Raw genomic sequence first — 68084 nt, 5'->3', positions numbered from 1 at the left:
CTGTTATCACGTATAAGCCTAGCAAACAAATTGATCGCTGCAATTTTGGCGTGGTGGTAACTACGGCTTTCATGAGCCAAGGAAGGCATTCAAACATCACCTAGATCCATTGAAGAATCAATGAGGCTTAGCTCATTATTTTGAGCGTCCTGTTGACTTGTTACAAGGCTTCTCCAAAAGTTCCCAGTAGCTCTTACTCCCTCCATACCCAAAAAACCTGACGTTTAGGACAGGATTGTGGTAACCAAGGAGTGATTAATTAGGGGTTAGTTTTCCTTCTTTGCCCCTAATAAATATGGTTGCGCTTGCTCTCTGTATGAGAAAGTTAACCAGCTCAACTGGCTAGTGCGCGGAGCCTGCATTGCTGCGCCCCAGGTTCGAATCCCGGCTGCCCCACCTTTTTTGTTGCCCACTTCATTTTGCATGGCGATGGTCCGCTGCATGGCACGGCGCGGACAGCAGTCTTGCATGCGCGCGGGGCAATTGTTTCATTTTCGTTTGGCACTTGTTTCATTTTCGTTTGTTGCCTGCGCGCTCGGATAGCTGATGGTTCGCGCTCGTTTGGAATAAGAAGACCGACGTTTGAGCTGCCTGTACTCCACGCCACTGGCTTATTTATGCGGCAACTTGCTTTCTCTCTTCTCCACGCCATTTGCTTGCTTGCTTAAACGCCTCTCTTTCCTTCTTTCTCAACCATCTATTCTTGCCATCTTCTCTGTCCACTTAACCGAGCAATGAGTGCTTTTTTCCCTGCCTTTGATCTAAACGTTCGTTTGGAAGAAGATGACGACGGCAACCTTCCCATCGATCTCAACGAGCCAGTTTTGGAAGATGAGAACCACGGTAATGTGTCTTTCTCAGTTTGTTCTTTCTCATTTATATGAACAGCACCCCATGCAAATTATTTTCCTTTCTAAGTGTGGTCTTTCCTTTTCAACAGGAATAGATTTGAACTTACCATTAGATAAATTTGGAGCTGTTGACTTTGATTACGTACAAAACCTCACTGGTACAGTCCTCTCACTTTGTTTTTTTGTTTTACTAGTCATGCCGTGCCTAATTTGGAGCTGTTTTTTTTACTAGTCATGCCGTGCCTAATTTGGAGCTGTTTTTTTTACTAGTCATGGAGCTGTTTTTTTTACTAGTCATGCCGTGCCTACACGGCAACCTTTCTCATTTATATGAACAACACCCCATGCAAATGATTGTTTTTTTCCCTATAATTACATCATGTCGTGACTACTTTGGATTGTAAATAAGCTTGTTGTTATCATTATTAAAATGATTGGTTTTTTCCTTTAACTACATCATGCCGTGACTACTTTGCACTATTAAAAAGCTTGTTTTTTCGTTTTGCTAGAACAAGATGGTGATGCTCCCGTTCCACTACACCAACCGAAGAATGACTATTCTGATCGTGTTAGACAACAAGTGTATCAAGCATTGTTGATGAGAAGCAAAAATGGGAAACTAGGCAACCATGATACAACAATTGTATCTAACCAATTTGGAGTAAAAATTAGATCAGTTCAGCGCATATGGAGGCAAGGTAAAAACCAACTTTCTCAAAACATTCCGGTCGTGGTTCCTAATCTAAAGAAAGGTAGAAGTGGCCGCAAAGCAATCCCTCTAGATTTGGAAAAGTTGCGGGATATTCCTCTCAAGCAAAGGATGACCATAGAAGATGTGTCTAGTAAACTTGGTATTAGCAAATCTAGGATACAAAGGTATTTGAAAAGGGGTTTCATTAGGCGCCACTCTAGTAGCATCAAACCTTACCTCACTGATGATAACAAGAAGACTAGGTTGAAGTGGTGCATTGACATGATTGATCAAGGTTTGCTTGATGATCCAAAGTTCAAGGATTTGTTTGACTTTATGTTTATTGATGAGAAGTGGTTCTACCTCACTCAAAAATCAGAGAGGGACTACTTGCTACCCGAGAAAGATGAACCACACCGCCTTTGCAAGAACAAGAACTACATCACTAGGATCATGTTCTTATGTGTATGTGCTCGGCCACGATTTAGAAATGGAGTATGTGTGTTTGATGGCAAAATAGGTTACTTTCCACTAGTCAATTTTGAACAAGCTATTAGAGGAAGCCACAACCGTATTCGTGGAGAGGAAGTAATCAAACCAATTCAATCAATCACAAGGGATGTGATAAAAGATTTCATGATAAATAGAGTGTTGCCCGCAATTAGAGCAAAGTGGCCAAGAGAAGATGTCAACAAGCCAATATTCATTCAACAAGATAATGCTCCATCTCATTTAAAAGTTGATGATCCTCATTTTTGTGCGGTTGCAAAGCAAGATGGGTTTGACATTAGGCTTATATGTCAACCACCCAATTCTCCAGATTTTAACATTCTAGATTTGGGGTTTTTTCGAGCTATTCAAGCCATTCAATACAAGAAAGATGCTAAGACAATTAAAGATCTAATTCCAGCAGTGCAAGAGGTAAATGATCATCCATTCGATTGATTAAATTGATCTTGAACAACTAAAGTACTCTACTCACTACAATCTGTTTTTTGTAGGCATTTTTGGAGTACTGTCCAAAGAAAGCAAATAGGATCTTTGTCACACTACAAACTGTTTTGAAGGAAGCAATGAAGGTAAAAGGTTGCAACAAAATCAAGATTCCTCACATGAACAAACAAGCACTAGAGAGGGAAAAGAGGCTACCATTGCAAATCCCTTGTGAAGCTTCATTGCTAGCCGAATCACTTGCTAGTCTTCCTGTAACAAATTAGAAGATGCAAGTTTATGCAAATTATTAGATGAGTGTATCTTAGATTTGCAATGGCCAAATTGAGAGATGTTGTACTGTACCTTAGTGCTCTTTGTTTGCTGCTTCTTAATATGCTCTTCCACCTTCTTCAAAACGTCATCAGTCAACTTGATTCTAGTACCATCCATTTCAAGTTTGGCCACATCAGGAATATAGAACTGGCAATCGAATTTATCCATTAGATGGAACCACTTTACTGGCATATCGTAATCTTCGTGTAGAAGTCCACAACGGCCACACCTGCGTGCGTTCCGGCGAGCTTGGTAGCAAGCTTCTCCGAAGACACCGCCAGCGTGGAACGTGCCACAGCGAGGGCATAGAGACTCGACGGAGTCAGGCTCGACGGAGTCGGGCACCATGTCGACTGAGTCTGCAACCATGTCGACGGAGGCCGTGACCTGCTCGACGGAGTCCGGCACCTCTTCGACGTCCGCGAACGTCTCATCCGAGTCCGCGAACACCGACGAGGCCGCGACGGCGAGCGCGCGGCGAGCGCCCTGCGACGAGCGTACAGGCGAGCGAGCGGCGCGCTTCCGGCGAGCGTGTGGCGAGCGTCATGGCGAGCGTGCGGCGCGAGTGATCCATTCGTGCCAGCGTGAATCGAGGCGACGCAATTAATGGGGAGTGAAGACGGGCGGACGGCCGGACGGGCAATCGAAGCGAACGGGCGGCGTCGGCTAGGGGCAATCCAGTCCAAAGTTCACCCTGCCATGGCACAACGTCAAGCTTTGTAAAAACGGGCCAAAGACCCAGAACGTCGACTTTTTTTTAGTACGGAGGGAGTATGTCACCGACAACTCATTTAATAGATAGTATAAAACTCCTTTTTTTTCAAGGCTGCTCAACTAAAATGGGTGCTAAATAAAAGAAAGATGACCGAACGAGATGAAATTGTGCCACCATTCACCAAAGATGACAAGGCATGCTACAAAGAAATTGTCATCTCTTCATGAAGAGTTAGATGTTCTTTCTCTTCCTTTTTCTTTTTCCTTCGCATCATCGCATAGAAAAGGCTCACAAGTAGAAGTTGAAATGGAAATTGCCGAGGGTGGATTGGTCCGATCTGGATTAGGAACTCTTGTCACGTATATGTCCGTATATTTCCTGAAATTTTGCTGCCACATAAGTGAAAACGTGACGTGGAGCTGTCGTAGCACCCTCCAATCGGCCGTTGCATCTGCCCTTCCTAACCAACACATTTGCCTGCACTGTGCTTGTGCACTTGTGCTTGTGTTGTTGTTGCCATCGTGGAGGCCAGGCCAGCCGGCCGTCCCCTCCTTTTCAGGTCTGGCATGATGTCGGGGTTCCGTGTGAGCCGGAGGCTCTCGGTCCCGGGTTAAGCTTAACCCCCGGGCCACCACGGAAGGAAAAGTCCGAGCAGGACAAACGAGCAAGCCTGACGACGCGTGCGCTCGCACAGTCAGGGGCATCCACGAACCACGAAGGGCAAAGCCTCCTAGTTTCATGTGGGCCACGGTGGCCCACTCGGCAGTGAGATGAATGCTTGCACGCACGAGGGGCGAAGCCGATGGAGCAAGGAACCTTCTCTTTTGGCATTTTCTACGAGACTTGGTCAGTCTCTGAATCACTGCTGCACTGGTGTACTGCATCGGATGGCGTACGTTGTGTTAATGTTTTACTCCCTCCATTATCTCTTTTGATAATCCTATTTCATCTTGTCAAAATGACCAAGTGCATCTTATTAATCCTGCTTATCATCCATTTAATCATGTCATTAGTTATTCCTCGTAAACAAGCAATTCATTTAGGCTCAGACTTCTTATAAAAAAGAACGAAGGGAGTATTTTGCCATAGAGCAAATGTGTTGGTGTTTATTTTTTAAAAAAAACATATGTCTTGGTGCAATCGTGTTAACTGTTAATGTCAACGGTTGGTTGGTGCGCGCTGTCTGCGCTTTTGCGGTTTCCATCGAATTCATCACTCATGTCGAGAGCAAGAAGAACAGGAGAGATAGACCCGACCCGACCCGACCGGCCGGCGGCGAACTCTCCTCCGCCCCGTACGGCGTACGTGCCAGCACGCCGCACGCTCCGAGCCCTTTGCAATCATGGACATCGTCGATGATCCGCAGCACGATGAGGGCACACTGATCGGCCCCGCTCGCGCGCCGTGTTCAATGACCACTGTCCATGCACGCATGGAGTGCATGGTACTTCCCGGGCATCTGCACGGCCTATGGCCATGGATTGCCTGCCGTTGGTTTACTGGCCGGCCGGCACCAAAAGATTGTTTGAGGCCCGTGAATTCAAGCTTTTCCGGAGGGTGCTTTGTGCAAGATGCCCAACGGCCGGAAATTATCCACGCTAATCGGTTGCTTAATCATGGGATTAATTAGAGGCACGGGGTGGTTGGTCGGTCGGTAAGACCAAGGGCCTTTCATTCAGCCAGCGACGTGCCGGCGGACGGGGCCCGCGCCAGCCACCCCTTCCCTGCCCTCCCTCCGCCCGCATCAGCCAGCCGGTGGACGACACGTGGGCCCTGGGCCCGCGTGTCATCGGGGGCTGTGGCACGGCGAGCGGGTGGGAGTGGCCGAGTGGGAAAATCCGTGGGAAACGCCGCCGACGCGGCGCTGTGCTGCGCTGGATTTTCAGGATAAGGGTCTCCACGGATCCATCAATCCGATCCTGTGCTGAATGACTACTATAATCAGCTGTTGTTGCATGGGCTAATGTAATGGTCGGCCCTAATAATCATGCAGCGTCGCTGCTGGTAGCATACTAGCAGAGCGCCGATTTTCTCCGCTGTCTCGTGGCTCTAGCAAATCATGCTCTGGTACTTGCAGCTATGATTCGTCATCGTCCTCGTTTCGGCGGTTGGAGAGATATGGGAGGAGCTAGGACAATGATAGTGGCACGACGAAATGAAACGGTGGTTTTTGTCATCTGCAACCTCCCGTTGCGCTACCAACTATATACGTACATTCTTTCCCCGCACTCAGATTATTGATTAAGCGCTAGGGTACAAAAATCATCATATACTCCCATTCGAACTTCAGAACGAATATAAGAACGAATATAAGTAGCTAGGATTACTGCTTACTACTCCCTCCGTTTCAAATTATAAATCGTTTTAACTTTTTAGATTCATAGACTTTGTTATATTTATATGTATAATAATAATTATGCATCTAAAAAAGTCAAAACGACCTATAATTTGGAACGGAGGGAGTAGTTGGAAGCTGCATATCGCTCCAACTATCCAACTCATCTAGCCAAACTCGACAACTGGGGCGTGCATGTACTAGTCGTAGCAGGCATAGGGTGGCACCATGGCACGCTACTACTCCCTCTGTTCCAAATTATAATCATTGGTCATTTTATATTGAATCAAAATTATAGAGAGGATCATAAAAATTTATAACACCAAATAGATATACCATGAAAATATATTTAATAAATAAAATTAATGGTACTTATTTGATATTATAAATATCAGTACTTTATTATATAAATTTGGTTCTGTTTTGACACTTAAGAAAGTCGGAATGACGCTACTGACCTACTGTACATAGAGAGAGCATCGCGTTCCCGCGAGGCAGCTAGCTGCAAATCGATCCTCCGAGTACGGCCGAGGCAGCCGTCGGTGTCGTCACGACGTCGAGTGTCCAACGACAATCACAGGATGAGCTTGGAAATTAAACTCTCTGCTATCACTCCAGGCCTGCAGCTATGCTTGGAATCGAAACGACCGGCATGCCTTGTGACATGCAGAGACTGTGCCTGTGCAGTTTCAGGGCGGGGTCGAATTATTATCTTTGATAAATCGGACTAGGCAATGTCTCATGATGACAAAAAGGCTAAAGCTGCCCGTCAAGTGCAACTCTGAAAGAACCCACTGTCCACTGATCATCAGCCCAGAAAGGGCCCCTCCATCCACACAACACACACAACAAATGCAGCAGCATCAAGAGGCATAAAAAAGGTAAAAAAAGTAAAAAAAAGGGGGGGGGGGATCGGGGAGGGCCCAAAACAGAGGAGGAAAAGGAGTGAAGTCAAATAAATCTACTCACAAGATTTCCCTTTAAGAAAGATCGTGAGAGAGAGAGAGAGAGAGAGAGAGAGAGAGAGAGAGCAAAAATAAAGTAGGCAAAGGTGATAGGGTGGTGCAAACTGCAAAGGCCGGCCGGTAGGACGCTGGTAACCATCAAGCGCAACACATCAATCAACTAGCTAGATAGTCGCTTCCTTCTCAGGGCCAGAAGATAAAGAGAGAGGTCAAATTCATTAGATATTTGTTTCTAGATGGGCCTCTTGATGAGTTGGACGTTGCAGCGACCGACCGTCCAACAATGTTCCAATCCATCCACCGTACGTGCACCAGCACAGTATTTTAGCTGCGAATTGAAATCTCTCTCCTTTTTCTTTTCATGTTTCTTTTGGTTTTTGTTTATATATAGGTGGCCAAACTCATGAGTTCATGCATGAACACCGTTCGTCATGCAAGTGGTGGTACACTGGTACCAGCATGTTGCAACTGACAAATCAAGGTGTGCTTCCTCTTTTTTTTTTTTTGAAAAAAAAAACTATATGAGTCGAGCCCCTCCTTTGTTCTCAAGTGGCTCGCCAACTAACAAGCGCCCCGGATCAGAAGAGGACCCTGCACCATTGCATTGCATGCATTGTTTTTTTTTAAAAAAAAGTTAAAATACAAAAAGGAGAGAAAATACAAAGGCAACAGCACGTAACAACAGGAACAATAGCATCCAATTCGGCGAGTTGGGGCATCAGCAGGAGCCAAGCTAGGTGGAGGCCCAAAGTTGAAGTCTAAACACGAATCGCACAATGAAGAAGGCCCGTGGTGTCTGGATTCTCTCACTTTCAGAATCAGAAGCCCCCTCCACTTCACTTGACTGGCTGGTATCTTGAATTTCTCTAGAAAGTGATTTTTTTACAGCTTCACAAAGGAACTAAAGGATTAAGACGGATATATACAATTCATTGGGTTTATGACATTGCATGTACATGTATATTATATTAGTTACACTTGAAGTACACCTAGGACAACAACATAGACGACCAAACGAATTTTTTTCAGATTTGACATAGGGCGTACAAACATCCATCGAATTCCATTTAGAGTATCTTTTAGAAACACAAAGGCAGCACGCAAACCTATTTAATCAATATGTTGATAACAACAATGAATAAAACTACACACTAATCTCAGTTGCGATTTTGTCACCGAATTGTAATTAATATTTAAATTTGATATGCATTTGCGTAATATCAGTGAGACCCAGCTGGGAATGCGAGTGTGAACATTACTAACAACTCAGGCTTGTGTTTCTAGTCGCACACGGTATCATGGCATGGATTTTCGGACAACAACCAAAGGGCCTTATATGTTGCCGGCTTATTGTTCATACGCAATGACACAAGTGTGACCTGCAAGAGCCATGGAAGGCTAATACTTATCCTCTAAATGACTCATGCCAAATACGACGGATGAGATTTAGACTTATGGGGCATCCTTTTTGCGATATTTGAGGGCTTTAGTTTTCTTTATAGCTGTTTCAGCAAGCGTACAACTCATTAAAGTGGAAAATGATGGCACGATGAACACTTGTTCGATGAAATAGCGGTGGGGGTAGGTAGTGTCCATCGTCCGTTTTGGATTCCAGTGAAGTTCAATAACAGTATGTAACTATATAGTGTTTCGTGCACGGCATTTATCGCTATAGCTATTTAAACCCCATCGCCCATTGATGTTGCATTCCATTTCTGCAGGAGACAATTTAGGATTGTTCAGTCTGTTTTCTCACTTGACAATGTCGATCATCGAGTTCCTTAGTCCTAAAGACCTAGAACTTGTTGAATCTCTTGTCAATGATCTGTGTGATCCAAAAAAAAAGTGAATGCCCTTTCCGAGTTACGTAAGGTAATTTTGTTTCTCCTTTATATAATCTATTTCATTTCATCACCTCCTATTCATTCGACATAATATCTCAAAAGTGACTGGCACTTAGTTTTTTCAAGCTCATATTACTTATGATAACATAACATAGTCAGAAGATGCCTTTTGCCAATTTGGACGAGGCTTTCTATAATCTGTGATGTAATAATTCCTTTTTTGATTTAGTAGTAAGTGATCAACTTATTTTACGATACTGTTTATATCGGTGGTCTGGTTCTGTGTTTGAGCTGCACTGAATTTTTCAAATCCATATATACACGCGTGTTACATGCTGGATGACCGACTTACATACTGTTATTGCTTTTCTAAATTGCTAAGGGTACAAGCCCCAGAAGAAAGTTAACTTTTAGTCATTTTGTAGATTTTGAATTCAGTAATGGTGCTGGTTTTTAATGCATGTTTACTCATTAACATGCCACATCATTGATGAAGGCAACAAATTTGATATATGATTTTCAACTATTTTCAGAAAAGGCGAATGTTTAAGGATTTGGCTCCACTGGTTTGGCAATGGCACAATGACTGCACAACTCCAGGTATGTAGTTACAATTGTGCTTTCTCTTCTTACTTATGGTATGGGCAAGCTTGCATATGAGCTTTGAGCGTGCTCTGTTGTGTTTTATTTTCGCGATCAGTTTATTAGGTCCTTCATTCTTGATACAATCCCCGAGTTCACGGCTTTATTAGTTTTGTTAATATATGTTCTTGAAATTTAATCCAATCTTCTATTGAAGTGATCGTTAGGCTTTGGTCTCACTTGGTATGTTTGACTAATTGAAAAAACAGGAAGTTATTTTAGTCTATTCTGCACTTTCATCCCCAACACTATCGGATAATGCATCGAGCCGAGTCTGCAATGCACTTGGGCTTCTTCAGGTATGGTTTTAGTACAAAACGGGGATAATAGCAGAAAAATTAACTGCTGGTTGCCCCCATCCCACGTCATTCTATACCGCAAATGTTTCCCTTTTGTTTATTATGTTTGTTGTTAATCAGTTTAGCCTTGCAACATTGGAATTTGTATAATATATTTTGTTCAACATCTCCTAAAATTGTTGCAGACTGTTGCAGCACATCCTTTGACAAGGACCCCCCCCCTTTTAGCAGGTGATGACTAATGACTAATGAACATAACTCTTTGTATGTCAAAGTTGAAATGCAATGAAGGTGTACTTTGTTAGTTATCCTACATTCTCTCAAAGTTTTGTGACACTGTTATGTAGCGGTACATTTATATGGGTTCGGTTTATGACTAACATATACAGTAAAAACTCTTTAACTTTACATGTATTATGGTACTGATGAACTTTGTGTTTTCTGGATATCTTGTTATTAGCTACTCATTTGCCATCTCTTTTCATCCTTCATTTTTTGCAGCCCAAATTCCCATGTACTTATACCCATTCTTGAATACTACAAGCAACGCCAAATCTTTTGATGCTCTCTTTAAGGTAATTTATGCTTAGGATTTTTTCCTTTATCTAAAATGCTTACGATTTCACATGACTGAGAAGATTAGTCACATTTCCTTCGAGACTGAAATGAAGATTCACATTCGTATTCCCCAACTTCTTTAGCTGGCCATGAAATTTTTGAGGCCCTTATGGAAGTAAAGGATAATTGACTCTTCAACGTAAAAAATTAGCTTTACTGTAAATCGTTAAAGTTTCCTGCATTGAATTTCTTGAATGATTTGTCATGGTTTTAGGAGAATGCACCGAACCATCTTGTTTACCATGGAATCAATTAACAATGATTTAGAGCTACAGATGACAATACCTTGTAAATTTGTAATATTCAAAAGTACAATGATACAATGATTTAGTGCTATTTGTTTCTTTTAGAAGGGAACATTTCTCATCATCAATTCCTACCGGTAGAATGGAAGTAATTAGTCTAAGAAAGATAATTTTTTGACCAAGATCCATCTTTTATTTTTTATCAAAAAACTATTTCCGCAAATGAGAAAGAAGCTTCTTTGTCTTTGTGATACATGCAGGTAGAAGACGATACAGAAGTAGTCAATTTCCTGGTGACAAGTCAAGTAATGCCTCTGTTCTTGCGAATCATGGTGATGGGCACTGAGCTTCAAGGAATAGTAATGTCATGCCATCTTTTTGCATATGCCCAGCCATGACACACCATGCTATACCCTACTCATTGGCATGCTTTCGGTTTCTTAAGCTCGTATATGGATTGCAAACTTAGCAACCACTTGACATTTGTTCAAGATCTTTGTGGCCATGCAGATTTTGGCATTCTTGGTCACTATCACTATCACGCCCATCTACTGGCTTTTACGCCCTCCATTTGTTCACCTACTGCTTGATTTGATCACACTAACCAGCCACATGCACATTAATATACAGGTCTCCACTTCCATCGTCGAAAAGATCATGCTCGACGACTTTGGGTTACAGTACATCCGCGGCACGGCGGATCGTTTCTTTCAGATATCCATTGCTTTAGGAACCATGGTGTTTGCGCTCGTCGGCCAGCCCTCTTCCAGGCTCCTGAAGCATGTCGTCCGCTGCTATCTCAGGCTGACAGATCATCCCAGGTACGCGTTGTCATTTGCATACGCTAGGAACTTCTAACGTGTACATCTCTTCCCGGCTAAGCGATGGCGTTCATCTTGATCATTGTCTAGATCACCCCTACATGCAGGGCCGTGTCGCGAGGCTCTGAAGAACGGGACATTTAGAGCATCTCTTGAGCATCTCCAACAGCATATGTGTTTTTGATACTTGTTTTAGTATAGGAGAGAGAAGATTTAGGTAATGGTTTTATGCTTCTCTTATATTTCCTTTAGGGATTAATATGTGAACATAATCTTTTTTCTAGGACCGATCTGCAAAAGTGACTCATCCTCTTCCCCAAACTCTCTTCGCCCCCCTCTCCATCCTGCTGCTCTCCCCGCGCTGCTCCGCTCAAATCGGCGGCGGCCCCTGCTCCTCCACCCGAATCCATGAGCCCCACTGCCGAGAATCGACGCCGGTCGCGCTCCTCCGTCTTGCCCGGCCGCTTCGGGGACGGGCGGCGCACATCTAGGCAAGGCGCGGGCCGCATGGTAGGTAGGGGCGGAGCGCACATGGTGGGGCGAGGCGCAGGCCGCACAACGAGGAGGGCGATGGGAGGTGAGGTCCGGCCGGGCTACGGCTACGCGCGGAGCTCGATCTCCGACCATGGTGGAGCGGGCGGCGCTCGTCCGAGCTCAGGCGCAGGACGGAGCTGTGAGCTGCGGGAGAGCCGGCTCCGCGGGCAGGCCGCACCCGGCCACGGGCATGTCGGAGCCAGCCATCGACGGACGGGTGGGGAGCCCCAGGTGACGGTTATCTATACCTTAATCCATCGACAAGCCTGCGGTGAGATTAGGAAGAAGATACCGATTGCACCGAAAGAAAAACCACTGTCGTTATTGCCGGCTGACCGGGCGGTGCCTCATAAGGAGGCCCGGAAACCAAGATAAAACAGGCCGCTAGCCTGGCTCAAGTTACCCAGCAAAGGCCAAGGAGCAATGATCAATGATGGGTCAGGCTTACTACGTCCCTTGGGCGTGGCTAGGCCTGCCAGCGGCACTCACGTTAATATAAAGAAATGTGAGCTGGCTAGTCGGACGCATCGTATTCTGTGCCTAGGAGAGCACGACAACCGCTTCAAGACAAAGATCCCCGGTCGGGAATTGTGTGGCAACGTTGTGCATGGTTATGTCCGCCCGATCTCCGTCCGCCATCATGGCGACGCCAGGTGATGAGACTGATGGCAGGCGCCACCCTCGGATAAGTCTAGGGGCTAGGTTCGGTGACCGAGATGACCGGACGAAGGTTTCGACGAAAGTCAAGCGAGGAGAAGCCTCGACTGAGGGACGGGGTCCACAGCCACCCGGTAGGGGAGACACCCAATTGAATAAGAGGATGTGACCAACAGTGTAATCCCTCTCATGAGCCGTGTATATAAGGGTATGGAGGGGAACAAGAGAGGGATTGGATCCCCAGTAGAACATACACGCACCGTTTGTAACCCCCACTACAAACTTGAGCCCTCGAGCACGAGAATAAAGAACTTGTGCCACAAAGTGAACGTATGGCGGATTGCCAGAACCATATATGTCTTGCGAGATAACCCATATGAGGATTCAAGCGGCAAATCTTCACTTGACGTTACTAAACGTCAACACCAGGCGTTGCGGCTTCTTCTGTTTTCGGTGGAGGGACCGGCCAAAGCCGCAGTGGGGCGGGCGGGCGGGTGACTTAGGGGTACTTGGAAGGGAGCTAAGCCCTTCCATGGCGGTGCCGGTGGCTGGACGTGTGAATGAAGGTGGTGGCGCGGGGATGGGGGTGGCGACGGCTCGAGCGGGAAATGTCCAATGCGTGGTGGTTGTTGTTTCTCGCTGTAGGTTCCAAGTTTTAGCAATTCAGTGTTGGATTGGTATATTTGGACCATGGAGAGAGGAATTTAGGTCATGACCTAAATAGCAATCCATATAGGTATGCTGTTGGAGTATTTTTTTTTTGTTTTTAAGTATTCTCACGGTTTTTAGGAATAACAATCGGATTTAGGTAAGCTGTTGGAGAAGTCTTAACAACTGCCTTCAGGTCATAATTAGCCCTGCTTTCAGTTGATCAACTCAACTGTTAGTGATGATCAGACATTCAGACCGTTGATTACATAAACCGCATCAAACGTTGCAATCGAATGCTAACTGCACCTTGTTACTGCAAACACAGGATGCCCCTGCCACACGGTGCTGTCTCCAACAGCTGCTGGATATCCTGGCTGCTCCTGTGGGTGCAGCACCTCATCTAGGCCCAGGAGTTGCGTCGGTGGGCGGAGAACATCATCTTGGCCCAGGCCCCAAGCCCTGCGGGGGCGGGTGGAAGCCGCAGACGAGGATCCTCTGAGGCAGGCCCGAGTTGTGCGTCGTGGATGTAATAGGCTAATTTGGTTGCTGCAACCGAGAACCCGCGCACTACCATGCTGTTCAGCCAGTTCCAGCAAGTGGAAGAGGAAGAAGGCCCTGCATGCGCGCCTCAAATAAAGCACCATGCTGAGGTTTGTGACCGTCTGAGTCAAGAACAGAACCAGTGTGTTGTTGTAATTATGAGCATTGCAAACCTTTTCAGTGCATGCACCGGTACTGCTTTTAGAGGTTTTTTTTTTGGCGTTTTGGAACACATGAATTAAAACAAAATAAACCAGGGAGAGAGCTCTTTTACATGAGAAGCTCCTCGTGTGATGCATTCTGGTGCTAGATTTCTTAAGGTGTTTTAATACTATAAATTTGCAGAGCATACAATAGAGTTTTATTATGTTTGCTGGATAGATGGTTTATTAAATGGTTTAGAGAAGCCGGTGATGAGTATTGTCACGGGCGAAGCTTAGACCCGGCCAAAGTTGACCATGGCCCCTCCCAGATTTCTAACTTTCATATAATTTTTTCCTTTGTTGCTTTAAACAGGCTGAGAAAATGTAGTTTCCAATTGCTGATTCATGTCTTTCGAGAAAAGATTCGTTGATTCATGCCTTTCGAGAGAAGATTTGTTGATTCATGTTCTTCGCTGGTCTGCGTGGCTCGTGGCGCGTTACTACGAATCTTTGAGGACCTTTATTAAAAAAAAAAAGACACGCCGGGACCCATGAGCCATTGACGCTTGGGTGGGATCGCGGGGCATAGGTGGCAGAGTCTCGTCTGAAACCTCCCCTTCCCCCTTCGATGGTGAGCGGCGAGTGGGCGGCGGCTCGCGCGGGGCAACGTTTCTCGCCGCCGCCGCCTCATCCGAGCCTCCGGGGAGCCAATAATTTGTTGGAGGTGGTTAAACCCACGACCCCCGTCCAGTTCCGCTGCTACGTCAGGCGGCGCCCGCGGCTTCCCGTCCGTTTCGGCGAGCGCGGGTCACGCGGCGCGGAGGGCTGAGCGAGCCATGCCGCGGCGTCGAGCGGCTGGACCGGTAACTGGCGCGGAGGAGAAGCCGGGAGGCGTGGGCCCGGTTTCCTCCGGCGCCTGGGCTTGGCAGCTTCCGGGGAGGCTCCGTTCTAGGCAAGTCTTCTCCAGGCGCTGTGTGACCGTGCCCGTCTCAAATTTACCAAATTACTTGTTGTCACTGTACCTATTGGTTAACATTTTCGTCTTGTCCATTTCAAAAAGAAAAAAACATTTTCGTCTTGCGTATGCATCTTGCTCCGATTCATTGTGCGTGAACTTGACTGCGTTACTAGGTTGCGGCATTTCTAGCTTTTTAGCAAGGATGGCGGCGCAACTGAAAGTTGTTTGTTTACTTTTCACAAAAGGGCTAACTTCCTTGTTAGAAAACGCACCCTGGTCTTGATTTTGAAGCTAATATAGTGTGTTTACACCTCATTAAAGTGTCAGCCCACGGTAGAATGAACACCTGCCGATGAAATAGCAGTGTGAGTTGATAGTGTCATTCAGTTGTTTTGGATGCCAGTGGAGAAACTTGTGAAGTTTCCTAGTGTTATATTTCGTGCACAGCATCTATCCATGCAGTTATTTGAATCCCAATCGCGCACTGGTGTTGCATTCCATTCTTAGTGGTCTTGGGTCAAGCCTTTGGCAAGTTAGAGAGAGTTTTTCCCGATGTAAAAGTTTTTGTGTGTGTGTGTGCAGGGATGTACGGGTTTCTAAACCCACTCATTTATTCTTCTTAATATAATGATACGCAGTTCTCCTGCGTGTTCAAGAAAAAAAGAAGCAATTTAGGATTGTTGGATCTGTGTCACAGTGTCAAACAATGAGGCTCCTTGTCCTAAAGGCCCCAAACTTGTGGCATATCTTCTCCTTGATTTGTTAGATCCAAAACATCACTTGCCCTTTACCAGTTAACTAATTCTGTTTGTCCTCTAGACTGTCTATGTCAATCAACTCCTATTCATTTGGCATAATATCTCAAAAATAGTATAATTGCCACTGAGCTGTATCCAACTCAGATTGCTTATGATAGTAGTCAGATGCTGTCTTTTACTAATTTACCCAAGGTTTTCCGTAATATATATAAATTGTGATGCAATGTCTTCCATTTTTTATTAATGAGTTAATGATTGACTTATTTGAGAATCTTGGTGCTTGATCACTTGATACAAATGTGGAAATTGTTAGGTAGACATGCTTAATGAAAGATTGTACTTTTAGTTATCCTTGCCTTTTTATTTATAAAGTACCGTTTTATATTAACATTTTGAATAATACCAAATTTCTCCGGTTATAAATAAACTTCATTCCCATTGATACAAGTTGAACCAGTTCAGAGTGTGCTTGTATAACACAATAGTGTTTCTCCCTTTAGGACTGCCTTTCTTTTTTGCATTTAATCTCGATTTACTTTTTGATTATAAAGTAAATATCATTCCTTTTCAAAAAAATTCAAAGAAAAAAAATCCACATGTGCTAGGGATACGTTCTTCCTAATGCATTAAGAGATCATATTAGAAAAGGAAACTATTTACATGAAACATCTGTGTAAATTCTCTAAATCTTTGGGGGTAAATATCATTCCTTAAGTCAAACATAACCATAAGTCCATAACTGAGCTTGCAATAGCCCAACTTTACTCATCTAGCCACACCAAATGGTCCCTATTTTGTCGTATTAAAGACAACTCAAATGAGTCAAGCACCACATCAGGCCAAAGTTTAGTGCACACTGCACAAAGGTTTTTCTTAAACAAAATCAGAACATCATTATGAAAACGAAACAATTTACAGCTTACAAGGCCTAACTAAACGGACACTTGAAAGATACATGTTTCTTTTCTTCAAGAATCAGTAATGACCAAAAAATCATGGTTGAAATGGTTCATCTATACATATGAAACTGTGTGGATAAACATTAGCTTGTTACTCGTTACGTAACTTTTAAAATGTCAATCTTATCACCTCAAATCCGTACTCAAAAGACCACTGCTTTACTAGCTTAGAAGATGTGATTGGTGTATTGCTATTGCTGTAAAGACAATTACATATCGTAGACTTGATTGCATCCAAAATCACAGAGACTATTTCTTGCACTAAGGAATAAATACTCAAAACACCATATTATTCAAAAAGGCAGTGTATAGAGCATTCCAAATCCAAAACATACAAAAACTTAAAAAATGATAAGTTATTAGAGAAACTAACCCAAAAGGAAAGGGTAAATATAAGGATGCATTTATTTTTACGTTATAAGAACAAGGGGAAAAGGGCATATGGGTCTTTAAGTAGAACGCTGAATCTGGCAATGATGGCCTTCTCTGTTTTCTTCGCCTCTTTGAAACGGGAATCTTCGATCTCCCTTGTACGCCCCCCACTCCTCCCCCAAGGCCTTGCCTCTGTCTCCCTCCATGGCAGGAGGCTGCGACTCCGTGGTGCCTGACATTAAGATGAAGCTGGAGGAGCAGCTTGTGCTCAACCTCTGCAACCCTGAGTTGCGTGGAAATGCTCTCGCTGAGCTCTCCAAGGTCGCTCCTGTGTCTTTTCCCCATCTGCAGATTATACATCCCCGAGATTAAAGATCTGGCCTTTTCGATCTCTAGCGAGGTTTCTTGCCAGGAATTCTTGTTGCCGCAGCAGTAAAAGTTTGCATCTTGTGATGCTGTGTAGTTTTCGAGGGTTAGGATGGTTCAGTTTTAATGATTTGTATGGGAGTTGGCGCATAACTGTGGCAATTTAACAGCATTCCTTTCCGATTGGTTCTTGGTTTCCAAAGGGTATACTGTTTGATCTCTTGCGTATTTTATCATGGGGATACATGGTTATATTGTGCAATTTAGTTCCATCTTTTAATTCATTCTGACCGCTACATTTGGAAATCAAAAGAATTTAGGTATTTTTATATGTGATGTCTTAATTTTGGTTCATAGCTGGATTTCTGGTGTATCCGTTGTTTCATCGGGAGATTTGGTTTTTTCGTCCAGCTTTGAGTTTATCAGAGGTGGATTGCTGTACATACACTAGTTTTTTTTTCATATCCCTGATGTCTGATGCATTTGAATTAACAATAGTGCCGATTTGATCTGTGTTAATGGTCTTCTGGTGTGGAATCTGACATTATGTTAGATTAGGATGGAAAATGTTTCCATCTTTTATTTAGTTGTTTGTGTGACAAGTAGTAGAGCAAGTTGCCACATTCATATGTAGTGTTTGACATGATGTTTATGTATGACAGGGAGTAATGTTTGTACTTTGAACAGAGTTGGTGCATTTGCAAGTAGAAAGTTCGAGAGTGTTATTCGATACCATTTGTTCAGATGTCTGTAGCTTACTGCAAATAATAATGATTGAAAATCTTGAAGTTGTGGTGGTTCATTGCATCTGACAACATTTCAGTTGCAATTTAAGAGTTTGTTCGCAGAATGAATGTGTTATATTATTTACAAAATGCCTTTAGTAAATTTGTCAAACAACTACTATTTCCCTTTATATGCAATCAACATGCTGAATGCCCAAGTTACATGCTGTTATTGTTTTTCTATGGTAATGATATGGACTCATTCTAAAGTAAACTGTTAGTCGTTCTGTAGCTGATCAATACAGTAATGACAGTAGTAGCTGCATGTTCAGTCATTAGCATGGCACAGCATTTATGAAGGCAACAAATTTAGTATGTAATGTTCTTTTTGCAACTATTTTTCAGAAAAGGGAGATGTTTCCGGATTTGGGTCCACTGATATGGCACTCTTTTGGCACAATGGTTGTGCTGCTGCAGGTATGTAGCAACCCTTGTGCTCTTCTATGCTTACTTATAGTGTGATCATTTGATCAAGCTTAATAGGAGCTTTGAGTATATTCTGTCACGTTCTGTTTCCATGATCAGTCTGTTAGGTCAGTCAGTCCTGATTCAATCCTCGAGTTCATTGCTATATCAGTTTTCTTATTATATGTTTGTGAAGTTTAAACCGATCTTCTAGGTTAACCTTTTGGTCTTACTTGTTATGTTTGGCTACTTGAAAAAACAGGAAATCATGTCAGTCTATCCTACACTTTCACCCCCTACATTATCCGCAAGTGTATCAAACAGAGCCTGCAATGTTCTCGCACTCCTTCAGGTATGGTTTTAGATAAAAATAAGGGGTTAGTAGCAGAAAAGTTGGCTGCTCGTTGCAACCATTTACCATCCCATCACATAGCAATAATTTACTGGGAAAGGGATTTTTCTTCTGGTTCTTGTTGATCATTTTAAGCTACCAACTTTAGATTTCATACTGTATGTTCTATTCATCCCCCTCTCCTAAATTTTTTGCAGTCTGTTGCATCACACCCTGAGACAAGGGACCCCTTTTTAAAAGGTAAAGACTAATTATCATGAGCCTTTGTATGTCGAAGCTGAAATGCACTGAAGCTGTGCTTTGCTAGTTATCCTATGTTCTCTCTCAAGGTTTTGTCACATTATCATGTAGTGGTTGACACAAGTTTGGTTTATGTTAACTGCTGTAGTAAATATTCTGAAGTATTTTGGATTTTTTTTACTTTTATTATGGAACTTTGTTTGCTGGATATGTTTCCATTAGTTATTCACTCCTTCACATTTCATCATTTGATTTTGCAGCTGAAATTACTGAGTACTTATACCCACTCTTGAACACTACTATCGACACCAGATCTTTTGAGTACCTGCGCCTCACCACTCTTGGTGTGTTTGGTGCTCTTGTTAAGGTAATTTTTACATAGAATTTTACACGACTGAGAAGATATTTTGCATTGCCTCCAACACTTGAGTAAAAAGCCTGGATTTGCTTCACTAAACATGCAATGCAATAATCAGTGAAGATTCATGTTCATTCCCCCAGCTTCTTTAGTTGGCCATGAAAATTCTGAGGCAACTGTCTTTGTTCTTGTGGAAGTAAAAGATAACTAACTTTTTAATTTTCGCAAGCAGGTTTACTTAAAACCTTTAATGTTTACCTGCTCTATTCCTCGAATGATTTGTCATAGTTTTAGCAGAATGCCCTAAATCCATGTAGTATACCACGAAATCAGCTGATAGTGATCAAGTGCTGATATAAACTTTTTCACACAAGATAGTTCTGATTTTCCATTCATTAGCATTAGCATCACTTTTACCATTCTCCAATTCATTGCTACGTAAACTTGATAACTCAGTAATATGATGAAATTTGAACTTGAATGTTGATCCGAGCAGGAGCCCAAATGTATGGTTCATCTAAAGAAGTGAATGTTGAAAAGAATAAATAATCTTTTGTACATTTTCTATGTATTCCTACTGATGTGAAGGAGAGCAATGCTCAATGTTTAAGACCGGACAAATTTCTGTATTCTATTCCTTCTTCTTAATGCAATGGCACGCAGTTCTCCCATGAGTTCAAGAAAAAAAGAAGAAAAAAGAACAATGCTCAATGTTGACACATGGCATTTGCTGGAGCACATATTTGAATCTATAATTTGCTGATGGTAACCACAAAACTGTGGTACTTTAGATGTATCCACACCCATTAAAATATAATTGAGAGGAAGGAGGAGAGCGTGAGCCGATCTGGATGCCTTCAGCAATTGGGTTAGAACCATTCTTGATGATATTGATTGTTGTATTATTTTCGGACATCCAGATCAGTCCCAAGCCAAGGGAAAATGAGACCTTGTGTGCTTCTTCTCTATCTTTATTTCATCATAATGGATATTTTGATGGTCATACTATGTTCTATCAAATTACTATAATTTTATAGTGTCCATCAAAGAATTATCAATTTAGAGCATGCTACAGAAAATGCCACAACTTTTCTCATGAACAACAAATGCCATGCTTTTGCAGTGCTCTAACACCAGTGCTGTCTATATTAAAGCTCCCCTGTCCCATGTGACAAAGCAATTTTACTCCTAGGAGTGGATGCCTCCATCTTGTTGGGACATGTGTGATATTAAAAAATCTAGAAAAAATGTAGATGTGCTCTCCTGCAAATTTGTTGGGGCTTATGGTCATATGTGGGACATTGAGAAAAGATAATGGGGCAAAAATGTGTAACCAATTACATACTCTGGACCTTCAGTCTCTTTGCTACTCCAAAGCAATGCCATGTAAATTATGATTCAGAAGGCACACATGACAACATGCCCACATGCAAGGATGCTTAAGTATTTGTGGAACGTTTGTCAGGTTTCTTTCAGTGGGAACATTTCTTATGTTCAATTCAATCTTGCTATTTTGGTAATTATAGGAGCTGTTACTCGAACAGCGATAAATTCATGGCCAAGGTCCATTTGTTGTTTTTATCAAATACTAATTCTGCAAATGAGAAAGAAGCTTCTTTGTCTTGTGATACATGCAGGTGGATGATACTGAAGTTGTCAATTCCCTGCTAAAGAGTGACATCATTCATCTATGCTTGCGAATCATGGAGACAGGCAGCGAGCTTTCAAAAACAGTATGTCATATCATCTTTTGCATGAAATGCCGTGGTCTTTTGCCTCTGCTCATCCATGCCATATCATGTTATTGTATTCCTTAGTGTGCTAGGCTGTCTAAAGTTTGCATGAAACACAATCTTGCAATCACCTGGCGTAAGTCACAGTCTCCAACGGTCATGTAGATTTTGACACGATATACATAATTAAGGCTTTGTATATTGAGATGATTCTTCACTGTAATATCCATCTACTAGCTTTGCTAGCCATGTGTTTCCCAGATCGACTAGCTTATTTTGCATGATATGCTACTCTTCCAATATATCATATAGTTTGCATGTTGTTTAAGTGAGGTGCACTGTATGTTCTAAAATGTAGTCAAGTAGGTCACCAATCAACTTACAACCTCGAAGCATAAAATGAGTCCTATGTATTTTCTTTAAGGAAAACAGCAGGAGATGACTCCTGCTATATTGGTTGGCAGATAAATGCTGCCAACCTCTTTGTAGCATCTCTTCTGCATAAACCACAAGAAGTTGAGTAGGAACCTAGTTCTCTCTTTGCTGGTGGAGCTAATGTGAATTCTACTAATGTCACAGCCATTGTTTTGATTCACTAATTAGTCGAATGCATATGCAGGTGGCTACTTTCATTGTACAAAAGATCATTATAGATGAAGCTGGGTTACAGCACATCTGTGGCACCCCTGAACGTTTTTTTGGGATAGCCAGTGTTTTAGCAAGCATGGTGGCTGAACAGCCTCAGCCCTCCACCAGGTTGCTGAAGCACATTATCCGCTGCTACCTCAGGCTGACGGATGATCCCAGGTATGTGCTGTCATTTGCGTACTAGGAACTTCATAACATGCAACATTTCTTCCCATTCAACGACACTCATCTCTTCCCCTCTCCGGTGCAGGGCTCGTACTGCGCTGCAAACTAATCTTCCTGAGGCTCTGAGAGATGGGACATTCGACAACTGCCTTGGGGTGAGTCTTGCTCTTGATTCATTAGCTGTCTCTAATTGACCATTACACCACTTACACCAGATTGAAGGTTTCAATCGAGTACTAACCATATCTTTATTGCTGCAAACACAGGATGACGCTGTTGCAAGGCTCTACCTCCAACAACTACTGGATAATCTGGCTGAGCCTGCGGGTGAAGCACCTCCTCCCGTTCCAGGTCCTGCGGCAGCTGGTGTAACCCATCTAGGCTCAGCTCCTGTGGCGGGTGGTGCGCCACATCCTGGCCCAGGCCCTGTTGCGGGTGCAAGCCCCAGAGGATCCTCTCAGGCAGGACCGAGTTGCGCTCATCAAGGCCCAGCTCCCGCGGCAGGTGGTGCACCACATCCTAGCCCAGGCCCTGCAGCAGGTGCAAGCCCTGGAGGATCCTCTCAAGCAGGACCGAGTCGTGCTCATCCAGGCTCAGCTTCCACGGCGGGTGGTGCGCCACATCCTGGCCCAGGCCCTGCGGCAGGTGCAAGCCCTGGAGGATCCTCTCAAGCAGGACCGAGTCATGCTCATCCAGGCTCAGCTCCCGCGGCGGGTGGTGCACCACATCCTGGCCCAGGCCCTGTGGCGGGTGGAAGCTCTGGAGGTTCCTCTCAGGCAGGGCCGAGCCGCAGGCGCCGTTGACGTAACCAATCTGGTCGCTGCAATTCAGAGTGCACTACAAGGATGCAATATATTTCGAATTGCAGCTAGTGGAAAATCCTGCGCGTATCAGAAACAAAGCTCTATGCTGGAGTTTATTACCGTTTCAACAAAAAAAACTGAACCTGTGTGTTGCTGCACTAGCGCTGCAAACGTTTTCAGCACCCTTTTATATGAAGCTCCTCATCTGATGCATTAGTTGCCAGTTTTCCCCCATTTTTGGATGTTCAATATGATCTACATGCCGAGCATACTGGGGAGTTTGTTCAACTATTGTGCAGGGTACACTGTGAAATGTGCTGACATGTGGAGTTCTGCATGGCCTGAGAAGCCGGTGATGATCTGCAGCTGACCGGACCGGCTGCACTAGCCGGTTAGTAATGCAGTAAAACGAGGTTTGTTATGTTGTTTTGACTTGTCTTGGACTTTAGTTTTTCTGGGCGGTCTGGTTGAGAAAACCGGGGAGTTGTCCTGAACTGCTAAATTCCCTGGTCTTGGCGCGTGACCAAGAATTTGGCATTCTAAGCGCAATCATCTGTTGCTGCTGCTGCTGCTGCTGCTGATATTCTCGCACGTGTTTGTTCCTTTGGAACACACCGTGCACATGCCGAAGACCATGGAAGAAATGGTCTTGTGCGGCTGAAACCAAAAGGCTTTTGCTCCTACCATGCTACCTCAATTTGCCAATGCCTGTTGTTTTTTCCCCTTTCGTGCCGTGCCATTATCTTCTCTGAAAGTCTGAAGAAGAACATACAAGATGTTTTATGGTCGCAGTGCTTGTTCGAAATGTACGAATTTTACATGATTTTTAGCACAGACCGACCGAATTTTCATGAATCCTAGGCCGATCTAAATTGAACAGTACTGAAGCTAACGAATAATGCAAGTAGGCTATTCGTTCGTCAACTAACTGAGCTAATCCGAGAACAAGCTGCTGATTGGTGCGCGTCATGAGCCAAACACTTAGCAATGTTCCAATAGTCGCGACAACAGCAGGACGACGCTGAAGCAACGGTACCTTAGTGGTTTCTTACCCTAACCTTTGTGTTTAAACGGATGTAAATAAGTTGCCATGTAAGCTCAAGCTACATTTCAAAATCGTGTGCGTGAGCTCGGTAGATTCGCGTTGTAAAAATTCTACTCATTCTTCTTTATATATTAAAGGTACGCAGCTCTCCTGCGTATTCTGAAAAAAAAATAAGTAGGCTAGCAAAAGTGGCATGTTTTTTTTTGAAAAACTAAAGTGGCATGTAGTTAGTGGTCAGCAGCGGAGCACCACAAATTTGGCAGTCACTGTCAGAGGACACTGACTGAGAAGAGCCTTCACCTCCTTTCTTCAGTATTCGCCGTCCCTCTCCTCCCCGACGTCCCCGTCGCTCGCCTCGCCTCGCCTCCCGCAGATCAAAACCCTAGCAAACCCCTCCTCCCTCGCTGCCGGTCGACCGGCAATGGCTTCCGCCGCGCTCGGGACTCAGGTACGTGCACGTCCATACCCCGCCGCGCGATGCCGGGCTCATCTTTTGCCGCGTGCGTGCAGGGCTGATTGAGTTTTGGTCCCGTGCAGGTTGCTGCAACGGCCTTGGCGCCCGTCGGCTCGGACGGTTTCCTCAACGGTTCTTCGCTTAAGGTACTTGGATGGGTTGGTTGCGTGCTGACTGCTGAGGCTAAAATTTGTTGTCATTTTTGGGGTGTCTGTTGGGGAATCTCGTGGCTGGCACTGTAGAACACTACTGTAGTTCAGAGAGGCGAAATTTCTAAATTCTGTTCCTACTGGAGGGCGGTAGCAGTACTAGTACGACTTGAAGTAAAATGCATGTCAGGATGTCCTTCTTTGGTTGCTAGAGACATATGTTGTTTGCTCGAATTTTTGTTGGATTTTGTTCAGCGATAGTGTTATTTAGAATCACAAATCACAACCAGTACCCAGTAGCTAAGCAAGGCGCTGAAGAGTTTAAATGGAGGGTGTGTTTTAGTTGTTTTCTGCCCCTGCCAACTAATAGATGAAGTGGCTGATGCCTACTATTTTCTCGCACAAGCGTACTAATTGTTCAGATCATTTTAGGAAAGGGGTGTTGAGTACTTGAGTTTGGGCGTAACTCAGGGCAGAAACCACTGCATTTTCTCCTAAAGCAGGACTAGGAACATAGTAATTTCCAGGGAATGTGTGCAGGATGAACATTATAGGTACACATATTCCTGCTTGAGTAGGTAGCGGATGGTGAAATTCCTGCATTTTCGGCTTTTCCTACTTGATGCTATATGATATCAGCCTTACATGATTTGATTGTTATATTTAGGGTAACAATAATCTAAACTTTCGGAGCAAACCGTGGATCAGGAGAACTTTAGCATGGGAAAAGACCCAGCAATCAAGGCATTTAAACAAGGTCTTCTGCATGTCTGTTCAACTTGCAAGCAAAAGCAAAGTTGCTGTTAAACCTGTTGAATTGGAGAATGCGAAGGAGCCACCACTCAACTTATACAAGCCAAAGGAACCATACACTGCAACAATTGTCTCAGTTGAGAGGCTTGTAGGCCCTAAAGCTCCTGGTGAAATATGCCACATTGTCATTGACCATGGCGGTAATGTTCCATACTGGGAAGGACAGAGTTATGGTGTCATTCCTCCGGTAGTACTTCCTTCCTTGTCCTGCTAAGCATAATGCAACACTTCCGTGGTTTTGTTTTCCTTTATGGACAGTAACCCTTTTCCTTCCATTATTTGGCAGTGTGTAGTGGTCACTGAATAGTCTCTTTGGATGATTCTTTATTATTCACTGTTGCTATAAAAAAGATATTATTGAAATATATACTGTCAATGTTATGGTTAAACCTCTTGCCAGACATTATTGGTATAAATCTGGAGAAACTGTATCCAGTATTTCCAATTCTCTCATTGCTGATAACTTACGATGTTAAAACTTAAAATTACTTGTAAATAATATTTTTGGGAAATCCTAGCTCACTTGCTGTAAACAAGATTGATAATGTAGGACTTTTGTTCAAATGACTAGTTAACACCCCAAATTTAATTCTAATTTCATTGTTATCTGCATCTGCTTTCTTTTCTGAACCAGCATTTCCTACATCTAAATCTAATACCTTTGTTGCTCATATGGCCTCTCATACATTTGTTGCCAGGGAGAGAATCCGAAGAAACCTGGGTCTCCAAATACCGTTAGGCTCTATTCTATTGCTTCTACTAGGTATGGTGATTCTTTTGATGGAAAGACAGCAAGCTTATGTGTTCGCCGTGCTGTTTATTATGATCCTGAAACTGGAAAGGAAGACCCCTCAAAGAAGGGTATCTGCAGTAACTTCCTGTGTGACTCAAAACCAGGGGATAAAGTTCAGATCACAGGTATGGAACTTTATCTTGGATGTCATATATAAAAGAATCGCTATGTGTTTTCCAACAATAAATGGTAGCCTCCAACTGCCAAAATAGCCCTTTCAACATTTCCTTGAGTTCACGTGAGTCGTCAAATATGTTGCTGAAATCTGTTCAACGTGATCACATATAGAGGGTATACCTAGCCTAATTATCTTTTATTTTGTCTTTCTTTTATAATTGGCACTGTTCCCATTGTATAATTCAAGCCAAATGCTGGTTATTCCTGTTTCAAGCATCTCATAATGGTTTCTCTTCATGCAGGCCCCTCAGGCAAAATTCTGCTTCTTCCGGAGGATGATCCAAATGCAACTCATATCATGATTGCCACTGGCACTGGTGTTGCTCCTTACCGTGGCTACCTACGTCGTATGTTCATGGAAGATGTCCCAGCTTACAAATTTGGCGGTCTGGCATGGCTCTTCCTTGGTGTTGCTAACTCTGACAGCCTCCTCTATGATGAAGAATTCACTAACTACCTTCAGCAGTATCCAGACAATTTCAGGTTTTCAGACTCCCTTCAAGCTCAATCATCTTGTTTCATTCTATCCTAATGATATGACTAAGAATGCTACAATCTAGTGCTTGTTTATTTAACTATGGTGGCTACATACTTCCATAGTTCAATCGGCTGAAGTAAAGCTGAATGGTTCTTGTTGAACTGATCCAAGTGTTGACGTTGCAGGTATGACAAAGCACTAAGCAGAGAGCAGAAGAATAAGAGTGGTGGCAAGATGTATGTTCAGGACAAGATTGAGGAGTACAGCGACGAAATCTTCAAGCTCCTGGACGGAGGCGCACACATCTACTTTTGCGGTTTGAAGGGGATGATGCCTGGAATCCAGGACACGCTCAAGAGGGTGGCCGAGCAGAGAGGAGAGAGCTGGGACCAGAAGCTGTCACAGCTGAAAAAGAACAAGCAGTGGCACGTGGAGGTTTACTAGGTTATGAAATACCACAGATTACGATTTGTTCACGATGAGGTGAGAAACTGGGCATAAATTGAACAATTCTTGTTGCGATGTAAAATTGTAGATTTTATTCATAAGCTTCTGCTCCAAACAGTGAATAAAACGAAGCACATGCCTTTGAGTTGGTTTTACCATTTATTGGAGAGCACTCAGTGTCCCAGTTTTTCTTGCTCATTTCACATCAGTTGGTAAGCTGTTTTCAAGGGTATCTCTCCATGCTTTATGCAATATGCATGCTTTGACTGTCTACCTGTGATGCATTATTGAATTGTACTATCCATTTCCATCGTGGTTTGTTAACTATCCTAGCCCAGTCAACTTTGGCCCCTCACATCAGAGGACAGAATTGTTCTTCAGAAAAGCAAAGCCTATCATCTCCACTAGGCGTGGCTTTATTCTTCTGGAGAAAAGAATTAATGACACAAATGCTAACCTTATGGTCCTGCATTCCTGCATGATTGCCGTTTTATTTTATGGTTGCTTGTCTGGTCCTTCCCAGATCACCAGCAGTGGGTTCAGGTAAAAATTAAGGAAAGAAAAGAGGAAACGTTCAGCGAACTCCCGGCCTTTCCATCGCCTTTTCCGCTGCTGTTTTGGACGACATGCAACTGGAGTTAGGATGCAGCATTGAAGATGTGACAAAAAGGAGAGCTGGTTTCACCTGATGCTCGTACACACCTCGTGGTCTCCAATCTCCAAGATCTGTAAAGTTTTAGGTGTCCATGACCTGTAAAGGCTCTGTCCGGTTACAAGTGTAACCAATCTTGCCACAGGTTTGAGGTTTCCGGTGTTGCGGTGGTAAATAGTTGGTGACCAGTATTTGCTGGCATTTTCATGCAGATCTTGTGAACATCACCGATCGAGTACTCCCAGAATGTGACACCCACCCATTGTTACCATGCGTTAAATGTTCTTTCCTGTTTATTTCACCATGGAATTAGTCGACCTAACATTTGTGATCCGTGAGAAGCTTTTTCTAACTCTTAAGAATTTCTTGTGACCCAAGTCTTTGGACCTTGCAAATTGGAACCAAACCCATTACCTCTCGCTCACTTGATGACAAAAAGTCGCGTACTTCCTGTTAGTTTTGCCACTTCTGCGCAATGAAAGGTTGGGGTCCCTGTCACATCCGTTGTGGATCTCGACGGCCGGTCAGCCGATGCCAACATGCTAAGTGCCAAAAATCTCTGGATCTAGCGATCTGCTGCTGCTAGAATAGCTACAACTAATCAGATCCCAAGTCCAAATATCGTATTAGAAATAAGCATGTAAACACATGGCGACTGATGACACTCTCAGATTAAAAATCTGCTCCCATGCTGCAACGCTATTTTGCTTTCAGGTTGCCAAGTAGTTGAGATCCGCTTCGTTTACACACTAACATTTTTAATCTAAAATTTGAATTTTTTTAATCTTTTGAAAATTTGTCTCGTCATTTTTGGAGAGACAAGTTTTAAAAAGATGGAGAAAAGAAATCCATATAATATAAATCCAATAGCAAAAAGCCATGGAATGAAGCAACAAAAAACAGCTGTCCCCTTGTCCACGCAAAGCCGGACTCGCCCCACTGCAGAGCACCCTGCCCCCTGAACCAACCGATCCAACGGCCACCCTCAAATCCCGCACGCATCACGAGATCCATCCAGCTCAGCGCCCTACGCGCTCCCACTACCGCCGACGGCCGGGCCCCACCAGCCCCCATCCCGCGGCCATCACGCATTACTCGCACGTCCCGTCGTCCCAACCACCCCCACCGCCTCGCGGGCCCATGCTCCAGTGGGCCCGCTGACCAGTGGCCTCTGCTCTCTAGTGGGCCGCCACGCCCACGCCCTCCCCGCCGCCTACGTGGCCGGCCCGTTACTCCGCGCCCCGACCCGATGCCATTTTTACCCTCCGCGGTGAGGTGGTGGCGAGTGGCGACCCGTTCCTCAGTTTCCTCCTCTCGCTTTGGCCGCGAGTGAGCGCGAGCGGCCGCGTCGTCGTCTTCCTCGTCGCGATCACCGATCAAATCCACAGAAAACCAATTCGTTACGGCCGGGCTTCGATTCACCGCCACCCTTCCTCATCTCCTGCTGCCGCCTTTTATCCTCAGGCCGTAAAGCCCTAGCGGGGAGCAGTGCCGACCACCCGCGGAGGGCGGGGGATAACTGAGAGCCCGGGGTTGCTGAAGCGGCCGCTCCGGCTCCTTCCAATGGCGCGGATCCAGCCTGTAAGTGACTCCGGCGCGGCCGCGCTCGTGTGTTGGGATTTTATGTGGTGGTTCTGCTTCTGCCGTTCTGGGGGCTTGTGATGCTCGAATTGGTTGGTGCGGTTCGGGGGCGGGGATTGTTCGACGGTGCCATGCGGTGGTTCGTGGCTGCAGTTGGGGACGCTTCGCGGGTGTTTTTGCTAGGGTTTTGCCGCTCTTGGGAGAATCGAAGTAGATGCGCGAATCCAGTGGCTTCACAGCTTCTGTGCGTGCTCTGCTTTTTGGTAGGGGGGTGAATTGCTCTGCTCAGGGCTCACCTTGCAGTGTCCAGCAGTTCGCTGCTGTTGGTTACTCCGGAAATTTTTTTTACCGCAGCTGGTTGTTGGTGTGGCTGAGTGAAACGGTGAGAGGAATGGAACAGTTGTCAATAGTACTACCTGTTCCCGTCCTGCTACTGTCACTGTTTGGGTATTACTTCGCATCCTTCACCAGAGCTCGTCTGCCTTGCGTAATTTTTTACTGGATACTGGATAGTATAGTAACGGATTTGGTGTTTGATAACCAAAGGATTGATGCTACGGGTTAATATATTTGAGAACAGTGATGCATTTGAACAACTGGTATTCTATGTCGCTTAAACATTCAGCATTGAGCTGTACATTTTGGGTGTTATGCTGAAGCAAGTAGCATAAATGAGGTCTTCTTGTTTTTGTTTACATAAGTATCTCATAGGACATGTTAGGGGGTGGTAACATGCCTATCTGACACCTGCATCTTGTTAAGATCGGCTTGAGGCATCATCGACGTTTCTCTAAGCCCATTTGACTTTCTGAGAATTATTGTGTGGATAACATTGGTTATGGGTACTTCTTTCCCTTTGCATTGTTAGTTGCAAATTGCCTCTGGCAGATCTACTGTATATGTACCATCAGGAACTAAATTTTTAACCAAGATAGAAACTTGCATGGTTACGATACTAGTCTCATTTCCTATGAAATTAAGTATCCCTTGTTTTAATGAAAGCCATCGAGTTTATTTGCATCAACTCTAAATTCCTACTGCAGCAACTAGTTGGTGTTCTGAGTTTGCCATCAACTGCCTTATCTTATACAACATATATTGCAGGTTCTGGATGAAAGAATGGACCCATTTCTTGGTAGATTGACTAGAACTACCACCATTGACCAAACATGGTGCACTGCTCAGAATGGCCTGTCCTTGTTCAACGAGCCTCTCCCTGACACTAGGATTTCTTCTGCAGAGCTTAATTATGGTTTTATCAAGTTCAAGGATACAACTGCACCATCTAATAATGCAAACAACTTCGAACCATTTGCAACTGTAGTGTCAAGGTTGCATCAACACCTTCTGGATGCAAATGTTGAAGTTACTTATACAGAATACTTAGATTTGATGAAACTAGAAGTTGATCAGCAGCTTAATAAGCTCACCGAGGATATACGGGTCTTCAAAAGCTATGACTTGGCCCACAAATATGATGCAAACAGTTCATGCTCTACGGCATGCCATGTCGGGAAGTTGACTGAGATAGATGAGGGATTCAACAGCTTGAAGGTGCTGTTGGTTGTAGTTTTCCAACAAATTAGAGAGATGCTCACATTGGTCAATGCTTCAATCCATGATCTTCAGTGGGAGCATGAATTACAGCTAGAGGTTATTCGCATTATTATTGGAGACTGCATTAGAGGCCTTCAGGATGAGCTAGGGAGGAGGTTGCATGAACAAAGTTCCATAGTGAATAGTCTAAGAAAAAATTGGCAGGAAACTGTGGCTCAGTGTGCTTCCATCCGTGAAGACCTGATTGCTATTTCTGATATACTATTACCTTCAGAAGAAGAACCCCACATTCCCCTTTGTAGGCATGAAAGTTTGGGTAACTGGAACGACAGATGGAAGTTCAGCTTTTTCAGAAAGATAACACATCAGGATCACTCCCTATCTTCCTCTGAGCAAAACAAGAATTCTGCAACACAGAAATCTATATCTCTCAGTGAAGTTATTTCAGAAAAATCTGACTTCCGACATCTGAAGGGCATGCCTAGACAAGAAATGCTTAACTACTTCAGATCTGAGATCAGTAAATTAAGAAGGCTGCATGAGTTGGATTTGCAAGAGAAAACAGAAGAGCTGTTCAAATTCAAACGAGAGAAATGGTCATTGGCTCTTAAGTATGATGTAGAATTCGAGCCCTTACGGAAGAAATTCCCTGAGATCATTTTAAGATTTGACCAAATCATGTCCAATGGAATGGCAGCACCTACAATCTGCAGTGCTAGTGATGCACTTGATGAAAGGAGCAGATTGAATAGTAGAATTGATTCGCTGTACCGTGACAACCAGCATCTTCGATGTTTGCTTGCAGAGAAGACGAAGAATGTTCAGGAATTATCATGCCAGATATCTGATGCCAGTAGGAAAATGTCACTTCAATATTCTCTAGAAAAACAACTTTTGAGGCAAGTCAGCAACATTAAAGAAGAGTATGAGGATCTTTATGTCGAAAGCACTATCAGAGATGAAATTTACCAAACTGTTACAAGAAAATTGGTTGATAGTCATAGGAACATCTTGGAAGATACTGCTCAAAATTTTCATGCAAAGCTGTCCTCACTTGAAGCTGCACTCTCAGAAAAGGACAAGGCGTTGTCTTTATCTAATGAAGAAAACCAGAAGTTAAAGGAAAAATTGTCAATACTAGAAAAAGAGCATTTCGTCCAAAATAATCAGCAAGATCTAGAGCTAACCAAGCAAGAGAGTGAGGAAATGGTACTCCGTGATATTGAGATGGAGACTCATGTGGCGCCACAAAGACCATATGAGATTTCTGATCAGGATATGCAGTATGAGGAGCTCATTAACCTGAATCAGACTTTAGAGATTGCCTCAACCACCTTAAAAGAAGTTGAAACAAAAAAATTGGATTATAGTGATATCCTAGGTAAAAGAGAGCAAGAAAAGCAGCTAGACTGCATTATGGTATCAATCATGGATTTGTCAAAAGAATTTGTGGAGATTGAACATAAAATGTCAGAAGATATAAAAGGAAATGACAAAAAGTATGTGCATCTATCTTCTCTCTCTCTCAGAGTTTAGCACTCAGTTCTTTCAGAACACAAAGCAACAGATTTCAGCATGTTTTGTTCATGATTGTGTGACATGATTAATGATTTTTTTAACCTAACAGCACTTATTGTTCGTTGAAAGTTCGGTGCAAAATAATGCCTGCAAAAATCCTTACTATGACTATAATTTGTAACATGATATTTCTTCCATATATAGTCAAAAGTAATTTTTTTTGTGGAGTAATCCATACACATTGATGCTAGCACAAACTGATAAGTGTGTTGCTAAATTCAGGACAGAAAATCTGAATGATCGATGCAACCATATGGTACAACAGGCCATCGTACTGACAAAGAAAGGTCTATGGTACAAGCAAATGCTTGACACAAGATGTTCTGAGCTCCGAAAAGCTGAATCTGAGGTATGTTTTCAAATATACTCAAATGAGATACTTCTTTGATTGTTCACTTACAGTTCTGCACAGAGTGATTTCTCTCTGTTGCAATTATGCACACAAACATTCAAGGATCTTTATTGAAGGCTCATGCTCATTCATGTGTCAAATAACTGCATTTATTAGCTAGGAGTTAGGAGTGTAGGCAATCAAGTTTGAGCAAGAGAGAATACTCTCAGCTCTTTTTATTCTTAAAAACATGGCAGATCAATTCGTGTTCTGCTAAGATGCATAGAATTGATTTGGTCCCTTCTGATCCCTTTTCATTTCTCCTGTTAGACATTTTGTTCACATTATAAAGCAATTATCATAGATATTTATTCAGAATGTTTCGTTCTTTATACTTTTAATGAGCTTAGGATTACTGACTGATAAGCAAGAAATTGTTAGTTAGACGTTTCTGATACGGTAGCATTCAAGTTAGTCACTGCTGATATGAACCCCTTCTGCTTTAGTATTTATTCATGTTAGGTTTTTGTTTGTGTACGCTTCTATTTGAACAACAAAACATGCATTCCAAATCCATGTTGCAACTTCTTTAAATGTTTTTTTTCTGTTTTATTCAGGTCGATATTTTGGGAAATAAGGTCAATGCACTCTTAAGCCTTGTTCAAAAGATATATGTAACTCTTGAGCACTACTCTCCTGTTTTTCAGCATCATCCTGTGGTAACTATCTCAAGTGCCCAATGTTACCTTTTCCTATCTTATATAGCTCTTCATCATTCTAAACCTTGAACTGGTGCTTCTTTTAAAGTCCTGTGCTTTCTTTTGTATTTTATCTATTATACTTGAGAGATCACAATAGGATTTTTTCTGTTCATAAAAGACGCTTGTACATGGTCTCTTATGATGAATCATTGATAGCCAGAAGAGCGATTCGTAACTAATGCTGTGTGTGCAGCTATTGGATGCTTTCTTGAAGACATGCAAGCTTGTTGCAGGCATAAGAAGCAGACAAAAAGAGGAATCAGAAGACACAACATAACTTGGAGCAGCTATGTGAGTTGGCACTTTGTTTATCAGTCATATATGAATACCTTCAAGCTGTATGTTTCATAGAAGCAAGGCTCCCACCCAGTTGGTTGAATTTCTAAAATTGCTAAATCTTCATTACAAAATTATTGTGATGTTAACTCCTATTATTTCATTTCTCATCGTGACTTTGTAACTCTTCTTTTGCTAACCGTCCATCACAAATTATATTGATTCCATTTCTTCATATCAGATCATGACTACATAACTTATATTAGAGGACAACAGAAGTAGTTAATCATAACCAGCTTAGTACACATTGTATTAACATCTCCTTATTGGAATCCTCCATCAGGAATACATATTTGTCACAGAATGTGTGTGCATGTATGACTCTCACCCTAGAAAACTTCAACACTATGCTTTATTGAATTTTTACGTTTCCATTAGAACAATTTTTTTATCAAGCGCATTTAATGGTTATTTCCTTATTGGTGCTTACAGCTGATTAACCTTTGTCATTTTACAGAAAATTAAGGTCCAGTATTAGTTGAGAGTAGCTTAAGGGCCAGTGGAGGTATTGATTTCATTGAGGAACAGCATACAGTCACAAGACTATGAGATCGATCCATGGCTAAATTGGCTCTGCAAATCTGCAGCCACAAAGAAGTTGATGTGGTCCATTGGACTGAATTTTGAAACCTTAGGGTATGAACGTCAATGCAATTGCACTGCAATATATTTCTAGATTGTAGTGATGAGCTTGACTAAACATCATTTTGTATGGATGCAGCTGTACTTTCACTGCTCACTCCGCAGACGATTTGATAGAGTCACGTCCTTGATGGTGTATATAGGAAGTGATACACATCCTAATGTATAAATTATGATAGTTCACAATCTGCGAGGGTGATAGCGTTTTTGTCAGCAGCCTGTATAGTAATGATTTTGCTTGTATACAAGCCATAGTCATATTGTAAGCATTCACTACTTCAAGATATCTTTACTAGATTATAAATCTTATAAATTTTGTAGCCCTGGTTTGTACTAATAATCTTATGAGCATGTACAGAATATTCTTATGTACTACATGTGTTCACTTTCAAGGAATCAAATCTTTGCAGGGCCAATAAATTTATTTTGGATACAGAGTTATCTCAACAGGCTTGATCCAAATTTACGATAAAAATTCCATTTGTTTTTCAAAAAGTTATTGAAATTCCATGGTGATTGAGCATCTGAGCGATGTATGCATGGCTGACTGCTACAGCTGCTATGGCCATTGCTTAGTTGTTTGCATGAGCAATAGGTGACTGAAACTGTGGTAAGTGTGGTAGCTTTGCTTACTGCTATCTTCTAGAGCATCTATGTTTCTGTGCATGCTTTGCTTGCTATAACAGTTTTGGTGACTGTCAAAATATACAGGAGCAAAGTCTCACATAAGCACAAATGCTTTCTTCCTTTTACTCTCCTTTTGCGGAGAAACTTCCATTAAACCAAATTTCTTGGTAAACCTTTTGTTTTCTGACAAGATTACAACCTTTTCAAGCAATCTGTTACAGCAAAAAAAAAAGGCTGAAGATTTGACGCTAACATAATATACAATAATGTATAGAAGGTTTCATTATTGAACATTTCTAATATCACCATCTAATTCGCTTGCTATAGCATTCCATGCTAATAATGCTGCACCAACTGCTGGTTCCACCTGCAGGTACAATCAGATTTAAGTTCATGAGTATTAATTTAGAAAATTTAGTAGTAGGATTTGAAGATGTGTCAGTTTTTAAACTGTGTTTATTTGATATTTTCAAGCGTATAGCCATATGCACAGCTCAATTATGCTTCCTCATGCCAATAAAATCTAATCCTACATATTTGATATTTCTTCCAGTGTTCAGGTACTTAGTTGTTGAAGATGGCATAATCTGAAGAATGTTTCTTAGATTCTGCTCACCTTGGGGTGTATTGGATAGGCACCTGGGTAATTCTTGGTAACACAATCTATCACTTCTTTCCCAATGTCCCACCTCTTGTTTGCCTCAAGGACTTTACCAACCATAACAAGTGGAAATGGATGTTTGCCATCTGCGACGGAGAAACATATTAAGAAATTCTTCCATGAAGTAGTCTCATAAATGGCTAAATGCAAGTTTGAGGGTCTTGTTTAGTTTTATATGACCACTGCTTTCTTTACAAAAAGTCACTTTTTTTCTACCAGAGATAAATTAATGTATGTATGTTGTACATGTATTCAGGGACAAAATCAGAGAGGACTGGTGTGTTACCTTCACCGCCAAGTTGAAGCCTTTGCACTACAGCCTTGACACTGGAAGCTAGTTCACCAACTGAATTATGTAGGATCTTGTTTGCCACCTCATCACCACTCTCAGCAGATTCTACCACAACCGGAAGAAGGTCAGCAATGCGGGCCCATGATTGGTCTTCGTATGTCCATCTGTTATTGGAAGAATGAAAAGGTAAGTAGAAGTTGTCATTTATGCTTTGTAACACAGACGCTATGTTTTTGTTGACTTGACCAAACGTAAAGCTACTGAATCACCTCACTTGTTTATGAATATGCTCCTTTACCTAAAGTAGGACCAGTAAGTAGTCAAAATAAATTAACCTATTAATTCATCTTTTGAAACTACCCCATATATAGATAATGTAATTCAGGCAGTGTGTAGGTCTGTTATCCGAACTACTGCAAATTGCCTTAGTTTAAGTTGACCCATGTCAATTTACTGAACAAACTATGCTAGTGACGAAATGTGCTCCTTCTACATGAACTGAAACTGATAGATCCACTAAGCAGAATTGGATTACCCTATCAATTCGTCTGGTGATGCTAGCCCAAGAAAGTCGAGGATGTTGTTCGTAAGCACCGTTTCAGGACCCCTGCCATCATAAGCTCTGACCACTGCTGTCATTGCCTGTGCAGAAATCCCATACCCACTGCATATGAATATGCCACATAAACAGGTCAAACAAATTCACCAATAGCAGCCACACAGAGACAGAGTAGATAGACAAGAATCCGCTTCCACAAACCAATTCAGTTCTCTTGTAAATGTTACTGTCATACATTAGAAAACATAATCCTCTTCACTCACCTGCCCCAGTCACCTAGAACCGGCCCTGCACCTGCTGCTCGGGCTTCCCTGCCATCACTGGTGAACCCATAAGCTATCGTCCCTGTCCCTGCAATCAGCACACATCCGTGGAGCTTGCCCATGGTTCCACTTGCTAATGCTGCCACCGCGTCGTTCTCGACAAATAGCTTGACATGGCTTGGAAAAATCTCCCTGAAATAAAAAAGAGAGGTGTTTGGTTACATTCAGTTTCAGAGTTTTACTACTGAAGCGAGACTGCAGTTTTCAGCTGACAACTGACTGAATTGGTTATGTTGGACGTGGACAGACCTGAGCCAATCCAGCATTCTCTCCTGATCGATTGGATGGTTTACGCCTGCTACGGCCAAACAGACGGCGCAGACGTTTGATCGTCTTCGGCGCGCCTTGAGCAGCGCCTGTGACATCACTCTCTCCAAGGTCTCCCTTGCCCTGTCCTCTGACCAATCCGAACAAGAAAAAGGAAACAGCAACTTTTTTTACTACTTGTGCATCTTTTTTAACCAACAAAGAAACTTCCACAGAATTGTTTACTTGATCACTGATGATCAGTGAGTGAGTGCAGATGGTGTTACCTCCGACGGAGTTGTGGTTGGAGCAGCCTGCGACGGTGCGGGAGAGGACGGGGAGCGGGTCGTTGAATGGCATGGCGGCGGGGATGCAGACGCAGACGGTGTTGCTGGCGCCGCCGTCGACGCCGAGGATGACGCTGCCCATGCGCGGGCTCTGGCACTCCTCCACGTCCCACATGTCCCGCCCCGTGTGCCGCTGCATCCTCAACAACACTACTCCTGCTTTGACACTCGAAAGAGAAGGACGACGACGACCCTGCCTGAACAAGAAGAAGAAGAAGAAGAGCCTTCTGATGAGGAATCTTGTCCGGGTACCAACTGCTAGCCTGCAGCTGAGGTGAGCTTTCGCTCCATATATATGTACGTATTTGGTGCGCGCCGTGGATGTCTAGTCGAGGCGAAAGGGACGCGGAGGAAGACGACGGGCGCGGGGAGACGAAAGGGAGGAGGGCGGCTGTCCGCACGCGCGTCCATTGGCGAGACGGCCGAGTTGTTTACTCTGTTGCGCCGGAGGTCCCTGCGCGCGGCTCCAACCTGCTTGCGTTTGTTTTGCTTGCTTGTCACTTGGTTTACGGCTGGCTGGCTCGTGTTACTGCCGTTATCCTCGGGGCTACGTGCTGGTGTTACTGACAGCACTGGTAAGAACTCGATCGTGCAATGTTTTGGTCTCGAAACTCTGGATGTCAATTTGCTGAGCGCTTTTGTGGTATCGACTGCAGGTTTTGTACTTTGTGTGTTGGCAGCTGCGTTTCCTTGATCACACGTGTGGAGATATTACAATAACTTTCCTTGGTAAAAACTAAATCCTATCTTAGTGTACTCTGTTAGCTTCATCTTGCATCAAATCCAAGTACTACTCTGAAACTTGTGACAGTTATCCCAAGCTTGTGGTGACTTTCTCTGAAACTTATCCTTGATGCAGTTCTTGCTAGCAGGCCAGGTGCACAGTTTCAGTGCGGCTGCTGCTGCCTTGATCATTAAAACAGCACGTTCAGAACCCCCAAGTTGAAAGTAAACCCATTTGTGCTCCAAATGTCAAGCGTCTGCAGGCGGGGTTCAACGCTCGTTTACTCTCTCTTGTCACGCCATGGGGTTATTTGTTTGATTTGATCCCTCGAAGACCTCTTCTCCTGCCACATGGCTCAACTACGGTGACGGAGAGGTAAACGACGTTCAGAAGAAGACATTGGACTGATGACATTGGAAAACTCTTGGCGATCTGAAATCTCGCCATCGTTTTTGGATATAGGTGTTGACTGTTGACGACCTGATGCATGCCCATCCAAATGGAAATAGCTCCATCGCTAACGCATGCTTCCTCGGTTGGTTGCTCTCTTGCTCTCTCTTATGCCTGTGCTGTGCTGCCATCTTTCGGAAGGGGTTGGGCCTGCAGCTGCCACCAACATGCATGCATGCATGCATGGAGCAGAAAGCTGACACCAACGCGCATTACCCGGCCTGTACGTGATCAATCATGCCGGAGCCTTGCTCGCACAGGCCCGGTCCACTCCAGAGCTGCGGGCACCGCCGCGGCCGCACCGTGTCCGTGTGCGTCCTTGGCGTCGGGCGCAGTCCTCACGGTCAGCGCCTCAGCGGCCAGTCGGTCACCCACTAGTCCGCCCGCAGTCCACGGTGGCTTTACACCGCTTTTTTTATATAAAAAAACTGATTTTTCTTCGCAAGAATGCTTTTCAAGCCAAATGTCTCGTTGGTTGAGACTTGAGACTTGAGATACTCCCTCTGGGAAATAATGCAACTCTATCATTCTTCACACAAACTAATAAATAAGCAAGATGACGTATGCACTCCTGCTCCAATAATATTTTAAATGGAAGATAGTCTCAAGCATCAGCTCACTCGAAGAAGTTACTAGAAAATTTTTATAGGCACTTAGCTAGCACCAACTCATAACTTAAATAACATGTGCACCCACGCTACTATGACAGGCTAGAGTTGCATTCTTTTTTGGATAACTTTTTAATTCTAGAATTGCATTCTTTTCTGGATGGTGGGATTGAACAAGTGTTCAAGTCCAACCGATTTCGTTGACGGAGGCGCGGCGGCGGCAGCCTTGCTTGGTTTTTGGTGGGCTCTCACTGGTTCCCTTGGCTTTTGGCAAATGGCAGCGAGCACGCAGCACGCTGGTTGGTCGCTGCTGCATCACAGCTGGGATGTGAGATCTCATCTGAGCTTACCCCGCCGCATTCATCCGTGCGTTCGTGCCGTACGTCGTGTTGACGCCCAGGCACCGGCGCAGGAAAAATGGGGGCAGAGGCTCCCTCCTCCCTGCTTCCTCCCTCCGTGGTCACCCAGCCACAAGTCCACAGCCATGGCGTACGTACGCAGTCACCCCCTAGTCCACCCACGGTCCACAGCCACCGCCACCGCACGGGTGGCCCCACTCTGGCAGTGCCAGTGCCGCTGATGAATCGCCCCCCGCCGCCGCGTCATCACTCGTTGATCACATGCGCTCCCTGACGTACTCCCTCGCGATCATTCTCACTCGCGATCATTCTGACTCCGTGAGGGGAAAGTACATTGATGTCATCTAATAGACGGTCTCATATATTGACACGTAATCTTGAGACGATTTAACAGGCAACCTATACAATGGGTTGTCCTAAGAGTTGTCTGGTAGTAGTATATAATTCCTTAATTTGTGCATAAGAAAAATAAAATATTATAAGTTGCATGGTAACAATAACTCGTACAATGGTTGTTAAGTTGTCTCGTAGTCCTACAATTTAGCTCATGAGGTGGTTGTTTCGCGAAGCAAAGACCTCTTTCTCTCTCCTCGCTCTCTCTCCTCCACATCATCAAAAATCCTACGTGCCACTGCATGAGATGACCTATGAGACCGTTGGCTGACGTGTAGCAATGTAATTGCCCTGATAATTGAAACATAATCAACTTTAATAAATTATATTAATATTTATGATACATAATTAGTACCATCAGATCGTTGAATAAATTTATTTAAAAATATAAATGTTAAGGAACAAAAGTGAGTAGATACCAGTGACATCGCACGCGCTCTCGCTGCTCGTAGACCCAAAAGATTCCCTCTGCCGATCCTCGGGTAACCTAACCCTCGCGCCGCTCCGTGTCCGCCGGCGACTCCACCTTACCGATCTTGGGTTATTCTAATCACTGGTGCTAATGGCATCCGCGCGGGATTTCCCTGCCACCTTTGCTTTGCTTGCTTCTCCCCCAGCGCTCCAAACGAGAGCGACAGCATCCGCGCTTGTCTGTTGCGACCCAAACATTACCAGTTTACCCGCACGCAACATGCTGGAATGGATGCATCGGCCTCGGAAAGCTAGCCCTCTGCCCAGGACAAACCGCCCATGCCCCGTTGCTTGCTTCAGATGCCATTTCCACAGCGCACACGCCTCACTGTTCCTGTACGTGCAGGTCTCCCCTCCCTTCGCCAGATTTTCCTGAATTATCGAGATTCTCATCACCGCCGAACGCCGATAGTGATACTGACACCCACGGGACCTGCCGACGGGACTGCATCACACTGTAGCAGAGGAGCTAGCGTCCGCGACCTTGCGTCTTGTCCCCGTCCGGCGGTCGGCGCCGCCGCGTCCAGGCCTTCCCCCCTGAGACAGCGGCATGTGCTCTCCCGGCCCCTCGCTTTCCAGCTCTACCATTTTTTAAACCCTTTTTCCTCACTCCATTGGACAGCTGCAAACCAATCAGCCTGACGCTGCGAGCTGCTGATGAAAATCAAATCCCTGGCCATCGCCCAGCTAGCCTACCAGCACCCTCATCAGCTCATCTGATCATCATCATCGTCTCCTTTCGTTTCACACAGGCGCAGAGGAGAGGAGCCCACACCTCATGTGGGAAGATTGCACGATCGGACCCGCCGGAATCGCGGATCTCTGATCGCCCACCGCTTCTTGCAGATATCCCTCGCTGTCTGTCCGCCTGCCATCCCCGATTAATCAATCAAACAGCCGCGCCGCGGGCCTGCTGCCGGCGCCGCACCGTGGGCGTGGCCTGCTCCTGAATCATCGCTTGCTTTTATTAGTAGCGGTATCAGTTTTCGTCTTCCCTCTCGGGTCCATCTCTATTCTCTAGTGTGAACTGAACTACTCTGAAGCTCGCCAAGGAGCTGCCATTTGTTGAGCAGAGCTCAACCTCGTCGGCAAATCCTCCGCTCTTAAGTTTCCCCGCTGTGACTCTTGTGTGGCGGCGGGATTGGTGGTTCCTCATTGTTTCTGCTTCTACTTCTTCTTGTGGCGGCGGCCGCGGCAGGCGCCCTTGTTCAATCCTGGTTCCTGCCGAGAGAGGAAGCTCCCCAATCCGTGCAGTGCGGGGATCGACGACGCGTCTTCAGAATCCGTCAGGTCAGTGGGAATCTCTTGCTTTCATTCACTCTTCTAGTTCGATTCAGAGCACATTTTTATTTGTTTCTGTTCTTCACCACCTTCTTTTCAAGTCCTGTTACTGATCTTGTTCTTCCATGATTGATACCGGTTCTCCCATTTCTTCTTCAATCTCTCTTCGCCAAGAGGATAATCCTCATTTGATACACTTGCAGGTTGCGGATTCTTGGCATTGGGGGAGATCCTGGTGATTCTGCTAGGGTTTAACCCTCAAAATTACGGACAAAGATGAGATCGTTTCGGTATCTGCTGCTGATTCTTGCGGTGTTCTTGATCCTGGATAGCGCCCGAGCACAATCCAAGCCGTTTCTGATCAACTGCGGCTCGGATTCCAGCACCGACGTCGACGGCCGGACATGGGTGGGGGACTTCCGTCCTGACGGCGGCAACTTCACCGTCACCTTACCAGGAGCCATTGCCCTGGCTCCAAAAGCTTCAGGTGGAGATGATTTCTATGAGGATCTCTACAGGACTGCCCGCGTCTTCAACGCGTCGTCCACCTACAAGTTCAGTGTGCCCCCCGGAAGCTACTTCCTTCGGCTCCATTTCAGTCAGCTGTTCAGCAATCTCAGTGCCAAGGAATCTGTTTTCGATGTCGCGGGGAATGGCCTGAAGCTGCTGTCCAAGTTCAGTGTCCCTGGGGAGGTCTACCAGAGGAACTCCAAGATCAACTCCACCAGCAACGTCATTGTGAAGGAGTACCTTCTGAATGTCACCTCCGGGAAGCTGGAGGTTGAGTTTGCTCCTGATGATGGGTCATTTGCCTTCATCAATGCCATGGAGGTGGTGCCTGTGCCCGGCAACTCGGTCTTCGATTCGGTTAACAAGGTGGGTGGTGTTGGGGTGAAAGGCCCTTTCAGCCTTGGGGACAGTGGCATCGAAACCATGTATAGGGTGTGTGTGGGAGGTGGCAAGATTGAGAGGAAGGAGGATCCTCGCTTATGGAGGAAGTGGGATTCGGATGAGCATTACATATTCTCTCTGAATGCTGCTCATAGCATCAAAAATACATCCAACATAAGCTATGTGTCAAGTGATGATTTGACTTCTGCGCCTCTAAGGCTCTATGAGACCGCCAGGGTAACGGAGGAGACTTTTGTTGTGGATAAGAAGTTCAATGTGTCATGGAGGTTCAATGTAGACCCTGGCTTTGATTACTTGGTCCGGCTGCATTTTTGTGAGCTTGAGTATGAAAAGGCGGAGCAGCGCAAATTCAAGATCTACATCAATAGCAAGACTGCTGCAGAGAACTATGATGTGTTTGCTAAAGCTGGGGGCAAGAACAAGGCTTTTCATGAGGACTTTCTTGATGATGCCTCCTCGGACACACTTTGGGTTCAGTTGGGTTCCGAGTCCTCTGCAACAAGCGCTGCAGCTAGTGATGCACTTTTGAATGGCATGGAAATCTTTAAGGTCAGCCGGGATGGAAATCTTGGCCATCCAACAATTAGAATTGGGGGTATGAATGGTGGCATGGTGAAGCCAAAGCGTAGCCCCAAGTGGGTACTAATTGGTGCTGCTGCTGGTTTGGTGATTTTTATCTCAATTGCTGGTGCTGTTTATTTCTGCTTTTATCTGCGACGGAAGAATAATATTCCAGCTAACATGACCAAGGACAACCCTCCGGCTACACCAATGGCTACTAATGCTCGTGCCTCCCTGACTCTTCGCACAACTGGAACATTTGGTAGCTGCAGGATGGGCAGGCAATTCAGTATTGCAGAAATCAAAGCAGCCACCATGAACTTTGATGAGTCTTTGGTGATTGGAATTGGAGGTTTTGGCAAAGTCTACAAGGGTGAAACTGAAAATGGCACCCCAGTGGCAATTAAGAGGGGGCATGCACAATCTCAGCAGGGTGTGAAGGAATTTGAAACTGAGATCGAGATGCTCTCAAGGCTGCGACACCGGCACCTCGTGTCCTTGATTGGCTATTGTGATGAACAAAATGAGATGATCTTAGTTTATGAGCACATGGCAAATGGCACCTTGAGGAGCCACCTTTATGGAAGTGACCTTCCTGCTCTGACATGGAAGCAAAGGCTTGAAATCTGCATTGGTGCGGCAAGAGGGCTTTACTACCTTCACACTGGACTTGACAGGGGCATAATTCACAGGGATGTTAAGACTACCAATATTTTGCTAGATGACAATTTTGTTGCAAAGATGGCAGATTTTGGTATTTCAAAAGATGGTCCATTGGATCATACTCATGTTAGTACTGCTGTGAAGGGGAGTTTTGGTTACCTTGATCCAGAGTACTTTATGAGACAACAGTTAACTCAGAGTTCAGATGTGTACTCTTTTGGTGTGGTGCTGCTTGAAGTGTTATGTGCTCGGCCAGTCATCAACCCGACCTTGCCAAGGGATCAGATAAACCTTCCTGAGTGGGCTCTTAAGTGGAAAAGACAGAACTTGCTTGAGACCATAATTGATCCTCGATTAGGTGGAAATTACACGCTGGACTCTGTCAAGCAATTCAGTGAGATAGCAGAAAAATGCCTTGCAGATGAGGGGAGGAGCCGGCCATCAATGGGTGAAGTACTGTGGCACCTAGAGAATGCTTTGCAGTTGCACCAAGCGTATTTGCAAACTGCAACTGCTGATGGTCTATCAGGACCTGAACTGAAGCTCTCTGATGCATCCACTAATATACGGTGCATCGAAGAAGTAGAAGAATCTGCTCATTCAGACTGTCAGGATGCAGACGGGGAATCAGTTGATATCAGAATTGAGGTGCCGGAGACTGTTTGAATTGCTGATCTCAATCAACTGAATAGGGTGTGTGTCCAATTAACAACGTGCTCAGCTGCACTGCCATCTGCAGTACTGTAAAACCATATATGGTTGCCCCAACAATATACTGAAATTATTTTTTCTTCAGTGGGGTTGATTCTTTCTTTTCTTTTCACTTGTTGTGCTGATGTAGAAAGTGCTAAATTATGTCAATTCGATTTATTCTTTTGTAATACTCTGGAATGAAATGCAATGCTAAGCATTACTTGGGAGATTTGTGCATGGAAATTAATCGTTCTATTCTTTCATGGATCGAGTTTCAAATCTGTAAAACTTCATAAGTGTCAGCTATTTTCTTGACCTAAGGTCTAGTATTTTGGTTCAGACTGTCTTCAACTCTTCAGGTATACTATCAACAGAAGCATGGTATTGTTAGCTGAAGCTACGGGTCTCTTTCATTTACTGAATTTCCTCAGATTATCGCATTGGACAACACATAACCACATTACTTTTTAAGGTTTTTTTCATTCACATCTCCTACAGATTCTAGGGACATAGCTGGATAAAGATATATCTAAACTATGTGACACTGCATGGTACATAATTATATTTTCTGCATCCAGGCTTCAAGAAGCCAAGGCGCTAGTATTGTAGACAAGAAGAGCACCACCCAGCAAAATTCCAGCAAGAGTGATTGCCCAGAGCAACAACCCTGTCTTTCCTGCATAAATCAAGGAAGGAAGGTCATTTTTAAAAAGCGCCTTGAGAACTGAGACATCTGAAATTCTGAAGTACAGTAGCAGTGAGTGTTTCAATGCTGTTACTTTGGGAGGGTTTTCTGCGCATACCTCCAACATAAACGTCACCGCTTGGAGACCATTCTTCTGGGTTATATATTGGGCTACATGCATGGAAAAGATTAGCCTTGTTAAATTCGAAGGCGATAGATGAATTATGAATGCTATTCCGGTCACTATTTGACTATTTCTTACTGAACTGTACAGTTCCCTTCTTATCAGATCTGTATAATCTTGTATCTCTATTTTTTTTATCGAGTAATTATCTAGCACTAACATCAGGGTTGTGTTTAAAGTAAGACTAAATAGAGAATATGGTGATGTTGGTTATTGGTCTGGGTGAATTTTACCTGTACCCATCAACGTTTGCCCCGTATTTGCTGGCGAACTGATAGACGCCCTCCCCCTGATCAAAATTGGAACAATATTAGGTGACTGCGAGTCTGCGACGCCTTTTCTGTTAATTTTCTCTTTTGTTCTTGCAACCACAGAACTTACCTTGGCTGGCCTTCCAGATGCATCAACAATCCTCCTGCTGGCCCTGTATGTTAACAAGAAAAAGTTTGTGAGTATTGAGTATTCTATTCCAGGATAGTGCTACATGAAGAATGGCATCCAGGGCACTAGTACATATTTTTTTTGGATAATTCTAAAAGATTCTACGATTGGCTCTAAGGATGTGTGAAACAAGGAACAACGTCAAGGGCAAAAAAGTTGCTATGTCAGGTTCTTCAGGTTAACATCAGTGTTTAGTTTCAGTCTTTCAAATACTAGATCATGTTTCGTATATGTACTGACCGCAAGGCTGAGAAGTTGGATCTTCTTTACTTTCTTGGCCATTACTTTTAAGGCTGAAGCTCTTGCAGATGACTTCACGTCTGGGAACCTCGATCGATCCAAGAATGGAGATCGAGATGCTTTCAGAGCCAAATAGGCCATAACAGAGGCTGCCATGTTGTCTGGACGGCTCAAGATCACACTCTTCCTCTTGCTGTCAGTCCCTCTCTTTTTCTTGGCAAACTTGTGTGCAGTTCTTCTTGCTTTAAATCCAGCAAGAAGGGAGGTTAGAGGTAGGAGCAAGTGACTAAGCACGGTTTGACAAAGTGTCAGTTGCTGTGTGGTGCCGTGGACCCATGGGCCCGCTGTGTTTGATCAGTCTCTACCCCTCACATGACTCACTGAAGTCTGAAGCTGGTGGAATGGGAAGGAAACATCTAGCTGGTGATGGGATAATCCTGAGACTCTGCTTGGTTTCTTCAATGACTGGGAAATGTTGTTTCTTGTTTTGTGAGACAGTTTTGCTAACTGCGTGTTTTCTGAATATTTATACCAGAGAAAAGCATGTTTGGTTTTTGTCTTTTTGACCTTCTGAGGTATGCAGTGAAGAAAACGATTTATGCCAACTTAAAGAGAAGGATAATCTCTGGACTCGTGGTCATTCATTTGTATTGACATTAGGCAGGCATTTCAAATTTCAGAGCCATGGCATAGGCAAATCATTTGTGTGTGATGAAAAATCTATACGAACATGGTGCAAAACTGCAAGAAGCGGACAGGGTCACAAGGGATGACGGGAGAAGGTTCAAAGTGCGGAAAACACATATTAACACCTGCATGAAAATTTCAACAAAAAATATGGATGGATAGAACATATAATTATATAGGTGCATGCAAAATTTGAGCTTGAACAAATTGTTTAAATAGAAACGTAATGGCTCTTTGTTGGGCTAACGCTGGGCCTGAACCGTTCACCTCTAGGTCCAACAGAAGATCCATGATTGTGCTTGTACCTTAGTATGGCAGCCTCTCACGTGCAAGTGCAACAAGACGGTTGGTTGCAGTTGCAAGCAAGTACTCCTACTAGTATACTACTGACTAGCCGCTAGTATCTTGGCCACACGACTCCAACTCCAACAAATTAATAATCTAAAAAAGTTGCATAGGTGGCAAGTTTTTCCTGAAGAACAAGAATGGAGGGCACCATCATGAGACATGAGGCTCACCAAACTCTAGTCCTCATTCGCAATGATGGACATACAGTTAGGATTCTCGGCAGAAGCATCTGCAAAGAAAGCCAAAAACCCCAGGCAGAGAGATTGTTTGGGAGCCGCATACCGTGCAGGCACGGGTGTGTTCTGTGCAAGGGCATGTGTTGGTGCTGATGGGGCAGGGCAATCATGAATCACTCCATTGCTAGATACTGATTCTGTCTCCCAGTAGAGTGCTGAGGCCTATTTAGATTAGTTCACTTGTCTAAGCCCTAATCACTACCCCTAACCGAAACTCTACTTCGATCATTGTCCCTTTTTTCGTGAAAAATGGTGACAGAAGCATTGGGCTTGGTGGTATGGTAGCATTGGGCTAGTGATGAGTCTATCCAACCAGTGCTTAGTGGTATGGTAGCATTGGGCTAGTGATGAGGCCGGTTGGCATCATGCGTTTCTATTTGGGAAAGGTCGCAATTCGTGTGCTCTGCTAAAAGAAGAAGATCTATCTGGCAACATGGGCAGCAAGCCAGCAAAGGTGAAGGAAAAAGTGATGCTGCTTGGAGGTTGTTGTGGTTTCCATCATTGTTTTGCTTGATCTTTGCTGCCCCATGCATGGATCGGAATGTATCTTCTGTTGCAAGTGTAAAGCATGAGCACATACAAAAAGGTCTGGTTGGATGTGCTTGTACAACTGGTTCAACTCAATTTGTGAATCAGGTGGATATATGCGCGTGAAAAGTACAGTTCATGGAAATGAAATGACATGAAAATGAAAAGATCTTTTAGTTCTTTGCCAACCAATGGGGCATTCAGTGAGCAATCCTCGACCGTCTTCTTAGATAATCTCTGTTTTTTCTTCCTTCTTTGCTTAACCTGCAGTCAACTCATTGTTGCTAAACAAAAAGTTTAGCAAAAATGGAGTTAAAATTGATGCCTTTCTAAGCAAAAGTTGAGCAAGAAAGTATTGCCTTCTGAGCTTTGGTAAGCACGCGTCTTTTTAGCATGTATACTTTCTTGCTCAACTTTTTGTTTAGGAAGCTGGGAGCTCCTACTGGTACGTGCAAACTGTTGATGCCCAAAGCCAGAACATTTAGCGTCCTCTCTTCTCTGTAAAGAGTAAAGACACCTGTAGCATGCATGCGCCCCCATGTAAAGTCAGCAGTAAACAACAACTCACTCTTGTCCTAACTAGTTACCCAGTCATCTCTCAGAAGTCAGAATTACCATGTTAGCAGCTGAGTGGATCCATTAAGACAAAACACAATCTGCTCGATCTTTAATCTACTGAATTTTTACCCGTGACACATAAGACCACAGATGCTCATAGGTTACTCTGCAGTAATTCCCATTTCTTCTCTCGTCAGTTTTGCCAGGAGAAAAGAAGATTGTAATTGTACAGGGTTCATGATGGGCACTCGATTGACCACACCAACTAATACTTTTCTGACTTGTGATATAAGCAGGCTTGCTACTAATGCCAATCAAGAAAGACTACACTTGCAGTTCTCTTTTTCACTGCCTTTGTTTTGACCATTGGTGGAGCCAGTAGAATCATTTGTGGCAAGAGAGAACTGATTGCTCCTGTACAAGTTTGGTGCAGTCCCCACATAATCCATCCAAGCTTTTACTGTGTTGTCCTATTTGTGGATGCTTTCACAAGTTTGACAGTGACTACAATAAGTATTAACCTGATTGGACTCCTAATTGGCAGAGTTTGTGCTTGAACACAAGCCACGCTTTGCACCTTCGCAGCATCTTTCGCGTTGCAGGCAGAGCCGCAAAGGTAGTAAAACTGTAAAAGTAAGGCTCACTTGTGGGATCCAGATTAAGGTTAAAGAAGTGCTTAAAGCTAGGTAATTACTGTTGAATTCACCTAGAAAGTTTGGAAAAAGCTTCAAAACAAAAGTTGGGGGAAAAAGTGGCAGGCATTTCCTCTAAAGCAGCAAACTCAACAAACTTTGGGCCACCCCTGAACTGCACTGCATTTCTGCATGCCAGCAGTGACTGTGCAGTGGACAATCATGATCCACAGCTTCTCACTTCTCAGTTGGAGGGAGAGAGAGAAAGAGAGAAGCTCTTGAAGACTGCACAGCCTCGAGCTTTGGATGCTGCTGAGTGAGCTGAGGCCTTTGACCCTTTTATAAATGCCTAACCACCTCCTCTCTGGACTCCAAGGGCTAGCAATTGCAAGATGAGGAAGATCTCATCTGGCATCCATTGGCATTGCAAGAGGATGGGGGTGGTCCATTCCATCGATTAGATTTTGTTTCAATCACACTTCATCTCACATCTCGAATCATGCACTCGTAGACTACCACTAGTTGTAGGTCCAGTAGTAGTAGTAGTAGAATCTTTGAGATTTTAGCAGCAGGAATCTGTGTAAGAAGGGCTGCAAGAGCTCTGAATTAACTATGGAAGATCACAGGTGTGCTGGGGTCAAAATCCACATGGCCAACTTTACTCCATGCCACAAAGATGAGTACCCGTTTACTTAAAAAATTGGAGGAAAAGGGGGTAAAGGTGGCTCAAAGTGAGTCTGAGGTTCTTTACGTGAAAAGATTAAAAGTGCCATCCGAATGTTGAACTTTTTATCCCTATATTCGAAAACTTTGGTAAAAAAACACTTTCATTTATTTCAAGGTGGCTGCCTTGTTACTAAAAAATGGAAGGGAAAAAAGGAGTGAGAATTAGGATATATTTATCTGAAAAGTATTTTGTCGAACAACCTCTGAAAAGATTAAAAGTGTTGGCATGGAGAACGTCATTACGTAAACCCTTTTATTCTGGTACACAAAATGTGGGGAAAAAAACAAACAAGACAAGACTTTGCTAAAGAAATTCAACCCATCTTTCACCCATCGCGTGCAGCTGTGACTATAAAAACATTCGTGGTAATCCCACCTGGACCATGCGTCATGCATGTTCTAGTAACTTGGTAAGAATTTAAGTTAGTCGTACATGGATGGAAAATAAAACGAACCACGGAGAATGCTATTGCGTTAAACAAGTCGAGTAAAGTAAAGTGCACGGTGGACGAAGAAATTACCATCGTCTTCATGGCTCATTTTTATTGTAAGATAAAATACGTGGAAGAAATTGTTTTTTTTGGAGGCATACGGTGGTGGTCCATTTGTCGTTGTTCTCAACCAAAGACTGGAATACGGGATGACACACTAGTACAGCGTGTACTTGCAATCGGTGCTGAGGCAGCCAGGTGGACGGATGCAGTAGGGGGAGCATGTAGCATCAGGGGATCCGATGAGGTGTCTATTTTTGAACCGAGCCGCCCAATGCTTAGATTGGTAGTACAACCAACAACACAAGTCGATTGGATTGTAATATCAGCATGTACTGCACGACTAAAACTCATCGCAACTTACAACTCCAGCCCGTTGGTCGAATTGGGGCATCGACACGAGCCAACTCATAACAACTTACAATTTCAGCCGGTCCGATTGAGTCATCGACATCATCCAACTCATCACAACCCATCGACAACATGAGCCGGTCGGATGAGGTCAAGTGTAGGGTCTCTCCTCTCTTTTTTTTTACTGGCCTGCAGTGTTCTGGTCCACATGTCATGTGGACACTGTTTTTCCTCCCGCTTCCATTTGACCATTTGGTGAGTGGTGACGGTTAATGAGCTTTGGTCATTGGAATCTTTAGCCTGGGGTAGCAGTAATACTGCTGGTGCTGGCAAAAGCTGCACCAGCGGCCGCAGGCAGGTGGGGCCCCAACCCCAAGTAGTCGCAGGCAGGGGCGGGCCCAGGTAGCAGGAAGGATTCCAGTCCACCCACGTACGTACATTGTTCCGTAGCACGTACTACTAGCATGTATGGAGTACAAGGCGTCTTCTCACGATAAAAAAAAGGGGTCACTTTCTCCTGGATTTCGTTCACGAGACGCAGCGAAACGGCCGCTACACACCTACGCTGGCCTGGGATTCTCGTCACCCGACGGCGCGCCCGCCGGCCGGGCTGGCTCTTCTGTTTCGTCGGCCCCACACCACCAGGGTGGCGCGAAGGGGAGGCCATCGGCCAGGCCGTCGCCCGCCCGTTCCCGCCGCGCTGCGTGCGCGCGCTTCCTCGTCCTCGCTCTCTCGGCGCGGCGCGGCGCACGAGGCAGAGGGACCCCACCATTAACAAACCCCCAGCTACCGCGGAGACCAGGCTGGGCGACGCGCACGCGGCGCGGCCCCTCTCGCTGCGCCGTGGGACCCCGCGCCAGGTGACGGGGACGGGAGGGAAGCGTGCGCGCGCGCGTGGGGCCAGCCGGGGGCAAGGGGGAGTGAGCCGCCGTTTCGGGTTCGCCAGGGCGGAGGGAAACCCACCCACCCCCTGCCCCGTTTTGGCGGGTGCCACAGCAAAGTTCGCGGGAAACTCTCCTCCTTAGCTGCGCCAGCAGTAGTAGAGTAGCAAGTAGGCCCCACTACTCTGCCGTTTTGCGCCTCCACCCCTGCCAACTCTTGGGTTTACTCCTCGCGGGTTCCCCGGTCACGACGACCGGTCCGCGGGGCGTACGGCGTGGCACACGTATACGGCGGCTTCCGGCTTCCTGGCCGCGTACGAGCACGAACGGCCACACGATGACACCACGCCCGTGCCACAGTGCGTTCCTCCGTTTACCAACAATAGCAGTATGTGATTGTGATAGTGTCATGTACGAGACCTGCACTGGTTAGTTGCTGGTGACCACCGACCGTTGACTCGCCTTGACCGCCACATACATACGGTCTCGCACTAGGCTCGCGGTTCCCGTACAATCGCTCATCCAGCGTGTGTGTCTATATATATAGTAATAAATGACGATTCTCATTGGACACTGCACTTATACCTATCTTGACAATTCATGTTGTGCGTAACACGACTTAATCGTAGAGAGATAAAGTGTTTTGTCATGGTAGAAGATTATTGGCGGGGAAAAGGTACGTGCTATCTTGCTCTAGGTCTTGCTCGATATCCACTCATGGTTTGAAAATTTAACGACTAGTTATGAACTTTTCTTAGCTTTCTATATATAGATTCCAGCAATAATGATGTCATTCAAATTAGATAGGGCATCGAACTAACCCAACTTACATGTCAATCCATAGTTGTATGGTGCAACTCTGATTTCTATCATTTTATTTAGGTGCTTCAGTACCAGGATCCTCATGGACAATATAACTCTTATGAACGGATCAAAACTGTTAATTAATTAATACTCTATACATCTCAGTCCATAGTTGTACGGTGCCACCTCCAATTTCTATCCTCCATTTTGGTGCTTTAGTAGCGGGGTACTCATTGGCGATACAAGTCCTACGAGTAGACCAAAACCATCGATTCATTTATACGCTGCATCTCCAGCCCAAGCTTCGTTTTGACCACAAAGTCCAAACCACGCCCGTTGCAGAAAATCCAAAATTACCAACACTTCAAAGGACCATAACGCAAAAAGAACAATAAAATACCGACGCGGACCAAGGACAGAGAAAAGACACTCCCATCCCCCACTGCGCCTGCCTCCCACCTCCACACTCCCCACTCCATTCCCCAGCTGACTCCGCTTCCCCTCCCCCTCCGCCGCCGCCCCACAGTCGCAGCAGCCGGGAGCCCAACGCCCAACCCATCCCATCCCATCCCATCCCATCCCTAGCTAGGGTTAGGGTTCCGCACCTGCCGTCTCCCCCAGGGCTCCTGCCCATTGCCTTCCCCTGCTCCCCCCGCAACCCGCTGTCCATTGGCCGGTGCGGTGGTGCCGGTCCGGTGGGTGCTCGTCTTTATTCCCCGCTCGCGGCCGGATTCGTTTCGTTGCTCGGTAAGGAGGCGCGGTTGCTCGCTGCTGTTCTTGCTTGGCTTTTGCACTCGCATTGCATTGCATATTTGCATCTGGAGGTTTCTTCGATGTTTGGATGCATTGGCTATAAGGTACTAGTTGTAAAAGGGTGCGTCCTTTTGAGTTGTCCTGTGTTTATGGTTCGTGCTGCGGTGGGTGGTTGTTTTATTGGCCAAAGCTACCGCTTTTAACGGCGTAGTTGAGGGATTAAAGCCGTGGGGTTTAGCTGTTTATGTCCTTGAAAGATTATTTTTGTTCTGCCGGAAAGAGAGGCATTTTTTTTGTTATTTATGCTGCATTTTAACCACCAGCTCTTTCGGAGCTCAAAGATTCGGTCTTTAGGGGTATTCGTTGAATCTGGAATCTGTGCTTAAGTTGGCATTTTTGTGCTTATTCCAGGCTAAAAGGATTTGGAACGAAGGAATCTGGGGTTTTATGGCAAAGTGGCTGCTGTAGAGATCAGGTGAAAGGGACAAGTGTTGTGGCTGGCTATCAGTAGCAGTGTGCACTAGCACCCCTCTGATAGCAACCCTGTACGCACTCTCGCTCCATTTTCCTCCCAAGAAATGCGTCAGGTGCTGCGTTCTTGAATCCTAGTAAGCTCACAACCTATCTGCGGAGGGAAGTGGGTGGTGATGGGGCTTCTTGGGGGTTTCCTGCTCTTCTTGTTGCTTGCTTCCCCTGCACTTGGCCAGCTGCCTTCGCAGGACATCCTCGCGCTCCTCGCCTTCAAGAAGGGGATCACGCATGACCCTTCTGGCTACATCACCGACTCCTGGAATGACGAGTCCATCGACTTCAATGGATGCCCGGCGTCCTGGAATGGCATTGTGTGCAATGGCGCGAGCGTCGCCGGGGTCGTGCTTGATGGCCATGGGATCTCTGGTAATGCTGACATCTCTGTGTTCGCTAACCTCACCATGCTTGTGAAGCTCTCTATGGCCAACAACAACCTCTCTGGGAGCCTCCCGAGCAATGTAGGCAGTCTGAAAAGCTTGAAATTCATGGATATCTCGAACAATCAGTTCTCTGGGCCAATCCCTGAAGATATTGGCAATCTTCGGAGCCTGCAGAACCTGTCACTTGCTGGCAACAACTTTTCAGGGCCGCTGCCGGACTCCATCGACGGGCTTATGTCACTTCAGTCGCTGGATGTGAGCGGCAACTCTTTGTCTGGCCCATTGCCTGCAGGCTTGAAAGGTCTGAAGAGCTTGGTTGCGCTGAACCTGTCACACAATGCCTTCACAAAGGGTATCCCTGCTGGGCTCGGACTCCTTGTGAACCTGCAGTCTTTGGATCTGAGCTGGAACCAATTGGATGGTGGTGTTGATTGGAAGTTCTTGATTGAATCAGCTGTTGCTCATGTTGATTTCAGCGGGAACTTGCTCACCAGCACTACTCCCAAGGAGCTCAAGTTTCTCGCTGATATTTCAGAGACAGTTTTATATCTGAACCTGAGCAACAACAAGCTGACTGGGTCACTGATCGATGGGGTTGAACTCTCTACTTTTGGGAGACTGAAGGTGCTCGATTTGAGCAATAATCAGTTATCTGGTGACCTCCCGGGGTTCAATTATGTTTATGATCTTGAAGTTTTGCGACTTGCAAACAATGCATTCACTGGATTTGTACCTAGTGGTCTTCTGAAGGGGGATTCTCTGGTCCTAAGCGAGCTGGACCTAAGTGCTAATAACCTGACAGGTATTAACTCCACTTAACAATCGCTCTTTCAGTCCTCCTGTTCCATTTTCCTGAATGCAGTGTAATGCCTATTTTGAAGGTTAATTACACTGATATCTTCTTTTTCTCACAATACCAAGCACAAAAGTAAAGGTAGAACATAATTCTCATCTAGAACTCCACAGATGAATGTTGTTTTATTCATCTGATGCAAATGATGATTTGAGGTGCTTTACAAACTGAATGAAATTTGCTTGAGTTTGCACCAGTTAGCTTATTATGTCTTTTCCCTTAGGTTAGTTCTATGTAGTGCTTTCATTTGACATAAAACGTCTACTTCTGTTAACCCCTGCCCCATATTGATGAATCGGTTTTTGTTTTAAAAAATGGTGATAGCCAGATTGATACGGTAATTGGACATGCAGAGAGGCAGATTAGTTAAATGTGGTAGCATGATTGAGAATTGATGAATGAAAGGCGATATGAAAATTTTTGTTTTATGCATTTCTCTGTTTATACTGGAGTTGGGATATGTATCCTGATTGCAAGATTTCTCACTGATATGTTTTTAGTATATAATGCTTGGAAATAATATGTGAATGTGTGATGTGGTTTAGTTTTATTTACTCTTCCGTACTAATTCTCCAGACTTGCAACGAAATGTATCTTCACCATTCTAATTATAGTACCCCACTACACTCCAAGCTCCTCAAAATCAGTACCCTGTCGTGGACTACAAAATAAAGAACTAGGCCATCTCGCCATGTGATCAGCTTTAAAGTAGTGTTAGCCTATAAAACTTGGGCATGTGCCAAACCAGTTAGCTTATTTTGTTTCTTCCCCTGTAAATTCTTTGTAGAGCTTCCATTCAGCATTAAAGATTCTTTGTGCAAAAACTGTGCTCATAATATTTGATTACTGTGGCATTGCCTAAAACTTCATTAACTTGTCCACTGCAACTAATGAATTGGTTCTTATCTAAACGTTGGGTGATAGCAAGCTTGAAAGGAGTAGCATGATTGAGAATTCATAAATGAAAGGAGATCACACAACAGCCAACACAAACAAAAGGTTCTGTTAGGCGGAGATGATATACAGTTCTGTGTTTAGTTATGGAGCTGGGGAATATACCCTGATGGCAAGATTTCTCAGTGATGAAAGCAGATAATGCAACGGGCACACCATACAAATGTCATGTTCAGTTATACTGCATTGTGAATTTCTGTTCTTAGTACATAATGCGTGGAAGTAACATGTGAATGTGACATGTAGCTGTTCTATTTGCCTCTTCTGTAATAGACCTTTCACCTTTAGAGTTGCATTGCGACACCTCCACTAGCACCTTACAGTTACAGCTTCTCAAAACTAGTACGCTTTCCTGGCCTACAAAGTAAAAAGACTAGGACATCTTGCCATGCGGTTGGCTTTAAATGTTGTGGACTCCTTTGTCCTTTTTAACATCAGCAAGTAAAAGGACTAGCAGATGCAGCTGTATAAGCTATGATTGGATTGAACTGTTGCATCTCATAGTATGGTATTGGTACCTGATGCCTTGCAAACCATTGGCTTGCTTTGAGTAAAAATAATAACTGTGCATGGAGCATGAATATTAAGTGTGCTAATGCAGTTACCAGCATTTGCATATTTCTTTTCCTAGCATGACGTTCTCTGTGATGACAGTATGGACCAATTCGTTTCTTATATGTTGTACTGACTGTATTTACTTTACTATGCAGGGCATATCAATATGATCACATCAACAACTTTGCAAACCCTTAACCTGTCCTCCAATGCTCTTTTTGGGGATCTTCCGTTGCTTGCTGGGAGCTGCACTGTGTTAGATCTATCAAATAACAAGTTTAGAGGGAATTTATCAGTAATTGCCAAATGGACCAGTGATTTGGAATATGTTGATCTCAGTCAGAACAACCTAACTGGGACAATTCCTGATGTGAGCTCTCAGTTCCTTCGCCTAAACTACCTAAATCTTTCACATAATGGTCTATCTGACACCATCCCTGAAGCTGTTGTTCAGTACCCCAAACTTACTGTACTTGACCTGAGCTCCAATCAATTACGTGGTCCTATTCCTGCTGATTTACTCACTTCGTCCATGCTGCAAGAGCTCTACATCCAAAATAACATGCTTTTTGGTGGCCTATCATTTCCTGGTTCCTCGTCCAAAAATTTGAGTCTTCAAGTGCTTGATATTTCTGGAAATCACTTCAATGGAAGCCTCCCTGATGATATTTCCTCCTTATCTGGCCTCCGAGTTCTTGATATATCGACAAACAATTTCACTGGTCCATTACCTGCTGCTGTCAGTAAGCTTGGGGCTCTTACTGATCTTGACATGTCAACGAATCAGTTCACTGGGCCTTTACCTGAGGATCTTCCAGATAACCTCCTATCCTTCAATGCGTCCTATAATGACCTTTCTGGTGTCGTGCCAGAGAACTTGAGGAAGTTTCCAGAATCTTCTTTCCATCCTGGGAACTCAAAATTAGAGTATCCTGCTAGCTCATCTGGATCTGGGAACTCCCCATCTGGTTCAGGAGGTGGCAAATCACTCAGTACAGGTGCTAAAATAGGAATTGTAGCAGCTAGCATTGTTATTCTTGTCATCCTTATCCTTATTGCTATCGTATGCCATTACAAACGGATCTCAAGGCAGTTTCCTAGTTCAGAGAAGGTTTCAGATAAGAACCTCCACAGGGCTACTAAAGACTCTGCCAGTACGAAAGGAAAGGACAACAAAGGTGGTTTGGTCTCAGCAGATGAGCTTGTTACTCCTCGAAAGGGCTCTACATCTGAAGCACATAGCCAAGAAGAAAAATCAGCTGTTGGGGGCTTTTCACCATCCAAGGGCAGCCGCTACTCTTGGTCACCGGATTCTGGAGAGGCGTATGGTCAGGAAGGATTGGCACGGTTGGATGTTAGATCACCTGACAGGCTAGCAGGGGAGTTGCATTTCTTGGACGAAACAATCACACTTACACCGGAGGAACTTTCAAGGGCGCCAGCTGAAGTTCTTGGCAGGAGCAGCCATGGAACTTCGTACAGGGCTACACTGGAGAATGGTGTGTTCCTGACTGTGAAATGGCTGAGGGAAGGTGTTGCAAGGCCCAAGAAAGAGTTTGCGAAGGAGGCCAAGAAATTCGCAAACATCCGGCATCCGAATGTGGTTGGGTTGCGGGGTTACTACTGGGGTCCAACGCCACATGAGAAATTGATATTGTCAGATTATGTTGCGCCAGGAAGTCTTGCTAGCTTCTTATATGGTAATGCCATCATCTACTGATTACCTGTTTCTGCACATGCCTTACAAGTTACATGCACTAAGCTTGCACAAACTTCATCTGCATAGCATACTTGCAATTTCCTTGTACTCATCAGAGACAACAAAATTCAATTACTAACTCTGCTGAGATGTTTCTCTGAATGTGCAGATCGACCGAGCAGGAGAGGCCCTCCACTGACCTGGGCACAGCGGCTGAAGATTGCGGTGGATGTCGCCCGTGGCCTGAACTACCTGCACTTTGACCGCGCAATGCCCCATGGAAACCTTAAGGCCACCAACATCTTGCTGGACGGCCTGGACCTCAACGCCCGTGTCGCCGACTACTGCCTGCACCGCCTGATGACCCAGGCTGGCGTGGTGGAGCAGATCCTCGACCTGGGGGTGCTGGGCTACCGTGCCCCCGAGCTGGCAGCCTCCAAGAAACCATCCCCTTCATTCAAGTCCGACGTGTACGCCTTTGGTGTCGTGCTGCTGGAGCTCTTGACCGGCAGGTGCGCTGGGGATGTCGTGTCGGGGTCCGAGGGCGGTGTCGACCTCACCGATTGGGTCCGGCTGCGCGTGGCAGAAGGGCGGGGATCGGACTGCTTCGACCCGGCCATGGCCTCGGATTCAGAGAACCAGCAGGCTGTGAAGGGCATGAAGGAGGCCCTGGGCATTGCACTGAGGTGCATCCGGCCGGTCTCCGAGAGGCCTGGGATCAAGTCTGTGTATGAGGATCTTTCGTCAATCTAGCTAGGTTCATTCACTAGCACTAGATTAACAGTCTCTGTGAGTTAGCCGTGTGTGCGTCGTCTCAGACTCTAAGTACTGCTGTAGCAAGGAAATCCCAAGTGTATTTGGCCTCGTCTTGATGCCAGCTTTTCAAATGGTTGCCATTTGCCAAAGTGTTTCGCTGCTTCATTTTGTTGTGCGACATCCTTATCTTTTGCAACCAGTTCAGCATTAGTTATGTGACAGCCCTGAGTCTTCTTGTTCTGACCATGGTGCTTGCTCCACAGGAAGCTGACACAGAGGGCCCAAAAGTAATTTAGGACGGACTGCCCAACAGGCCCAATAGTCCTATTAGTGAACACGTGGACTCTTTTGGACCGGCAACCCGCGGGGCTCACTCAGTAGAGCCCGCTATCTGATGATCAGACAGCCCACCATCAGTCCAACTGGCCAACAAACTACGGAGTGGCTGGTTTATGGATCACACAAGCCCACGAAGCTGTCGACAAATTTTGGACTCCAGCCAGCGACACCGCGTTCAGTGGTAGGTAGGCGGCGAGAGAGCGCCGGAGGGGAGAGCGAACATGAAAACAACAGGCCTGTTCGACTATTGGGCTGCATCGCTCGGTGTGTCATAGCTTTTAGACTTTCTCAAAAATAAAAATTTATCCGAACACAACAAAAAAAAAAGCTAGAGTTATGCAAAACGACCAACGGAAAAAAAAAACTGAAGTCGATGCCTGTGGACAGGACATGCCTGCACTTGCCCGCTTCTGGCCTGAACGATAAAAGAAAACGGATGAACCCTTTTGCAAGTGGGCACCATCAGTGTTACCATGAGTCTATGCTATGATCCTATATTCCTATTCCTATCCCAAGCTCGGTGTTGGACTGTTGGCTTTTTGGAAGCTTGTTGCCTGCCCCCCAAACGAAGACAGAAAGGAAGTGAGGTTGGGATCGAGCTCGAGATGACACCGGGGTGGCCTCGATTAGAATAGGATCCACTACTGAATTGATCGAGCACACTACTGAATTGATCAAGCAGTTCATTTTATCAATTTTTTAAGTCAACCTATAACTTGCATCTCTAATCCTAACCCTCCTCAACCCCCAAACCAAAATGCTCAGTAATGGACCGAAACGTACGTGCATCTTGCGCGCGGGCATGGACGTTACGGAACGGAATCCTATGTACTTAGGGAGAGGATGGGATGGATAGTACTCATAGGATACCTAGGGCATGGCATGGGCGCGAGAGGAGGACGACGACGCGTGGGGCCGTCGCGCATTAACCGCCTGCCGCGCGACCGGCCGGCCGGCAGATCCGGCGATTCCGATGCATAGTCGCTGGCTGGCTGGCTGGCTATCCCAACTATCTTCTTCAGCCGTACAACGTACGTACGTACGCCGTCGGTACGCGCCGCCGCCGGCGCCCTAATTACGCGGGCGTCGCGATCGCCGGCCGCCTGCTGCGACCCCAACAGCCACATCCGCATGCAGCCGGATCCAATCCCTTGCATGCATGGCGAGGGGAGGAAGAAGCTGGGGTTAGCGTATTTTTTTATATCTAAATTCGTAGGGCAAATAAAGTACGTTTATTTTTCCTATATTCTTGTAGGATTTGAGGTTCGTGCGTAAAAACTCTGATCGAGTTGCTAGCAAGGTTCTCAATTTTGTTTTCATCTTTTTTTCAATCCTCATCGAAATCGCCGAAATTTCAATCGAAATTCCGGTTAGAAGGTGAATAGTTTGTGAACATTACTGAAATTTCGGTCGCCACCTAAATCACGAAACTTTGGCCAAAATTTTTATCACTGATTGCTAGGACTCATGTGTTATCAGGGGTCCGACAATATCTTTCTTAAAAGTGGTTGTAGGAGAGGGACTGATCATCAGCGACCTAGCAACGATGGGCGAGTGGTGGGAAGGACGGTGAGTATATAGGATTCATTATTATCGTTAGGGTTGGTAGATCGACGAGAGAGTTTTGGGTACTGAGGTTGCTAGCATGCGTCTTTATCTGTAGTGTTATTGTTAAGTCATTGTTAAAACACCTTTGATGATAAAGTAAACCAATTTTTTAAATTTTAACTATTTTTTAAATAAAACCTCCAGACAGATACTTCCATCTCGTGATGTTTTTGGTCGCGTCGGCCCACGTGGCGCAATAAAATAACGTTGTCACGCCACATGCAATGGCGTGACAAGCCTGCCACGCTGGTGCGGTGAGATGACATGGACTCCTCTTGTTGCGCCACTGCATGTGGCGTCACAACGTGATTCTGTCACGCCACTTTGCATGGAGTGACTAGAGTCTACTCTAGTTTAGTTTACTCACTTTTGATTATCTAAATAAAATAGTATTTGAACTTTAAATGTTACGAAACTTAGCATGCACGATATATAAGGTGTGAGCATTCCATTTTAGTAACATGTATAAGGCCAAGTGCTATGTATTTTGAAAATTTTAATTTCAAAGTAGGCTATGTATTATCCATATATCCCACTTAGGTTTGTTTTGGTTGTACAGGCAAAACAAAGAATGGTAGGAGTGTGAACATAGTTAAAATGAAATAAATATATCTTATGATGTAGTCTTATTCAAGTTTTAAAATATTTAGGGCTCGTTAAGTTATTAAATTGAAGGAAAGAAAACGTGGAAGTGAATTTATTTAGCACTTAGAAGCTCCTAAGAGGGATAGAGGATAATACATAGGTTACTTTGAAATTGTATATTTCAATATATGTAGCACTTGGGTTTCTACATGTCAGTAAAATGGGATATTTAAACCTTTTAAGTGCGCATGTCAAGTTTCGTGACATTCAAAGTTTAAATGCTATTTTATTGAGATGTGGTAACTATTTAACGAGAGACTAAATGGGATATAGTGATAATACATAGCCTATTTTGAAATTAAATTTTTTAAAATACGTAGCACTTGGCCTTTTACATGTTACTAAAATGGAATGTTCACTGCTAAGTTTCGTAACATTTAAAGTTCAAATACTATTTTATGGTCAAAAGTGAGTAAATTAAATTAGAGTAGACTCTCATCACGCCATGCAAAGTGGCGCGACAGCAGCCTTGTCACACCAGTGCATGTGGTGTGACAACATTATTTTGTCACGCCACGCGGCCCGGCACGACCAAAAGATGGAAATATTTGTTCGGAGGAGGGGTTATTTTTAAAATATTATTGAAAAAATGGTTAAAATTAAAAAATCCACAAAGTAAAAGGTATTTTCATAATTTTTTGAATAATATGAATAGTCATGTCGTGGTCAAAAGTTAATAATGACAAATATTTCAGTAACAGATGACAATAGCGTAGGTCCGTATGAAGAAGATTCCGAAGAAAAACAAGATTGATTAAAGGCTTGATATGATATACTTATGTAAGAGAAAAGAGGGGTAAATTTTATATAAGTTGGCCACACCTATCTGACAGATGGAAAAGTCTGACAGGTTTATTCATTCAGTCAACATTTAAAAGGACCTGAAAAAATTTCAAAGATGGAGAGATCGATGCAAGAAATCCAGTGAAAAATCAGCCGGAAATAAGTCTCGTGAGGTTGCTAATTAACGTCGGCAAGCTTAATTAGAATTGAAGAAAACTGCATTCATTCATCGCGATTAGGGTACTATCAGCTGCAGCTCGTACACATCGCAAGTTACATAGGAGTACGTTTCTTTAGACGGCAGCAAGAGCATCTCCAGCAGATTACTCATATCTCTTCTCAATATCAAAAACCTGTCATTTTAGCAATGAACCAGTCCAATCACCAATACCAAATTTTTTTTGAGATTACCATAACTCAACTTCTCTTGCCAACATGTAGGGGAATGCAACCATCCCTCAACCGGCAGTTATTTTTCGCACGTCGTTGCATCGACCTCACCTTGGCCACTGATGTGGTCGTCTTCAGCGAGAAAGCTCGCCGGCGCCGGCACCATGGCCCGCCCGCGCCGCCGCGACCTGCCCTGCGCCGTTGTCGTGGCCTACCATGGCACCGGCGCCGACACGCGCGTGTCACCGCCCTCGCCCTTGCCACGACCTGCCCGAGGCGCCACGGTGGCCCCTACGCAACCCGCCAGGGGCACCGCCTGAGCCCCTGCCACGATGCGCCCGCGCACTTCGCCACCCTCGCTCCTGCTCTCGCCCCTGCCCCATCATGCCCACCCACGCCACTGCCGTGGCTTGCCCGCGCCGTCGCCGGAAGATGAGAAGGGAGAGAGCGTGCGGGAGTGAAGGAGAGAGGGAGAGGATAGGAGAGATAGAGGAGGGATTATACCCACTGATATGTGGGACCCGCGTCCATGAAGGATGTAGGAGATGAATTTTTTGGTAGTCTGCTGCTGCAATAGTCATCACCTAAAACGCAAAAATCAGTATTGGCGAAGGAGAGAGAAATTATTTTGGGTACGAGGTATAAGTAACCTGTTGGAGATGCTCTAAGCGCTGAACGGCGCTAGTGGTCGATTTAGTACAGCGTACTACGTCCATAACATACGTACACACGTCATCAATACTTATACGGTGAAGAAAGATTATACGTAGACGCAATCGCTGTACGCACACAGTACACGCGTGCATGTACGCCGCAGGGTCGAGACGACGTGGCCGCTAACCTGCGCCATCTCGGATTCTCACCCGCCTGCTTCAGCCCCACTATAAAACGCGCGCTCTAGCTAGCGGCGAAGAACCGCGCGCGCCACAGCGACCGGAGTGGAGGTGGAGCCCAGCCCATCCATGGAGGCCGCCGCGGATCTCTCCGGTGCGGAGCGGGGCAAGGACGACGACGCGGCGGGCAGGCTCACCTACGAGATCTTCTCCCTCCTCGAGGCCAAGTTCCTCTTCGGCCGCGACGTCGGGCTCGTCCCCGCCGGGCTCCCGCGCGCGGCGCCCGCGGCGGGCAAGGTGTGCGTCCTGTCCATCGACGGCGGCGCGCGCGCGGCCGACGGGCTCCTGGCCGGCGCCGCGCTGGTGCGGCTCGAGGCCGCGCTGCGGCGGCGCGCGGGGAGCCCGGCCGCGCGGCTCGCCGACTTCTTCGACGTCGCCGCGGGGTCCGGCGCGGGTGGCGTCCTCGCCGCCATGCTGTTCGCGCGCGGGCCGCGGGGGCGGCCCATGTACACCGCCGAGGACGCGCTCGCGTTCCTCCTCCGCCGCGTCCGCTGGGGGACCTGGTACCCGCGCGCCGGCGTCGCCGTCCGGCTGCTCCGCCGCGGCGGCGGCGGCGGCCCCGGGTGGTCCGCCTTCGGCAGGGCGCTCGGCGACCTCACGCTCCGGGACACGGTGCGGCCGGTGCTGGTGCCCTGCTACGACCTCGCCACGCGGGCGCCGTTCCTCTTCTCCCGCGCCGACGCCGCCGAGTCCCCCGCGCACGACTTCCGGCTCCGGGACGTCTGCGCCGCGACGTGCGCGGGCGGCGCCGCGGCGGCGGCCGTCGAGGTCCTGTCGGTGGACGGCGGCACGCGGATCCGCGCCGTGGGCGGCGGCGCCGCGCTGGGCAACCCCACGGCCGCCGCGATCACGCACGTCCTCAACAACCGGCGCGAGTTCCCCGCCGCGGCCACCGTCGACGACCTCCTCGTCATTTCCATCGGCACGGGGGAGCCCGCCGGCGGTGGCAGCGGCCGGCGCGCCAGGGCGCCCGAGGTCGCCCGGATCGCCGCCGAGGGCGTGTCCGACATGGTACGGTACCGCAACACAAACGCCCATTGCTGCCGCTCCCGCATCTTTTCGCGAACGCAATAAATTCTCGTGCGCGCGCTGCGGTTTCATTGTACGCACGAACGAATTATGAGCGGCTCCCGTGGGTTGCGTTGCATTTGGTGTTTTGGTTGTTGGTGAACGCCACGTCGTACGGTGCGTGATCCGATCTGGCATGTTGGTTTAGGTGGATCAAGCTGTCGCCATGGCGTTCGGACACAGCAGGACGAGCAATTACATCCGCATCCAGGTAAAAGTACACAGTGTCAGCTAGCAGTAAACACGATTATTAAAGTGGTAGAAAAGAAAATGTTTAGCTACTGACTGCGTGAGTACTAAGCGCAGGGCACGGGGAGCCGTCGCGGCGGCGGTGGTGGGAGAGCGCCGAGGGCGTGCGGCGGCGAGACGAGGGAGCAGGCGGTGTGGAAGGCGGAGGCGATGCTGCTGCAGAGGAGCGTGGAGTCGGTGCTGTTCCAGGGCCGGAAGCTGGCCGGCGAGACCAACGCCGAGAAGCTGGAGCGCTTCGCGCGGGAGCTCGCCAAGGAGCACGCCCGCCGGAAGCAGCAGCAGCAGGCCGCTCAACAGGCGAGCCCCGGCGACGGTCCGCCGGCCGTCGTTTCTTCAGCCACACCCAAGCAGACGCCGCACAAGGCAACCACGTCGTCGTCGTCAGCCAGCAGCACCGCCGGTTCAACGGAGGCCGCGAAACCCGAACCTCCACCCCCGCGGCGGCGCCGGCGCGCGCCGGCTGCGACGACGACGAAGCGAGCTCCGGCGGCGCCGCCGCATTGCTAAGCTTTTGTACTCGACCGATTTTGCTGCTGCGTTCCTGTGCAGATGAATTCTCCCGAGACGATCGTTCATGCCGTGGCAGTGTACTCGTCGCAAGTTGTGTCATCGACTCATTGTGTGCAAGCTGCGAAGCTGGGGGGGTGGATTTGGTCTGCCCGCATATCTGTGCGTGCCCGTACGTACGCAGGTACGAACTCGAGGCGTGCGTACGTGTGTCCCGGTCGAAATGCCGCCCGCGGTTGTTGCGAATTGGGTTGGTGCACGGCCACCTGCACGTACGATACGACGGTACTGTACGAGCAAGAATTTACTAGGCGGCCTGCCACGGTTGGGTACGCTTCTGGCAGATGAGAAACCACAGCAGAGTTAATGCTTTTGCTCACTTGCTAACAAAGTAACAAGAAACAGCTACGCACCGATCGAGAGTGGTTTCTTTTTTTTTTTTGAATTCATCAATCGATTTTCTCTCCACTCGATCTTTGTTGAGTGGATCCTTTTCTTTTCTTAATAAACCCAGCAAAGAGACTCAGACATGGCTAGGATTAGAGACCGGGAGGTTCCTCTAGCAACAATAACATGTCAGCTAGTATATAAGTCATTGCATCCTCTAACAACAATTTGTCTACAATAAATAAAGCTATGTGTAAAAGATTCCAATAGGAAATTCAAATTTTGACAAAATTTTGAAAACTTTAACACTACTATCCCCTTAACAAGGTAAAATTCAAGCTTCTGACTCCGCCACTGATTGCCCGTGAATACGAAGAAGAAAGGATACAATGTAGGTGGAAAATGTTCGAATTGTAGGTTGTTTTCGCTTTTCTAGCTTCATACACTGTAAACATTTATATATCTAGAAAAGTTAAAACGACCCGCAATTTAGAAGGAGTACTTTCTTGTGGAGAAAATAAAATTGGCCACGACTGAGATATGCATTACCAATTGCATATGCATCTGGTACCTCCACGAACATCAACCTCCACGAACATCGTCGGCCGTGTGTCCATGAGGCCGGGCTTGTAGGCCGGCAAGCAGCACAGTTTCTTTCTTGCGTGTCTTTATTTGCTGCTGCCCTGCGCGTACGCCTTTTATTTTGTTCAGTGCACGTCAGCTGCAACGAGGAATAAACAAAATCCTGCTTCGAATCAGATGCGTTGGTTCTTCTGCTGCGACCTCAGGTGGGCAGCAAGATGCATGCCACCTTGCCTGCCAGGACAGGATCCCATACGATCAAGTTCGTCGCGGTTGCCGACAAAACTAGGAGTAGATCGAGCCGACAAAACTAGCGTGCGGGGGATCGGAGAAAATGGGTAAAAGCAAGCATTAAAACTGAACTTTTAATTTAGTATTAGCGTAGTAGCACGGCAAATGGGCTACCGTCCAAGCTAGGTTCACCGTACCTGACACGGGCCAGTACGGTACAGCAGAGTTAAAACCCTTGGACAACCAGGTGATCGAGAGCATTGGATTCCATGTTCGTTGAGCAGGCAGCGGGCGAATGGACGTATACCACCACCATTGTCGATCCATCGTTCCTTGTCACGGTCATTCACACGAGTAACAGTGCACTGATTGTATCATTATTATTCCGTTGTTGGGCATGCAGATCGACTCTCCTCGCGGCGTTGCGTTCGTCAGGCGCCACACCACACGCGCAATAACAGTGCAATTCTTGTCCGGCGTGCAGCATTGCTGTCTGCTCGATTCCCCTGACGAACTTGACTTGACAATACGAGGAGGCGAGATGATGATGAGTCGGTCTTGTCAAGCACAAGCAGTACTGAAAGACTATGCTTATTGCAACAGCTAGCAAAGCAGCAGCAAGCAAAATGGGTCGGTGAGCGAGATTGCTACCATCGTCGTACCTCGATGATATGCATGCATGCATGCACATGCATGTGGGCTTTTATAACCTAACAGAGATATTTCACGTCCATTAGAGCATCATCTACCATCGTACGTCGTACCTCGTTGCGTCGATCCTACTCCATCGTCTATCGGAGATATTTCACGTCCATTAGAACATGCACAGTGTGTAGCACTTCCTGTGGTGCTAACATCTGACACGTCACTTTTTTACGAGCACCTATGTTTCGCTACAGTGTGAAAGAAACATGGCGCAGTACTAAGGTAGGCCCGCCTGTATGCAGTAAAATCTCGGTCTCCACGGAAAGCCTTCCCCCACCCGTCCGTTCCTTCCCGCGGGGATGGCGATGCGGGTTCTTCCTCTCCTCCCCTTCCGATCCATTCGCCGATCTTCTCCCTCGCCATCTCCCCCACTGCGTGATACCAGGCAAGGGCTTCTCCTTGCCATTAGAAGGAGGCGCAGTTGATTGGGGCGAGTAGAAGGAGGCGCAGGTGATTGGGATGATCTGTTTGAGCAGATCGGGACGAAACCGGATCGACGGCCAGAGCAGAGCGACAGGCCGTCGCGGAGGCCGCGATGCGCTCCCCCTCAACCCGTCTTGGCGCTGCAGGATGAATGGATTCGTCGGCATGAGGATCTGCATCTCCGTCCAGTAGGCACTGAATCCCGTATACCACTTGCCGTGGATAATCTTTTTTTTCTTTGTTTCCGTTGATGATTGATTGGCCTAGGACTAGCAGGCATGAGGGAGCGCAGGAGGCAAGGAGCAAACTGCTTGTCAA

At 45.6% G+C, this 68084-nt stretch overlaps 8 protein-coding genes, 1 long non-coding RNA gene and 1 pseudogene across 15 annotated transcripts; 8 read left to right on the top strand and 2 right to left on the bottom strand.

The window, feature by feature from the left end:
* The first annotated feature begins 8551 nt into the window (after nt 1-8551).
* LOC117843209 (uncharacterized) lies at nt 8552-14085 on the top strand. Of its 5 annotated transcripts, none has more exons than XR_011897524.1 (8): nt 8552-8695; nt 9201-9267; nt 9519-9608; nt 9794-9839; nt 10110-10183; nt 10732-11292; nt 11400-11509; nt 11577-12978. XR_011897524.1 is itself a non-coding variant. In XM_072292032.1 (8 exons), the coding sequence occupies exons 1-6, from the start codon at nt 8673-8675 to the stop codon at nt 10867-10869; spliced, it is 438 nt and encodes a 145-aa protein (XP_072148133.1). In that variant the 5' UTR covers nt 8552-8672; the 3' UTR covers nt 10870-11292; nt 11400-11509; nt 13460-14085. The 5 variants fall into 5 exon arrangements, 4 of the variants coding, with proteins under 4 accessions (XP_072148133.1, XP_072148134.1, XP_072148135.1 ...); XM_072292032.1 differs by lacking the exon at nt 11577-12978 and adding an exon at nt 13460-14085; XM_072292033.1 differs by lacking the exon at nt 11577-12978 and adding an exon at nt 13460-14085 and having other exon boundaries at nt 11383-11509.
* A 315-nt stretch (nt 14086-14400) lies between these two features.
* LOC117843929 (uncharacterized) lies at nt 14401-22935 on the top strand. Of its 2 annotated transcripts, none has more exons than XM_034724692.2 (9): nt 14401-14769; nt 18361-18432; nt 18683-18772; nt 18970-19012; nt 19273-19379; nt 21008-21103; nt 21723-21910; nt 22002-22071; nt 22183-22935. In XM_034724692.2, the coding sequence occupies exons 2-9, from the start codon at nt 18370-18372 to the stop codon at nt 22717-22719; spliced, it is 1194 nt and encodes a 397-aa protein (XP_034580583.1). In that variant the 5' UTR covers nt 14401-14769; nt 18361-18369; the 3' UTR covers nt 22720-22935. The 2 variants fall into 2 exon arrangements, with proteins under 2 accessions (XP_034580583.1, XP_034580582.1); XM_034724691.2 differs by lacking the exon at nt 14401-14769 and adding an exon at nt 14818-17185.
* A 1087-nt stretch (nt 22936-24022) lies between these two features.
* LOC117843930 (ferredoxin--NADP reductase, embryo isozyme, chloroplastic) lies at nt 24023-27237 on the top strand. The gene is made up of 6 exons (XM_034724694.2): nt 24023-24212; nt 24302-24364; nt 25035-25367; nt 25879-26098; nt 26393-26633; nt 26814-27237. The coding sequence occupies exons 1-6, from the start codon at nt 24186-24188 to the stop codon at nt 27070-27072; spliced, it is 1143 nt and encodes a 380-aa protein (XP_034580585.1). The 5' UTR covers nt 24023-24185; the 3' UTR covers nt 27073-27237.
* Nucleotides 27238-28993: 1756 nt separating this feature from the next.
* Nucleotides 28994-34905, top strand: LOC117845044 (WPP domain-associated protein). The gene is made up of 7 exons (XM_034725916.2): nt 28994-29308; nt 30413-32364; nt 32666-32792; nt 33392-33493; nt 33729-33826; nt 34329-34507; nt 34593-34905. The coding sequence occupies exons 1-5, from the start codon at nt 29291-29293 to the stop codon at nt 33810-33812; spliced, it is 2283 nt and encodes a 760-aa protein (XP_034581807.1). The 5' UTR covers nt 28994-29290; the 3' UTR covers nt 33813-33826; nt 34329-34507; nt 34593-34905.
* A 335-nt stretch (nt 34906-35240) lies between these two features.
* Nucleotides 35241-37707, bottom strand: LOC117845045 (uncharacterized). 2 transcript variants are annotated; one of them, XM_034725917.2, is made up of 7 exons: nt 37509-37707; nt 37225-37372; nt 36916-37107; nt 36629-36757; nt 36088-36257; nt 35757-35887; nt 35241-35507 (listed from the first exon to the last, which is right to left on the bottom strand). In XM_034725917.2, the coding sequence occupies exons 1-7, from the start codon at nt 37705-37707 to the stop codon at nt 35424-35426; spliced, it is 1053 nt and encodes a 350-aa protein (XP_034581808.1). In that variant the 3' UTR covers nt 35241-35423. The 2 variants fall into 2 exon arrangements, with proteins under 2 accessions (XP_034581808.1, XP_034581809.1); XM_034725918.2 differs by having other exon boundaries at nt 35780-35887.
* Nucleotides 37708-37986: 279 nt separating this feature from the next.
* LOC140222028 (uncharacterized) lies at nt 37987-39177 on the top strand. Its single transcript, XR_011897523.1, has 3 exons — nt 37987-38143; nt 38225-38297; nt 38428-39177. It is a non-coding gene; the product is annotated as an uncharacterized lncRNA (long non-coding RNA).
* Nucleotides 39178-40877: 1700 nt separating this feature from the next.
* Nucleotides 40878-44920, top strand: LOC117845878 (probable receptor-like protein kinase At1g30570). Its single transcript, XM_034726958.2, has 2 exons — nt 40878-41863; nt 42058-44920. The coding sequence occupies exon 2, from the start codon at nt 42131-42133 to the stop codon at nt 44654-44656; it is 2526 nt and encodes an 841-aa protein (XP_034582849.1). The 5' UTR covers nt 40878-41863; nt 42058-42130; the 3' UTR covers nt 44657-44920.
* Nucleotides 44921-45053: 133 nt separating this feature from the next.
* Nucleotides 45054-46488, bottom strand: LOC117845879 (photosystem II 10 kDa polypeptide, chloroplastic-like; annotated as a pseudogene).
* A 6430-nt stretch (nt 46489-52918) lies between these two features.
* Nucleotides 52919-59121, top strand: LOC117844796 (LRR receptor-like serine/threonine-protein kinase GHR1). Its single transcript, XM_034725585.2, has 4 exons — nt 52919-53222; nt 53640-54941; nt 56657-58201; nt 58370-59121. The coding sequence occupies exons 2-4, from the start codon at nt 53876-53878 to the stop codon at nt 58951-58953; spliced, it is 3195 nt and encodes a 1064-aa protein (XP_034581476.1). The 5' UTR covers nt 52919-53222; nt 53640-53875; the 3' UTR covers nt 58954-59121.
* A 4528-nt stretch (nt 59122-63649) lies between these two features.
* LOC117842670 (patatin-like protein 3) lies at nt 63650-65544 on the top strand. The gene is made up of 3 exons (XM_034723170.2): nt 63650-64625; nt 64831-64893; nt 64989-65544. Exons 1-3 carry the CDS (start codon nt 63684-63686, stop codon nt 65436-65438), a joined length of 1455 nt encoding a protein of 484 aa, XP_034579061.1. The 5' UTR covers nt 63650-63683; the 3' UTR covers nt 65439-65544.
* The last annotated feature ends 2540 nt before the right edge of the window (nt 65545-68084 follow it).

Source organism: Setaria viridis, chromosome 2 (genome assembly GCF_005286985.2).
Source record: "Setaria viridis chromosome 2, Setaria_viridis_v4.0, whole genome shotgun sequence".
NCBI lineage: Eukaryota > Viridiplantae > Streptophyta > Magnoliopsida > Poales > Poaceae > Setaria > Setaria viridis.
The sequence above is the reverse complement of the archived record's forward strand: the minus strand, read 5'-3'. Positions and strand labels throughout refer to the sequence as shown.

Bases quoted from the DNA above. Each gene is read 5' to 3' on its own strand.
- LOC117843209 (XM_072292034.1), top strand. From the start codon at position 8,673: ATGCCCTTTCCGAGTTACGTAAG. The intron at 9,268-9,518 runs GTATGTAGTTAC...TTGAAAAAACAG, and splicing joins CAATGACTGCACAACTCCAG to GAAGTTATTTTAGTCTATTC. The intron at 9,609-9,793 runs GTATGGTTTTAG...AAATTGTTGCAG, and splicing joins ATGCACTTGGGCTTCTTCAG to ACTGTTGCAGCACATCCTTT.
- LOC117843929 (XM_034724691.2), top strand. From the start codon at position 17,069: ATGGCAGGAGGCTGCGACTCCGTGGTGCCTGACATTAAGATGAAGCTG. The intron at 18,433-18,682 runs GTATGTAGCAAC...TTGAAAAAACAG, and splicing joins CAATGGTTGTGCTGCTGCAG to GAAATCATGTCAGTCTATCC. The intron at 19,013-19,272 runs GTAAAGACTAAT...TTGATTTTGCAG, and splicing joins AAGGGACCCCTTTTTAAAAG to CTGAAATTACTGAGTACTTA.
- LOC117843930 (XM_034724694.2), top strand. From the start codon at position 24,186: ATGGCTTCCGCCGCGCTCGGGACTCAG. The intron at 24,365-25,034 runs GTACTTGGATGG...TGTTATATTTAG, and splicing joins TCAACGGTTCTTCGCTTAAG to GGTAACAATAATCTAAACTT. The intron at 26,634-26,813 runs GTTTTCAGACTC...TTGACGTTGCAG, and splicing joins CAGTATCCAGACAATTTCAG to GTATGACAAAGCACTAAGCA.
- LOC117845044 (XM_034725916.2), top strand. The intron at 32,365-32,665 runs GTATGTGCATCT...TGCTAAATTCAG, and splicing joins ATAAAAGGAAATGACAAAAA to GACAGAAAATCTGAATGATC. The intron at 33,494-33,728 runs GTAACTATCTCA...CTGTGTGTGCAG, and splicing joins TTTTTCAGCATCATCCTGTG to CTATTGGATGCTTTCTTGAA.
- LOC117845045 (XM_034725917.2), bottom strand. From the start codon at position 37,707: ATGCAGCGGCACACGGGGCGGGACATGTGGGACGTGGAGGAGTGCCAG. The intron at 37,373-37,508 runs GTAACACCATCT...CGGATTGGTCAG, and splicing joins CAACCACAACTCCGTCGGAG to AGGACAGGGCAAGGGAGACC. The intron at 35,888-36,087 runs GTAACACACCAG...TCTCCGTCGCAG, and splicing joins GCTTCAACTTGGCGGTGAAG to ATGGCAAACATCCATTTCCA.
- LOC117845878 (XM_034726958.2), top strand. From the start codon at position 42,131: ATGAGATCGTTTCGGTATCTGCTGCTGATTCTTGCGGTGTTCTTGATC.
- LOC117844796 (XM_034725585.2), top strand. From the start codon at position 53,876: ATGGGGCTTCTTGGGGGTTTCCTGCTCTTCTTGTTGCTTGCTTCCCCT. The intron at 54,942-56,656 runs GTATTAACTCCA...TTTACTATGCAG, and splicing joins AAGTGCTAATAACCTGACAG to GGCATATCAATATGATCACA. The intron at 58,202-58,369 runs GTAATGCCATCA...CTGAATGTGCAG, and splicing joins TCTTGCTAGCTTCTTATATG to ATCGACCGAGCAGGAGAGGC.
- LOC117842670 (XM_034723170.2), top strand. From the start codon at position 63,684: ATGGAGGCCGCCGCGGATCTCTCCGGTGCGGAGCGGGGCAAGGACGAC. The intron at 64,626-64,830 runs GTACGGTACCGC...ATGTTGGTTTAG, and splicing joins CCGAGGGCGTGTCCGACATG to GTGGATCAAGCTGTCGCCAT. The intron at 64,894-64,988 runs GTAAAAGTACAC...TACTAAGCGCAG, and splicing joins GCAATTACATCCGCATCCAG to GGCACGGGGAGCCGTCGCGG.